Source organism: Adiantum capillus-veneris, chromosome 16, assembly GCF_014529385.1.
Source record: "Adiantum capillus-veneris isolate H3 chromosome 16, ASM1452938v2, whole genome shotgun sequence".
Taxonomy (NCBI): domain Eukaryota; kingdom Viridiplantae; phylum Streptophyta; class Polypodiopsida; order Polypodiales; family Pteridaceae; genus Adiantum; species Adiantum capillus-veneris.
In genome coordinates, this window is record NC_140946.1 from 60854622 (window position 1) to 60926710 (window position 72089).

The 72089-nt window shown below is 42.4% G+C and overlaps 2 protein-coding genes across 6 annotated transcripts; both read left to right on the top strand.

The window, feature by feature from the left end:
* The first annotated feature begins 36424 nt into the window (after window positions 1-36424).
* LOC147439142 (BTB/POZ domain-containing protein At4g01160-like) lies at window positions 36425-39189 on the top strand. Of its 3 annotated transcripts, XM_086485050.1 has the most exons (5): window positions 36425-36693; window positions 37162-37302; window positions 38000-38639; window positions 38755-38823; window positions 38925-39189. In XM_086485050.1, exons 1-5 carry the CDS (start codon window positions 36558-36560, stop codon window positions 39109-39111), a joined length of 1173 nt encoding a protein of 390 aa, XP_086341176.1. In that variant the 5' UTR covers window positions 36425-36557; the 3' UTR covers window positions 39112-39189. The 3 variants fall into 3 exon arrangements, with proteins under 3 accessions (XP_086341176.1, XP_086341175.1, XP_086341174.1); XM_086485049.1 differs by having other exon boundaries at window positions 36426-36693; window positions 38000-38823; XM_086485048.1 differs by having other exon boundaries at window positions 36427-36693; window positions 38000-39189.
* Window positions 39125-48736, top strand: LOC147439143 (uncharacterized). 3 transcript variants are annotated; one of them, XM_086485051.1, is made up of 4 exons: window positions 39125-39349; window positions 39633-39647; window positions 39732-39878; window positions 47721-48736. In XM_086485051.1, the coding sequence occupies exons 1-4, from the start codon at window positions 39125-39127 to the stop codon at window positions 47751-47753; spliced, it is 420 nt and encodes a 139-aa protein (XP_086341177.1). In that variant the 3' UTR covers window positions 47754-48736. The 3 variants fall into 3 exon arrangements, 1 of the variants encoding a protein (XP_086341177.1); XR_015184555.1 differs by lacking the exon at window positions 39125-39349 and having other exon boundaries at window positions 39358-39878; window positions 47721-47757; window positions 47867-48736; XR_015184554.1 differs by lacking the exons at window positions 39125-39349; window positions 47721-48736 and adding an exon at window positions 46820-47168 and having other exon boundaries at window positions 39358-39878.
* The last annotated feature ends 23353 nt before the right edge of the window (window positions 48737-72089 follow it).

Sequence of the window (72089 nt, forward strand, 5' to 3'; positions counted from 1 at the left end):
CGTGTGTTTGAAGGAGGTCTTGAGGTGGCAAGCTTCATAGAAATTATACAAGAAAGCAAAGTGCTAATATGGATGCTCGGGTGCAAGCAACACTCGGAGGATTGGTCTAGGACTACTTATGCCTTGTTGTCAGCAGAGGACATGCCTAGGACGGGGGAAATCTTGGCTATCAGTAATTAAAAGATCTCACAAGAACATGATAGTGGATCCTATGCATCAAGGATAAGGGGGCGAGTTGGTTAGGATGGCTGCCCTGATAGCTGATGTAATTATTGTCCCTAGATGATGTCATGGCTCAACACAAGCATGACAAGACCTTGTAATTATTTGGGTTGATTAATATAATTCACTCACAATTGTGAGTTTTGCTATTAAAAAAAAAAAAGATAACATTGTGACAAACATGAGACCAAAAGAATAGAGAATCTAATCCGAATGTCAGGTTGATTATGTTTTTTTGAATATTCCTTGCATGTGTGCATGAATGGCCTGCCTAGATAGTTTCTGAAAGTTGCATAATACATTTTTAGATTAAAACTTAGCTTTCATAAAACACAATTACTTCTATCGAAGAATTTTTATGGTTTTAGATTTGTTATCGATATATGTGGGGGATGAGAAGAAGGAAGGACAAGGAGTCGGGACAAGCCGGGGGGTCACGTGATGCATGGTTACTAGTTACTTTTCAAAATAGTTGTACAAACTTGCGTCTCAAACTAGGGGTAGTTGGGCAAGATCATTGAGCAAGAGAACAGATTTGTTGTTGAAGGGATCTACCAATGTATTGCTTGTTACGTTGACATTTTGTCTTACGATAAGGTAAAAAGTCATTTGAGTTAACATGGATAGCTCCTCTATAATTATAATATCTGCCTCTTTTATGTCCAAATATCACTCATCGGTCTCATGAATTGAGAGGGGTTACTGTTGATTCATGGTTGCTATCTTGAACTGGTAATGGATTTTAGATGCAATGCTACTAAGTCTATGTTGTTCCCGCTACAATGGCAAAGCGCCCAACAATAATACAGAAGTGAGGGCAGCACGAGTGTTTATCTCATTAGTCTGTCGACCTCGTTTATCTCTATATATAAGAGGTATGCCGTCGTGCAGGAGGGACATATTTCTAGATTGTGAGCAAAGATGTCACATTGCATGCTCCAATCTTGCACAATGTAGTAATTTTAAACCATGACCTAGCATATGGACGGTGAGCTAGTTTCAAGTTGGTTGCAATTTTCTCCCTAGCTTATTGATGCTTGGACTCTAATCTTTTGGGTCTTGAGAACTTCATATTGACACCTAGTACAAGAAAACAAGGACATATATAGTATGACATCAATTATTTTGACACCTAGTATGGTATCAATTATTCAAAGCATGAATTCACTACTGTGATACACCACATGCAATCACTACTATAATACATCACATGCATTGGCTAGCAACCACATGTAAAGAGTTGCATGTGTAACTAACATGTGCAAATGTTGATCGACATCAAGTGTATACTCTTGAAAACGAGATCCAAATAAATCAAAGCAAAGGAAGTAATTCAAAAAAAATCAAAACAAGCAAATAGATAAAGTATGAATGAGTACTGCTGCTTTTTGATTGTCCAATCTACAGGCCGATATTTGAGTTGAGCTACAAAAAAGCAATGTAAATAGTTAAACGTATTGTCTTGTAATGAAACGTCACAGATTAAAAGAGCAAAGTTATACAATGGACGTCATACAGAGGTGCCATACAAAAGTATGGTGGAGAGTTGGCACTGTGGTATCTCCAAAAAATTATAAGAAATGGAAGTCGTGCCTTGTCCCGTAGTATTTATGTGTTGCACCAAGCAAACCCATGCATGTGGAAAACTGGATGTAGCTAGCGAACATTGTAGTGTTGTCGAGATGGAGTCGCGCTTGTGCAATTGGAACGTGTAGTGTTGTGAATATATGTCCTCCCTGCCATACACAAAGCATGCAGATGTAACTTTATGTTCGATGTCCTCTAATTAGTATTACCTTCTCTCTCTCTCTCTCTCTCTCTCTCTCTCTCTCTCTCTCTCTCTCTCTCTCTCTCTCTCTGTGTGTGTGTGTGTGTGTGTGTGTGTGTGTGTGTGTGTGTGTGTGTGTGTGTGTGTTTTGTAAGCTGCTTTGAATAGCAATTATGTCTTCTTACCATAGAGATGGTATACTCAAGCTCGTAAAAGATCTATTGATGCCTTTGACAATGATCTCACTTTCAAGAGCAATAGATTTGTTTTTTGCATTGAGCGCCTACTTCTGAACTTTCGTGAGTCCCGTGCTTTGAGCAGAGCAAAAAACAACTCTAAATATTCATCGATTTTGGGCCTCCAATAACCACTTTCCGTGTGCAAGGGGCACAACAGCCATCCACTAGAAACTAATATCTCTAGTCAAAACATGCAACTTGAAGGCTCTCAAGTTGCGATCCCTCCAAAAGATGCAGAAGACAATACTTATGATTGAGGTACTAGTAGTTCTGTTAAAGATGCAATTGAGGTGGTGGCATGAAGCTTGCGAGAAATCTAGCCCTTTTTTGCATACAACGAGATTCCATACACCGTAATCATTGATGTCATTCGAAAACAGCAAGAAGGAGAAAGATTGCATGTTTCAAGTCTTGGAACGTTCCAAGTTGAGCGGCATTTGGCAGGAGACTTGAAAATACTCAAGTGTATGTTAGGGTGCAAGTAAGGTGCAATGACCCTCTTTCCATGCATTTGTTGTTGCCACAACTTAGTCTCAATGGGAACTAAGGGCAAGGGTGCAAAGGCTAGCAAGTCGAAAGGTGGTAAGGGTAAGGGAGGCAAAGTTACAATCAACTCTTCAAAAGACAAGCAGTGGGTAAAGCACTATAACAATGGTTTCAAGGTATTCTCAGTTGTGACCAGCAAGTACCTCCTAATCAAAACATGGATGATCTAAATTGGGATCCTATTCTTCCAATACCACTGACAAATGTGTGTCTGTGCACCCTTCATGCCCGTCTACAAATTCTTGACAAGTTGCTTATGCTCCATGTTAATTACGCTTGGAATATGGAGCCTGCAGAAAGAAGAGAAGAGTGTATACGAGAACTCAAATCTATTCTATCTAAAGTTGGTCTACATGGGGGTGCAGTTGAGCTATCAAAGGACAAGAAGGCGTTTGGAAGTACACAAGATCGCCCTAGTAAAGTATGTATGGGTGGTAGTAAAGCTAGACATTTGCTTTCAATATATTCTGACTCCCAAAGTCCCAATGAGTTTCAGTTGTGGAAAAAGGTGTGTGACATTACCACCTACAAAGGCAATGAAGCAGCCCTAGGAATTACGTGTGCTCGTGTGTGCAGTCTACTGATGATATTTTTCATCTTCTCGAAAAGGTAAAGCTAACCGATGATGAGATATCCACTCTAAAGTTTGTAATCAATAGTTTTACAACACAAATGGTGGATGCTTCGGGGGAGACACACATAACACATTACATAGTGTGTTGAACATATGATTTTTCCAATCGAAATACATATGTATGCAAAACTAAAGTTTGTTGTTCTTCAGCACATTCTTTTTGCACATAATGCATTTTTTCTCAACACTTATGGTTCATTAGGCATTTGGAGCAGCCAAGGATGGAGCGCTCACACTATCAAGCAACAGCAGTGTATTTTAAAAATGTACGACATAGAGGTGGAAGAAAAAAGAGCAATGCCCTCCACGAGATGTTCAATTGGTTCTACACAGTTTTAGCAGGGAGAGAGAGAAAGAAGACAAGAGAACAAAGAAGTTTGAAATGTAGAATAGGAAATTGGCTAGCTTGAGGCGATCACAATCATTTCATGCTTCGAGTGCAAAAGATCGATTCCAACGTTGGTTGGAGACAAGGCAGCGTGATGGCAGGCATTGGGTGAATTTTTATTTTTATTTTTACACTAACCATTCTATTGTAAACATGCATTGTCATGCAAAGTGATTTATAAAGGCGACAATTATTAGTTCTATCATGGGTCAAATTTGGTCTATTTTGGAGTCTTTTTTTATTTTGAGTGATTTTATTTAGTTTTTTAAAAAAAACTTAAAAGTCAAAACTCACAACTTAAAGTTCATTTCTTGTTTCCACATTTTAGAAGATCCTCTCAAGCCCAAACGTACACGCACTCATATCTTGCACAAAATGGACGATACACAAGAGCACACCACCACGCACAACCATGACACCACTACCATTGACAACACTAAAAATCCACAACCAGCACCTCATACAGAATCCACCGCATCAAATCCACATCCTCAACCGCAAGTGGATAACCCAACATAACAACCAGCTCCAAACACCCAACCACTCCCCGAACCTTCGACTACAAAGGATCAGAACACCATGTGGCAGATTTTTGGTGATCTTGATCCACTACATCATGCAAATCGCATACCTTTACCGGATCTCGGATCATTCGCAGCTCTAAACAGACCAACTCAAGAAACAGGACCTGGAGCTCAAGCAACGGCAAGGCCTGAAGCTCAAGCAATCACTACTACGCCGCAAAAAATTCTCCCCGCGGGTCAAATAAAGGGTGATCAAAGTAATACCAGGTGATCCTGTTTCAATAGCACGAGATGCCAAGAGGAGGAAGAGAATGAGAGAGTTAGAAAAGAAAGAACCAGCTGATAGAGAAGCACAGAGATTGCATGAAGAACAAAGAAGGCAAAGAGAGCAAGAAGAATGGTAGAGAGCCGAGGCTGAGAGAGCCCACTTGGCTAATTTACAAGCACGAGCAGAGGCAGAGAGGAGAGCGGAAGAGGATAGAGCTCAAGCTACCCAACAAGCAAAGACTGTGAGCTCCATACCTTCAAAAATTCCTCAGAGAGCAAAACAATGTGCGAAAAAGGAAAAGGACAAGCTCACACTTGAAGAGCAACAAGCTCAAGAAGAGAGGAGGAAAAAGTATAAAAATGACCCTCCTCAATGGGCCAGACAAGCAGCTCCTTCACCACCGCCAACATCGCAGAAGAAACAGCGATGGAAGCTTTGCACAGTTGCTCTATGTGAGATCCAAAAATATCAAAAGAGCACCAAGCCAATAATACCAAAGGCATCTTTCTCTCGGGTGGTAAGAGAAATAATGGATGAATATTTAGATTTTGTTACACGTATCCAGCGTGCAACTCTATTGACCTTACAGGATGCCACTGAGGACATTTTGGTACAGTTGTTCCAAGATGGCATATTTTGTATGGTGCATGCTAAGTGAGTTACTCTAAAAAATATAGATCTAGCTCTAGCGATCAAACTGAGGAATGAAGGGTGCCTCCATAAGAATTAGTTTCCCCATGTAACCTCTGTTTATGAGATTTGTAATCTTTCCATATATTATGAATGAGTCGATTTTCTACCATTCGATGTAACTCTAATAGTTAATTGTGTACTTTGTTGTTAAAGTATTTGAATTAATCGAGTTATTAGATTTCACCTCCTCGACCATCCAAGCACCCGCCGGACGTGGGACGCCTATCGGTGAACGTTTTGCAAAACAGAGCCATTTCGGGTGCGTACGGAGGCCGTGGGACCGCCAAAATGCACGACAATGACCAGAAGCGCCGCACGGGCCCAAAAAAGGCCCTGTGCGCCACCTGACGCGCATGGGCTAGTTTAAAACTGGCCCATGCACGTTGTCGGGGGATATGTGTTCGAAATGTGAGCCTCTAGCTGTGAGAGGTGTGAGAGAGAATAAGAACAACAGGTGAAAAAGTCTATGGCAATCATCGTAAACCAATTAATCAACTCAAGCTTTTAGTACAACTTAATCCTTAGCCAAGGCGAGCTATTAACAGCTCCGTCACTTGGATCATTTGATAAGTAGGAGTTTAAGCTCCCATCTTACAGGATTAACCGGGCCGTTAACGACACGGGGCTTAACATGATAATTAATCAATCTCTAACTGATGATGATAATGGAAATTCTCTTTTGTCGCTTTAATTGCTTCAACTGCCCCTTGGATTTTGCAAATCGTCTCTTTCTATGTCGATCTTTCCCTGCTTTGATAGCACTCAAGAGATCTCTTTTTCCTACTGCCTCCATTACCATCAGTAAGTTTCAAAATTCTGCTTAGACTCCAGCTCTAGCTTCAGCTACTACGACTTCTACCCCAACTCCTCCTTGGGTTGCGACTGTAGTTCTGCTCTCCATCTCTTCTTTCTGCCTTGTCGTTCCTCCCCTTCTTGCTCAAGCACAAGAGAGAGAGATTGTCACTTGTTTTTTCCCTTGCTCGTTCGAGAACGATAGAGAGAGAGAGAGAGAGAGAGAGAGAGAGAGAGAGAGAGAGTTGCTTCTCTCCTTGCTTGTCTGTTGTGCTGACAAAGAGAGATAAAGAGAGAAATTGCTCTTCTTGCTTGAGGTCAAGAGCGAGAGAGTGAGAAAACCGAGGCCTTTTCCCTCACGAGCTCAAGAGAGCTTCCAAGGCCTTCTTCCCTTCCAATTACCTATGCTTTTTCTCCTTGCTTTGGCCTGAGAGAGTGAGAGAGAGATAGCAAGCGCTTCCTTGCCTTGGCTTCTCCGAGAGAGAGAGAGAGAGAGAGAGAGAGAGAGAGAGACCTTTCTTTGCTAGCCGAGGACAAGAGAGAGGAAGCCCTTCCTTGCTGTGGCTTCCCATTATTCTCCTCACTTTGTCATGCCTAAAAACCTCTCCTCTCCTCCATAATCCTCCTCGCTTTTCCTCTATATTTAGCTTGTTGAAAAAATAGCTCCTTTGCAGCTTGTCACGACGGCGTGACAATTCGCCTGATGATGTGTCAGGGTGGGGTTTGAAGTGCACAGAATGATGTCGGCATTGGCTCTGAAAGGGAGCGCCCAGGAAATCTGAGGCCTTTTTGTTTCATGGCCGAGCTCGACTGAGCTACACAGAGCCTTGCGCGAGCTCTTTCCCCTCCACTTGCACTGCTCTCTGTTGCCGCCGCGCCATCACTTCCTTTTTCTTCTCCCATTCACATTAAAGCCCTCTTTTTTTCTTATTTGTTATGGGCGGCCTTATTGCCGTAGCTTCGGAGGCCAATATTATTTGGCTTTTGGGTGGCCCTTTGGGCCCTTGGGCACCACATTCCGTAGACATACCAGGCAAAGCAATGCCTAGCACAACATTTTGTAGGCATTCCCTTTGCACTCTGTGAAAATAGCCTAGATCTCCTTGTCGCAGCTGTGTTGGCATTCCCCGCAATCATTGCATTCCAAGAGACGACATTCTGGACACAGAGCCCATCAAGAACTTTTTGTGCTTTCGATTGGGCCAAGGCATAGCTCATTAAATAACTTTATGTGCTCTCATAAGGGCACCACAAGTGATGACATTACTTGTGCTTTCTGGAGTGCATTACATTCGGTATACATATTAATTAAGGCATTGCTAGGCATATCCCACTATCAGCAGTCTCTAATAAATAATATTCTTGTTAAGCACAACATATCAACCAAAGCATTGCCTTTCACAACACATTTGGCATTCATATCGGCTAAGATATTGCAGCTTCCCTTTTAGCTGAAATCTCATCAAGCACTTAGTGCATGATATTCCAGAACGTGGTTGAAGCCCATAAATTCTCAAATGGCACACCGATCGAGGCGACCAACCCGATACGAAACCGATCCTCAATGAACCTTAAACTACTAATATCTTGGCTACCAGGACTCCGATCTCGCTAATGTGATAAGATCGATGCACTCTACAAAGTGAGCACTTCAGGCCCATGCATTCACTTCATCCTGATCCTTCTTTGAACCATATTTGTCGTGTCTCCAAAGCATTCAATTATGGAAACCTTTTTAGTGAACCCCGCCAGACTCAAGTGCTCCAGTTAATGATGCACACGGCTTGACCATTAAGCTCGCTTTAGGGAATCCTGTCAAGCTCAAGTATGCCTTACTCTGTCTACACACGGAATGGCCATCGTACTCTACTTCAAGTTCTGGCAGCAGAACCAACTCAAAAGATATGAAGATACTTCGTCAATTGTCAAAAGAAGTCAACTGGAAGCTATACATGTAAGCTTATTGATTGCATAACCAAAACTCTTTTGACTTAGCATAAATTTAGGAAAAGAAACCTTGAACCATGTAACCTGCTACAAGAGACATCTGGTATCCTTTGAATCTGCAACTTTGGACTTTATTAGCCCCCAAGATCGAATGGAATAATAAGGAATTGCCCACACATTGGAGCATCATAATATCCACATTAGCATACATCTCCTGTATCGATCAACATCAAGCATTGTTGGTGCAAATATGCTACCCCTGGTTCTAATATCATGCAATTACTATGCATACTTAACAATATCCATCCATATTGAATCGCTTATGAATATCCTTAGAATCCCCTGGATCAAACACCATTGAGATCACATAGCATTGATGGGCTCCGTAATATACTAGAGCTTCACTTGAAATGTAGTGCAACACCCACATCTCATAAACTTTTGGCAACTTAAGGTCGTTATTTACCAACAAGCATTAAAGGATTCTGACTCCCTTTCACTAGTAGCCATGACATCACTGACATAAGCATCAATAGGAATAGCATCCAAATCCAGCCACATTTGGCACATTGTCCAAGGAGATGAAAAACCCTATGCACTTTTTGCAGTATCAAGGATGATTTAGCATCATCACCCCCACTAGCTTCATAGCCATCACGAAAAACCTTGGGACTCTCTAGACGTGTATCATCACAGTAATTTTTACTTGTTGGGGTTTCAGCTTGATCATGAAATTTTTTATCGTGTAGATCTTCATCTATAGCATCCTCGGAAAAACCACCCTTGGAAGTTTCAACATTCATCAAAATTGTAGGAGTTATCTCCTCATGCAGCCCATGTACAAGCATAGATGTAAAATCCCTGTCAATAATCTGTTCACGATTAGCATGATCTAGGCAATATTCATACTCATCCATGTCATTCTCTGCTTCCTCATCTGCATCCATGTTGCTTAGCAATACATCATAGCACTGCAAAGGTTCATCGGGCACCCCCTCTGAAGAGGTACACACATCAGAAAGATCTTCTATATTGTCATAATCATCTTCTTCAGATCTAGACAAAAAATCATCGATTATGGCATCTTCTTCCATGGTAACAACATCTGGAAACATATTGTTAGTAGCAATCATAAGCTCGTTGGCATCCTCAAGCTCATCCTACGCTGGATCCACAATCTTGGTCATTTTATTAGCTATTGTATATATAATAGCTTTATTTATGCACTTATTTGCAGCAAGCATGTTGTCCTGCTTGGCTATAGTGCAGATAGTTTCAATAATATCTTGTAGAGGCTCATCTGCTTGATGAACTCCTTCAAAATAACCCATGTCAAGGTCAGCAGGTTGTGAACCACTTGATGTACAGTCTATGTCTTCACTAGAACCATTATTAGAGGTGACATCCATGCGAGCAATCTTTGAAAAAATTTCATATAATTTTGTTTCAACATTAAATTCATTGTTTACCTTTTTCACGTTGCTCAAAATATGCTCCTCTAAAACTGAATCTGCGACTTTCAATTCTGCATTTTCTTTGGCTTTGCTTCTTGCGGAAATGTGTTCCCAAAATTGATCATAATTAAAAAACTGCATCTGATCCCCTTCACCTTTAGTGGAGACAAACCTGACTTCATTTAGCAATCTCTTTTATTTCTAGATCTAAAACCCTTGAGCTTTCACAAATAAATTCCTTTGCAAAATAGTCCCACCGTGTGGGATATGCTTCTGCCAGTTCTTGAAGCTGATTTTTTAAAATCCGAGTTTACAACCTCTTCAAAAGCTGCAATCATCCGATTTTTTGGAACATTTTGGCTCTTCATCTCGGCTTCATAACATGCAATAAAACCTTCTCGATCGTATCCCTGAAAACCACGATACTGCTCCCATACAGCATCAAGTTCCATCTCTACTGCATCATCAGTCTGCTTTTTTATCTGCATGGCTTTCGCTTCTTGCAGACATCCCTAAACTAATTCCAACATTTTTGGCAACTCTGCAATTGGTAGATTTTTATCAAATCCGTTGGAATTGAAATCGTTAATAAACTGCTTCAATTGTTTTGGCATCTCCATCTTTACCTCCAACCCCGGCTCGTTTCGCGTCGGGTTCACCAGGTATGTTGGGGGATATGTGTTCAAAACGTGAGCCTGGAAGGCGCCGGGCCTCTAGCTATGAGAGGTGTGAAAGAGAATAAGAACATCAGGTGAAAAAGACCATGACAATCACCGTAAACTTCAATTAATCAAGTCATGCTTTTAGTACAACTTAATCCTTAGCCAAGGCGAGCTGTTAACAACACCGTCACTTGGCATCATTAAAGCATTTTGAACACTATTCATTAATCAGGTAAGCTTCAAATAAGCTCGAAATGCATTTTTCTGGTATCTTTCTTAGCATATGGGAGCGGAGTTGCACGACAACATTGTGGCGCATAGGGCCTTTTTTTGGCCCATGGGTCATCGTCGTGCATTTTGACGGTCCCACGGGCTCCGTATGCACCCGAAATGGCTCCGTTTTGCAAAATGTTTACCGGTAGGCGTCCCACGTCGACGGGTGCTTAGATGGTCGAGGAGATGTGAATGCGTTGCAAAAAAAAAGATTTATTGGCCAATATGCGCAATAGGGAAAAAAAAAGTACAGGAAGTAACAAAAAAAAATACAAAAGACAAAATTATTGTATATTGCTTTGGATATAACATGATGGTTGGTTGGTTTTCTTTTAAATTACATCTGTAGGTATAGGGCGAATGGCAGACTTAACACAAAAGGTTTTGACAATATCCTCTGAGTTTGTCACCCCTTGTGTTGGGATTAAAGCCCAAGTGGCCTCTTATACGGATATGGCCGCCCGCCCACCTAACTCAATTATCACTAACTCTTTGTATATACTCACTTATACTTTTGTGGATAATAAGGTTTGGGAGATAACCCTTAAAAACGACTTCTCTGCGTACTGTGTAAGCTCTATGTGTATCTGTGTGTGTGTGTGTGTGTGTGTCGATCCACGCTCCGCTCCTTAACTTCAATTGGTATCAAAGCGAGGTGCAATGCGATTTTGCGTAATCACGCGCGCGCGCACTTTTCAGGCAGATTCTGGAGAGGGAGCTTGGAAATTCACACTCGGCGTTCCGAGAGCATTTCCACCACGCGGCCTGGGGCGACTTGGGGTTTTACCCCCCTTTCGAAGTTGTTTATGCCCTCAGAATTGCGTTCTGAGCACTACATTAGAAGATAGGATTCAGCCGCAAAGAAACCCAACTTGTGTAGATTGGCAAGTAGGAGGTGGTCGGCATCAATATCGGCATCAAAGCATCATCTATCGACTAGGTACACATATATATCATCAGATATATATATTTGCAGTCTACATTGCTACTTCTTGTGCTTGCCAGGTTCCAGGGGAGGTGTGGCCATACGACGGCTTGACACCACTGGCATGTATTGCAGATTGATGTACTGTGATTGTGGGTCTGCTAGTTGTGAGTCACGCTAGCAGACAGACCGCCGCAACGGTCATAGGACAATGATCGGTCTATTGTAGGATGTATGCTAGTTCTGGGCAGTTTGCTGAGCCATCTGTGAGAGTCGTGTGTGAGGTTTTTTGAAGCCAAGCACTGGAGGCTGGGTTACCCAGTGTGAGGTGGATTAGGTTGCTGGAGTTCCCCTCTACACGCATCCTCTTTGGCGACTTTTATCCCATAGGATGTATGACTTTGTGTAGACACTGGATTGCATCTTATGCATCAGGCCGTTGAGGCATTGTTCAAGGTTCAGTCTTGAGACAGATACAGGTTTTGTGATCGCCCAGACAGGAGACAATGTATGCTTACAGGACAACATATTACATAGATTTTTAGATTTGTCACTGGTCAGCTATTTATGATTGTGTTTTGAGCTATCTTTTGGTTCCCAGAGCACAGTTTATAGGGGAGACTCTGTCAAAATTTTTCAAAATACTGACAGTTCTTGAGGAGAGGTGTTCAGCTTGTTGTTTACAGCTTGTTTATTGTGTACAGAGGCCAGTTTACAGGGGAAACTCTGCCGAATTTTTCCCAGGAGTAAACAGTTTGGCAGACATGGCATCTTCTCAAAGTGAGACTCTTTACAACATAAAGAAGTTGGATGGCACAAACTTTTCATTCTGGAAGAACCAGATTTGGCAGGTTTTGGTGCAGAAAAAACAAGTGAAGCCACTGAAGCTCAAAGGGGAGAGACCAGAAGGTATGGCTGAAGATGAGTGGGAAGAGCTTGATGAGTTAGCTTGTTCCACAATCATGCTGACACTGGCAGAAAATGTTTACTTCAACATAGCAGAAGAGACTACAGTGTATGGCGTATGGCAAAAGCTATGTGGTATGTACAAGAAACAAAGGGCTGCTTCTCAGATTTACTGGCTCAAGAAATTGGTGGATTTTGAAGATGAAGGGATAGCCATGTCAAATCATCTCAATGAATTTCACACAATTTTCAGCCAGTTAACAACACAGGAGATAGTCTTTCCAGATTCAGTGAAGGCTAAGTTTCTCTTAATCACTTTGCCAGACAGTTGGAATACTTTTCGTACAGCATTAAGTAATTCTGTCGCGCCAGAAGGTCTTACAAGTGCCAATGTAGAAGGCAGCTTGCTCACAGAGGAAGTGAACAGGAAGAACATTGACAAAGGCAAAGGCAACAATGCTTTGGTCGTTTGAGGGAGACAACAGTTTAAAGAGAAGAAGGGTAAGAAGGCACAAAACCGAAGTAAGTCTCCTGACTCGAAGTCAAAGGATGACATAGAATGCTACCATTGTGGCAAGAAGGGTCACATGAAGAGAGACTGTACGAAGTGGAAACAAGAAAAAGGCAAAACAAAGAGTTCTTAGCAAGATGAAAAGAAGAGTTCAGTGAAGATTGAAGAGGTGAATGTCACAGGATCTGGTTCAGACAGTGATTCTGGTATAGCAGCTGGTGACATCTTCCTCACAAGAAATCTTGATTCTGTTTTCTTGATTGCAGAGGATGGACATGCTATGAGTGATTGGATTATCAACTTAAGGGCATCTTTACATGTTTCTCCGCACAAAGAGTGGATAACATCATATGTGACTACTGACAGTTTTTGGGAACAGCGCTTAGAAGATCTCCAAAGGTTCGATGACTGTAGCACATGGCAGCAAGTCACGAACTCTGTACACTTTACATGTTTCAAAGGTTAAAAACCATGTAATTAATGTGATTGAGCAACCAAGTGTGTCATTGTGGCATGGTAGGTTGGGACATATGTCAAAAAGAGGAATGGAATACTTTCTCATTATGGTTATTTGTCTGGCTTTTCATTTCAAGTTTTCGAGTTTTGTGAGCATTGTGTTTATGGTAAGCAAACACAGGAACCGCACAGATCAAAGAGGAATCGTAGGGACTAATGGTTAGCTTTTGTGCACAATGATCTATGCGGACCAATGCCTAGTTTGTCACTAGGGGGAGCAGCGTACTTTTGTACATTCATAGATGACTATTCTCGCAAAGTATGGGTTTACTTCTTGAAGCACAAGGATGAGGTGCTCAAGGTCTTTAAGACATTCTTGCAGCTTGTGGAGAATCAGAGTGGTCAGAAGCTGAAGTGCTTGAGAACTGACAATGGTGGAGAGTACGTTTCCAAAGCTTTTCAAGACTTTTGTGAAGCAAAAGGAACTTACTGCACCATATAATCCTTCACAGAATGGGGTTGCAGAACATATGAATAGGACCATACAAGAGAAGGTCAAAAGCATGTTGTCAAATGCTGAGTTGCCTGATGGATTTTGGGCGGAAGCAGTGGCTACAACAGTCCATTTGATCAATAGGTCTCCTAGTAGGGTTCTAGATAAGAGTGATGTGGCAGAGATGCTATGGACAGGCAAGGCACCTTCATATAAGCATCTCAGAGTCTTTGGTTGTGAAGCTTATAGCCATATTCCTAAGGAGTTCAGGACTAAGTTAGAACCAAAGAGCAAGAAGTGTATATTTCTTGGCTACGGAGGATCGGGCAAGATGGGTTACCGGCTTTGGGATCTTGAGTCCAGAAAAGTTATTTGTAGAAATGATGTGCATTTCAATGAAGCCAAGTTTCACGCTAAGCCAGAGAAGATAGAGGAGATCAGAAGAGTTGTCTTCAGGGAAGATGGACCTAGTGCTAGCACATCAAGACAGCATGGGCAGGCTCAGGAACAGCCTATAGTGGCTAGAGAGGTAGAATCAATTGTGGTGAGACGTTCTGAGCGTGTCTCCAAAACTCCTGATCATTATGTGCCATCTCTAAATTATGTCATGCTCACAGATTGCGGAGAACCATCTTGTTACAAGGAAGCATTACAAGTGGTTGACTCGAAAAAATGGCAGTTGGCCATGCAGTCAGAGATGACGGCTCTGCATAAAAACCAGACATGGAAGCTAGTTAAATTACCACAGGGCAAAAAGGCTCTACCTTGTAAATGGGTTTATAGGTATAAGATCACCGCTCATGATAGTCAGCCAAAGTATAAAGCAAGGCTTGTTGCCAAGGGCTTTAAGCAAGAACAAGGCATTGACTTTGATGAAGTCTTCTCTCCAGTGGTCAAGATGACTACATTGAGATGCTTTCTTGCATTGGTTGCCATATTGGATTTGGTGTTGCACCAAATGGATGTCAAGACAGCGTTCTTGCATGGTGATTTAGATGTGGAAATTTACATGCAGCAGCCAGAAGGGTTTGTTGAGAAAGGCAAGGAATATTTGGTATGCCAGTTGTTAAAGAGTCTTTATGGCTTAAAACAATCACCGAGGGCATGGTACCATAAGTTCCACCAGTTTATGCTTTCTCAAGGCTACAAACATAGTGAGTTTGATCACTGTCTATATACAAGAAGGCTAAGGATGGCAGTTGGCTGATCCTTATTTTGTATGTGGATGACATGTTGATTGCTGGCAAACACTTGGAAGAAATTTCAGCTTTGAAGTCAAAGATGGCAAAATAGTTTGACATGAAAGACATGGGTGAGGCAAGTCATATACTTGGTATGCGCATTGAGAGAGACAGATCAAAGAAGTTGATTTGGTTATCTCAAACAGAGTATATTGACAAGGTTTTGCAACGTTTCAATATGGAGAAGGGAAAGGCATTGAGTGTTCCATTGCCACCATATGTGAAACTTAGCAAACAAGATTGTCCTGTGTCTGAGAGGCTGAAATGGATAAGATTCCATATGCGTCTGCAGTGGGTAGTTTGATGTATGCAATGATTGCTACACGTCCGGATATTGCATTTGCAGTGGGAGTGGTTAGTAGATATATGTCAAATCCCGGCAAGAAACATTGGGAGGCAGTGAAAGGTATCATGAGATACTTAAAACATACAAAGAGTATGCGCATATGCTATGGTAGTCAGGATTTGAGTGTCAGAGGATACACTGACTCAGATTATGCAAGAGACTTGGATAAGAGGAGATCTACATCAGGCTATGTCTTTACATTGGTTGGAGGTGCCATATCATGGCGATCTCGATTACAAGATTGTATTACGCAGTCTACTAGAGAAGTTGAGTATGTTGCAGCAAATGAGGCATGCAAAGAAGCTATTTGGCTTGGTAGATTGGTAGCAGACTTGGGAATCAAAGTAGATATGCCAGAGTTATATTGTGTAGTCAAAGTGCTATACAATTGGCAAAGAATCCAGTGTTCCATTTGAAGACTAAGCATATTGATGTGAAATATCACTTCATTAGGGAAGTACTTGAAGACAAGCAGATACAACTGCTGAAGATCCAGACCAAGGACAATCCTGTTTATCTACTCACAAAGGGACTTCCAGGAGAGGGCTTTGTGCATTGTTGTGAGTTATTGGGCATTGGATAGATGGCAACCATGTAAATCTTTGTACATTTATGTTCATAGATTTACAATTACTTATGTTAACCCTCACGGCTCACGGACACCCCATCACCTACGACGGACGTGTATTATGTATTTGGTAGAGTCAGGTACCGGGCTTGTCGGACCAATAGGAAAAGGGTAAGAGTGATCGCCGATGAGAGGCGCACTCTAACTGGGACATTCAAGGGATTAGTTGGCTAAGCATGGGCGCCCAAGTGTGAATGGGGTGAGCTCATATAAAAGCCAACTAAACCTAAAATTCACTCATTCTCTCATTTGTGCAATAGAAGAGTGCTCTTGCTCCATCTCCATCTCCATCTCCATCTCCATCTTCTTCTTCTTCACCTCCTTGTGTGTGTGTGTGTATGTGAGAGAGAGAGAGAGAGGGAGAGTGTGTGTGCGATCGAGCATTACGAAGGCACGACGGCAGCGAAGCGGTTGAGCGCGGCACGACTGCAGCTTCTTCTTCATCGCGGCGAGGAATCCACCACGAAGGCGAGCGTAGAGCGGTGAGTGACACACCCTTTGCTCTCTTGAGCTTGCTAGATTAGTTTTGTTGTGTGCTTGTAGCCATTTGTGGCTCGCACACGGTGTATCGGCAAGTCCCTTGCTTCGACAGTGCGGCAAGGAGCGCACATTTTTGGCGCCGCTGCCGGGGAATCGCCCTGCACTAAGCCCAAGAGGCACTTTGTGCTTCTCCTATGAGTTGTTTGTAGTAGGAAAGAAGAGGAAGAGGAAGAGGAATGAGTTGTTTTTCTGTAAGTTGTTAATTTCTGTGTTGTCTGCAAGTTCTGTGATTTCTGCATAATGTTGTGTTTTCTGTTTGCACACAGTCTTTGCACAATTAGTAGTTGTTAGCTTGTTTGCAGTGAATGAATAAGTAGGAAGGCAGTTAGCAATTTCTGTTTGCACTCAGTCTGTACACAGTTTTCTGTCAAGGTTTGGCTGCACACAGTCTTTGCACAGTAAGGTAGTGAGAGAGGAAGTAGGTGGACAGTTAGCTCACTGTCAGTAAGCAGTTAACAGGTTAGTCAGTGGTTAGCAGCACTGTTAGTAAGCAGATAAGGTAGTGAACTGTCTGTGAGTTGTTGACTGGGAGGTTAGGTAGGTGACAGTGTGTGTGGCCAAGAAAGGGTCACCTAAACCGCGCGCGGTCATCGCAAAATAAAAAAATAAAAAAATCTAAAAAAAAATTAAAAATTTTAAATTTTTTTAAAAAAAACCGAAAATATTTAAGCGTGAGTGACTGGGGGGCTACACTAAAATTTCCCAAGCCCGGGCCTCAGTCCTCAGTCTTATGATACATACTAGACTCACTCTTATATATATACTCTACCCCCTCAAGAGGGAATGAGAGCATGTGTGGCAAGTCCTCCACTCTCCTCCCTTCTCTTCCCACTTGCACCCTTAGACTTTCTAATTTGGGCCTAGTTCCCTACTAGAAATTGACGGTTTTAGGGATTCCGAGGGCATAAAGTGACCAAACGGAGGGCTGTAAAGCACGGCATGTCCCTCTGATCGAGACGCTTGTTTTGAGCTATCATACGTTCTATTCTATAGCTGGGTAAAAAAAAAATAACCAAAAAATGAAAAAATAAATAAATAAGAAAAGACTTGGGTTGCAAAACACCCAAAATTACTAGGTGAGCAGCCTTCACGGGCCCTCACTGACACTTCTAGGGGATCCAAGTCATATGAACCTACGCTCTGGACGAGTGTTAGAGCACGAGCATATTGGTAGTGCCTCCATTTACGCGGGCACCCATTATTCCTCCACCCTAGGTTCTGGACCTTCGGCCGGGACTCAAGGTAGCGCGACCCAAGATCCTCATATCACGTCTAGTGATTCTTCCTCTGACTACGAAGTCATGGAGGGGTATCCTACACCAAACCCTGATAGTTCAAGTCAAGACATGCATGCCATGGGCCCACGGCCCGGGTCCAGCGTGTTTAGCCGCTTAAAAGAGACCCTTAGTAGAGCTACTCGCTCCGAACATGCGGTTAATGAAATAAATGAAGGGAGTGGGGAAGTAAATTCGTCATTCATGCCTAAAATGGACCCTATGCTTCTTGAGAGTGTGCATGTGAATGTTCCATCCACTGCACCTCCTGATCCTTTAGGACTATCTCCCTCTGAGGTTTTACTACCCGATGGTAGGAGTCTTGCCGAAGTACAAGAGATCGAACGCTATATGCAAGCAACAAGGGAGAGGGAAATTGAGAACCTACGAAGGCTAGAACAAAGTCGAGCCCTGAAAGCAAAGGCTCCTATGACAACAATCATGCCAGCCGAGCAACCGAGTGCTCCCAAGGTAGCAGTCACGGAGGGGCAAGCTATGGGGAGCAATAATGCTTCCACTTCAAGGGAAACCTCCAGCACGCCAGGCCTAGATGGGATATTCCTAAGCGAAAATTGGGAGTATGACCTACAAGCAGAAGCTTTAACTGATCGGTACACAGGACACACCTATCATGTGGGTTGGTAAGATGTTCTACAATCCACATCGAGTGCTACTAGCATAGATGAGCAACAACAGAAAGTCTGTGATGTCCTCCATAGGATTGTCGAGTTAGAAAGACAGAACACAGGGATCAACATGCCTTCAACAGGCCTAATGAGATTCTTGGATATGGGAAAGGCCAACCAACCAACCCTATCACAAATGGAGACTCCCTCAGTGAGCCCCATTGATCCTCCATATGTTGTTTCGCCAGGAGTCTCAGTACAATCTGAGCCCACAAGTGGCAGCTTTACCTTCCCAGATCTAGCTCATCTTTCTCTTAATGACACTACGGCTACCATGCATATCCCAATGGTGATCATGACAAGAAGTACACCATGGAGTTCATTTGTTAACACTGCGCCGATGCCTAGTAGCACAGTGCCCCCAACTATACCTACATGTATGTATCAATCATGTGCACCTGTCGTACCTCAGCCTCATGTATCTCCTACACCTCCGATTATTCCAAGAGCTTACAATCCACAATGGAATTATCCAAGCTCTTATACAAGTGGAGCCATGCCATTTAATAATAACATGCCATATCAGGCACCCCCTATGCCTAGGGCCACGCCTGTAAACTTTGGACCACCGTCTGGTACACCACCATACGAAATTTGGGACCCAAGAGCCGTGCGTATTCCAAGGCCAAGGCCAACTCCCATCTCACATGTGGTTCCAGGAGCACATACACCCATTATACCTGCTCAAATAGGAGATTTGGCAACATTTGCTCAAACTATCGGTCGCTCTATTGCGGAAAACATGCGTAGTGCACCTGATAGAGAGCCTAGGAGCAAGGCAGTTCAAGTAACTAAGCTCACACAGAAATTCAGTGGAGACGGAGATGCTAGAAAGCATATGGAAGTCTTTGAACATGTGTGCGATTCCTTGGAAGAGCACAATGAGCTACATAAGTGTAAGGCTTTGAGTTTGACCCTAAGCGGAAAGGCTGGAGATTGGTATAGAACCTTAAGAGTAGAAGAGAAAACGATCTACTCTACTCTTAGGAGACTGTTCTTGAAAGAATACATACGAGAGGGAGTACTTTGGGGTGTAGCCTCTCAGCTCCAAAAAGCCCAACGAGAAGAAGGTGAATCCGTGAGAGACTTCATTAGTCGCCTAAAGAATTTGAATTCTCGATGCAATCCAAACGAGCGATTCAACAACAACCAATTGCTCGATAGATTCATTAGGGGACTATGACATGAAAGTATTTATAATGGCGTAGTCATTAGAGGTATCACTACTTGGGAAGCAGTCACCATGAATGCAATCCAATTGGAGGATAATTTAATGATTGCAGGAGAAAGAGTGTCTGCTGAGCCGAAGTCTAGTAGCTCGCAAGCATCAGGGCATGAGCCAATGAAGATAAAGCCAATCGTGAAAGAGCAAACGATATCTGAGATGACTTTGGCAGATCTCACAAAGGCCATCCAAGAAAGCCTTAGGGGTAATCGTGCTCCACAAAACACTCATATGTATCCAAGAAGGGAGCAACAATGGTGCTCAATTTGCTTGGGCCCACATACTAAGAGTGAATGCCCTACTTTTAGAGTAAAGTTTAACGGGACTTGTAACGCGTGTGGTAGGTATGGCCATCAAGCGAAGGATTGCCTAATGCTTAAACGCATCATGGAAAATAGACCACCTATAGCTTGGGCAGACTCACCTCGAGTTCCTGCATTGATGCCTACCCCACCCATGGAGCAACAGTTGCCATTACAGCACATGGTCCCTAGAACCCAAAATGTGGTCCAAACCACACCGTTGCCACCTCTAGTGCTAGGACCGCAACCCCCTCATCCAAGAGTTACACCTATGAACCAAATAGGTTGCGAGTCATCTAGTACTTATGTAGATTGCGAAGGGGACATAGACCCTAGTATCACCTATGGAGTCGACATGCTTGAGGAGTGTCCCATGTACTATATGGAAGACCATTGGGGACAAATCAAACCGGTATATCAAGCTACTGCGCTAGCAGCAAGAGGCCAAAACATTAATAGTTTTGCCAGGAGACCACCTCTTCAGTGCTACGAATGTGGTGGACCACATCGAGTAGCTAAGTGCCCCATTAGAATGCAAAAGAATGTTGCACTAATGCAAACAAGTCAAGGGAGTGCATTGGCAATGCCAATACTCATTTGTAATCGTTGTGGCATAGATCATTTGATCGCACAGTGTCCTAACAATCCAAACGCACCGAAAATCACACCATTGAACTTAATAGAGATTGTTGATGGGACACCACCAACTATAAACATAGCACCAATGAATGCACTCACACGGTCGATGCTCCAAAAGCAAAATTACATCCTCGAAGAGAGAGATGCTGCATCCATTGGCCGAGCGAGAAAGAAGAAAACACGAAGAAAGAAATCCCTTAATGCTTCTAGCTCAAAACCTAGTTCAAAGACTAACATAGGGACAGGAGAGGATCCCGTGTATATGAATGACCCTGAGGATGACTCAGATTCGATAGAGACCACGGAGACCAAAACTATTACTACAAAGGAAAAAGCCAGTGAGGAGGATCACGAGAGGGAATTACGACGAACACCAAAAGAGTATTCAAAGTTAAACCACCCAATTGCGAACCCCCAAGATAAGCCACGAGAGACGAAAAATGAGGATTGCAAGAGAAAGATTGGAACCCATCCAAACCCAACAGTGGAAATTGAACGAGTCCAACAACTGAGGGGTTTGGTGGAAGAAACTCAACGAACATTAGAACCTGAACCCAAACATATCCAGATGTCGGACACAGTGTTTCCCACACAAGTTCAACCTCACAAGAACTACAGGCCGTTAGCTATACCCAGTATCATTCGGGAAGAGAGTGAGGGTAGGACATCTGAAAGTGGACACACACCTTTCCTACTAGAGAGAATGTTTGGTGAGGGAATGCCCAACCCCCTTGAGGAAGTGGAGATTCCATCTTCACCATTCTCTTGTCAGGGTCCTACGTCCCACAAGGTGCCATTAAATGTTGCCAAATTGATGGATTTCATGTCTTCAGAAGTTAGAACCACCATCATGTCCAAACTATATAAAGACCTCGAGCTAGTCTCAGCTCTTCGAGCCTTCCTCTATGGAGAATTACAGGCCGGATTACCACAGTTTGCACATATGAACAAACCTAACTCGGTAATGAATGATGAGGAACATTTAGCACCACCATCTGACCTAGCGAGACATGAATCTGTAATTGAAGTACCCGTTAACAAGTTGGGGCAATACTTTGAAGGTGATGAATCTAATGCTACTCTGCCAATCACTACTAAAGGATTAATTGTAAAGGGAGTCCTTGACGGTGGTGCGGGAGTCAGCATGGTGACAAAGAGTTGTTGGGAGTCTATGGGGCGACCTCACCTTGAAGCCACAAGCGTAGTGGTAAAAATGGCTAATGGATCTATTGTTACGCCTATTGGAATGCTTAAGGATCTCAGGATCAAGGTCTTGGGACACAAGGTAAGGCAGACTTTCATTGTTATGGATTTTTCCAAGCATCCTATGTCATTTGAGATGATCTTAGGGCGTCCATTCATGAGGGAAGCAAAAATGGTGCATGACTGGTCCAAAAACCACGTCTACTTACAGTTCCAAGACTCTGTCATTCGAGTTGATCTTTTAAGTGGTCGAACGCATCCTCTAGGAAATAAATTCATCATTGATAATCGATCAGACACAACAATTCACTCAGCTCCATTACAGTATTGTTACACGTGTAACGAAGACACGGATATTGGGGAGAACTCTCCTTATATGGATATCCTACCCGGAATGGCTGAGTCAGACAATGTCGATTGGGTACACCTAGCGGCAACTATAGATACATGGGGAGCTAGAGGAACAACCTGGGTAACACCAGATGGGGAAGAGATACCACACATTGCACCAGTAAACATGTTAGGTGTAGCGCATGTAACATCCGATGATAAGAAAGAGGCAAACCTACCTGAGAGTGAAACCAATGATTCCTCAAAGGCTTCAGGCCAATACACATCAGAAACGGAATCTCAGGGAGAAATGGATTCAGAACCTGAGGAAACATCGAGTGAGCCAAGTATAGAAACTGAACACTCAAGGTCTAGTACGACCATCTATGGTAATTTATATGAGAGTGAAGAAGATACAAGCGAAGACCTATCAAGCGAGTCGAGCTCAAACATTTACCAAAATCAAAACCTTAACAAGAAACAAAGGTCATATAAGAGACGACGATATCGAGCAAATATGAGAGCTAGGATAAACAAGGAAAGATCTACTGCAGAATGGCTTAGCTATCTAGGGGCATGTGATGCTCATCGAAAGCTAGTAGACAATTGGGGTGAACATCTCCAGAGTGTCATGTGGTGCAGCCCGTGACCCATTGACCTCGCTCAATTGGAGGTTACAGAGCCGAAATTAAGTCGAACTATAAGAAGACGTCAAAACCGAGAGTTAGCACAACAACAAAAGGAGGCAGAACTAAAAGAAAGGTCTCCGTCAGGACAAGAGACTGCTGACTTACATACGGCTCCTGAACATTTTAAATCTTATACCACGGGGGAGCGAAAGGTTGTGTATGCCAAAGCCCAACGAATACCTACCAATGGAAGCAGTGGAGTCTATGATGGTCCAGCGGTAGTTAAAGAGATAGAATTAGCAGAACCAGGTGAGGAGTCTAAACCAGTCTTTATTGCTCAAGACCTTACCGAAACTGAAGAGGCTGTACTTAAGGAGCTCCTCAAGGAATACAAGGATATCTTTGCTTGGACATATCATGACATGAAGGGTGTTCCACCTTCTGTGGTGCAACATACAATTCCCATGATCAACACTGCTAAACCCGTCCAGCAACGACCCTATCCAATGAATCCTAAGTACGCCAAAATTGTACAAGAGGAGATTGAAAAACTTATCCAATGTGGATTCATATACCCTATTGAGCACTCAGAATGGGTTTCTCCAATAGTCATTGTGCCAAAAAAGAATGGGAAACTAAGATTGTGCGTGGACCTCAAGAAAGTTAATGCAGCCACTAGGAGAGATCATTATCCCTTGCCATATTCAGAACATGTGCTTGAAAGAGTTGCGGGCAAGGAAGCTTATAGCTTTTTAGATGGGTACTCTGGTTATAATCAAATCACAATTGCATTAGAGGACCAAGCTAAAACTGCTTTTATCACAGAGTTTGGAGTGTTTGCATTTCGTGTTATGGCTTTTGGCTTAACGAATGCCCCTGCTACATTCCAACGATTAATAAACAATGCGTTTAAAGAATTTCTAAGAGAGTTTTGTGAAGCTTTCCTAGACGACCTTTGTGTTTATTCTTCTTGGGAGAAGCATTTGTTATATCTACGAAAAATATTTGAAAGGTGCAAATTTTATCGCATCTCATTGAACCCTTTCAAATGCCAATTTTGGGTTAAGCATGGAGTCATTCTAGGGCATATAGTGTCCAAGAACGGGATATCCACAGATGAGAATAAGATTAAAGCCATTGCCGATTTGCCACCACCTACGAACTATAAAGGAGTTCAAAGATTTATGGGCCATGTTGGTTATTATCGAAGGTTTATTTTAAACTTTGCCGAGATAGCGCGTCCATTGTACAAGCTTCTTATCGAGTTTCACTGGACGGAAGAATGTCATCAATCTTATGAGTTATTAAAGAAGGCCCTAACAAGTGCTCCAATCCTGCGAACACCTGATTGGAATGTACCTTTTCATGTGCATATTGATGCATCAAATTTTGCTATTGGGTGTGTTCTAACTCAACCAGGAGAACATAAATTGGACTACCCTATTAGCTTTGCAAGTAGCCAATTAAATGATGCCGAGATGAACTACACTACTACAGAGCGCGAAGGTCTAGCTATGATTTACGCAGTAAAGAAATTTCGCTATTACCTTCTTGCTACCAAGTTTGTGTTTTATGTTGATCATCAAGCATTGCTATATTTGGTAAACAAGCCGTGTTCCACAGGTCGAATTACACGATGGTTGTTAATTCTTCTTGAGTTTGACTTCACCGTTGTTGTGAGGCCTGGGAGGAAACATGTCATGGCAGATCATTTATCTCGTATCCCTAATGGCGAAGCTCCTACGGGGGTTGATGATGAATTGCCTGATACTCCTTTGTTCATTGTTGAGACAATGCCTGAATGGAGTGAAAAGATTGTTAACTTCTTAGTTAATGGTTTTCCACCCAAAGAACTGCGAAAAGATATAGCTCGAAAATTAATCAAGGAATGCGAACCCTATTGCTTACTGGTTGGAACTCTCTATAAGAGAGGAAAAGATGATGTTCTTAGACGCTGTGCCCGCGAGGATGATTATTTATATATTCTACAAGAGGCACACATGGGCGTAGCTGGTGGTCACTTTTCAGGAAAGTTGACTGCCCGAAAGATCTTACAGTCAGGCTATTGGTGGCCCACTCTGTTTAAGGATGCATCACTTTTTGCAAAGGGATGTGATGAATGCCAACGCTTCAACAAGCCACAAAGAAGGGATAGGATGCCTCTACATCCCATCAAGGTAACCCAACCATTTGAAAAGTGGGGCTTAGACTTTGTAGGACCGATTAGTCCAGCTGCACGTAACACGCAATCACGATATATCATTGTCGTTACCGACTATGTAACCAAATGGGCTGAAGCAAAAGCAACACGAAAGGCGGATGCAAAAACAACAGCTAAGTTCCTCTTTGAGAACATTATCACACGTTTTGGATGCCCCTTTGAACTTGTGAGTGACAATGGAACTCATTTTATAAATGAAGTAATAAAAGAACTCACATCAAACTTCATGGTATCTCACCACAAGTCTACACCCTATTATCCCCAAGCAAATGGCCAAGCTGAGAGTACCAACAAAACTCTCATCTCCATTTTGACAAAGACAGTCGAGGCTCATCGCACTGATTGGGACCTAAAGCTTACATCAGCTTTATGGGCTTATCGTACTGCGTATAAAGTTGCTATTAATTGCACACCGTTTAAGATGGTGTATGGCCAAGAAGCAGTTATGCCATGGGAGTTTGTCATTCCTAGTCTTCGAGTAGCTTCTCAAGAAGGTTGGGATGGTAACCCCTTAGTGGAGCGATTATATATCCTGGAAAAGCTAGATGAAGAAAGGCAATTAGCTGTGCGAAATGCTCTAGTGGAGAAGGATAGGAGAAAGAAGTGGTTTGATAGCCATTTAAAGGATAAAAACATCAAGGTTGGTGATAAAGTTCTTATGTACAGGGTACGTAATGAAAAGAAGAAATTGAAATACGCTGGTAAGGGACCATATCGAGTGTGTGAAATTACTCCGCAAGGTACCATTCGTGTGGAGACTCTAGATGGAGTTGAAACCATTGGATTCCTTAATGGGAGTAAATTCAAAAGATATTATGATCCTCTAAGCCAGGAAGAGTTGCAAGCCATCCATCAAAAGAAGGCTGCCAAGGAACAAGCAGAGCTTAAAAAAATCCAAGCAAGAGTTGAGGCTCGAGAACGACAACAACGTCTTAGACACCAACGAGAGGCTAATCTGGGAATCACGCAAGCATTTTTCGAGGACACATATGACGACTCATTAGAATCTGAGCCACCCCTACGATACCCAATTGAGCTAAATAGCCCCTATGGGAAAGTACTATACAATGCCTTATTAGATACGGGGGCTAAACACAAATTTTTATCCTATGGAGTTTGGTGTCAATTAGGGAAACCAACCCTATCCCCGAGTACGATGCAAGTCAAGGGCATTAATAAAAAGAAAACTGCTATTCTTGGAGTCCTTCAGACCCCTGTTGTCTATGACAATGGAAGCATAGTGCAGAGGTTTCTAGTCATGCCCGTAGGAGCTATGGAAGGCAACGTAAACCTGGGACGCACGTGGATATTGGCAACTAAATGCACTATTGATTGGGATATTGGTAGTGTCACGACGCGACCACCGACTCTTACCCCTATCATTCAAGCAAAGTCACCTACGTTGCAAACTCTAGCAAAGTTGAAGGATAGCCAACATTCACAAGCCAAGGTGGTTAACTCGTCTTTGCCGGCTACCCATGAATCTAGCACTTCAACACTTGTAGTTGCAGCAAGCAGTAATATTGCAAGTACTCAACCTGCACGACCTAAGAGTACATATCAATGGGTCCCCAAGGCCTTACTTCCAACTACCTCAACCCTCCCATCCATTCCAAGAAAAAATTTCCCGGGAAAACCAAGAGCGCGCCCTAGGAGAGTCAAGACCAAATCACGATGGATTCCAAAACAACTATTAGAAGCCCAAGGCTACTATGATGGAAATGAGCAAATTTGGGTACCTAAACGTAAAATGTGTCCTTCCCTATCGACAACAAACCCATATGAGTCAAACAGTGTAACGCTAAAGCCAATGGCAGACCGTGGGAAGGGTAAGATCACAGAATGCTACACACCTAGTCCAGAGCTAGTTTGGGCTCCAAGGCAAAACCAATTTATTCCACCTAGCTCAGGAAGGGGGGACTTCCATGAAGCTTCTAGCTCCTCATGTAATACATCCATAGAGGTAAAAGCTTCTACACAGCCTCCATCTATAGTAGTGGACCTCCATGAAGCTACAAAAGAATCCACACCTCCCAGTGTTCAAGAATCACCTGATGAACCACTTCAAGTTCGATCCTGGGAGAGTACCTTACCACCCTTGCAACTTGACGAGGCACCTAGGGTAATAGAAAACTACTGGCAAAAATCCTCACCTATTACCAACTGGAACAATTGGTTTCAAAGGGTGACGACATCATTTCAAACGGTATGATCTACCCAAGGAAGGGGGGAGTGTTTGTGGACATCCATCATTCACTTGCTTCTCTCTCAACCTTTCTCCCTGACCTCTTAATCTCCGATCTTAGGGAATGTATATATAAAGCCTTATACTCACAAAAACAAGATAAAAAAGTAAAAGAGCAAGAGCCATAACACAAATCATAAAAACAAATTATGCACAAGAACACGACCCTTGTATTATTTGCACTCTAACCATCATCTATTTGCGTGTACAGATATGGCTAGTACGCTAGAGTCATCCACTCCTGCCTTGGGTGAGAGGTACCCTCGTTACTTTTCACAAATATTTCACATGGTCTTTCCAGTGCTTGCATGTGAATGGGATTTGATAGGTATGCTAGCATGTGAGAGGAATTTTGAGGAGTTAGAATGGCTGATACGTCTCTTGACCACGTCTGATCCATACTTAGTAGAGAGCGTTTCTCCCATTGCACAAGCCTACCCTTTTGACCAAAATGACTATAGGCGTCTAGTGACCTTCTTAGTAAACATGGGCACCTATGATGAAGAAGAAAATTTACACGACTACACGGATGGCACATATGGTCTTATGGATGATGACTTTGTTTATCTCGACGACGAGGATAGGGGTTTAGCCTTAGGGTTTCCCCCCAACCTCTACGATATCCTATTCCCTTGACTCTCTAGGGGGAGTGCAAATAATTAGGTTAGGGTTCCTTATGTTTTTTGTTGTGTTCAATAAGTGTTGGTACCTTTTTCCACTAATGTGCCTCCTGGAGGTATTCCTTTTGTTTCCTAGTGTGTACAGGAGCGTGTTGCTATTGGTAGGATTTGGACCTTCATGGAATCTTTATCTCGACTCACTCTTCAAATCAAGCGCGACCATCGACACAAACAGGTGTTTCTTGTCCATTAGCATTGCCCCTTATCTTTTTTGCATCTATGATTGTCAGCTTTAATTGTGATTGGTAGCCTAATATTCACCGCATTTGCTTAGTATCAAACATTTAATTCAATGTAATTTTTTGTCATAATCACTTGTCTAGGTTTAAAAATCAAGCAGTCCGACAAACTAGTTTGACCAAGTTAGGTGTTAGAAATCTTCTCTTAATACCATGGGGAATGCCTTCCTAATAATTAATGGTTACTTAGGTTCTTAATCCGATTTAGGCAGCATTGTGTGAAATGTACTAGGGCTTTCTAGTGGGCTTGACCCTATTGACCTTTAGCTTAAGTATTATAAAGGGAGTTTACTAGTGTGATGAGCCTGGGGAGGTGTATCAGTGTTATATGACCCCCCAAAGTTACAAAATTAAAATGCTGAAAATGAACAAACAAAAAATCAAAGTGCCACACTGTAAAATCTTAAGCTGGAAGAGAAATCTCAGCTTGATTTGGTACTTCACTCATATGTATTGCTTATGGTACTAGAGCCCTAGAGGTTCCCAGTATGGGCGCTTTTACTTGAAAAGCAAAAAACCCAAGGCATACAAAATAAGCACACACATCAAAATTGAATCACTGTGAAAAGACTTTGGGGGGTCAAAGAAAAAGTAATCAGTCAGGCAATGATTTCATGAGAAATTCCTTTTATGGTAGCTTAACTACAAGGTCTTCTAGATATAGCCTCTAGTAAGCCCTCGAACATGAATACTTGGCTCTCACGATTAAACAACTTAATTGACCACAGAAAATTAAGAAGCTTACCCATGGTATTAATATTCGATCTCTAGTGCCTTTCGACCGTCAAATTAACGACCCCAGACTTGTTTAATTTTTTACCTTTACATCTGTTTATGCATTTGATTACATTGCAATTTAATGTTCATTGCTGACAAATTGTTTGAAATTCTTTTACCAATCAATTTGTCTACCTAAAACTACATATGCTTTTTAATCACTTATGAGAATGCAATTACTGTGCCAATGTTGTTTGATTTTGCAATGACTGAAGAAGGCTAAGGACATTCATCTCAAATGCTCTTCCACCTCGACGAACGAGCTTCAACTCAATAGCTTCCGAGGACGGAATCTACATCAGGAAGGGGGGCATGTTAACCCTCACTGCTCACGAACACCCCATCACCTACGACGGACGTGTATTATGTATTTGGTAGAGTCAGGTACCGGGCTTGTCGGACCAATAGGAAAAGGGTAAGAGTGATCGCCGATGAGAGGCGCACTCTAACTGGGACATTCAAGGGATTAGTTGGCTAAGCATGGGCGCCCAAGTGTGAATGGGGTGAGCTCATATAAAAGCCAACTAAACCTAAAATTCACTCATTCTCTCATTTGTGAAATAGAAGAGTGCTCTTGCTCCATCTCCATCTCCATCTCCATCTTCTTCTTCTTCACCTCCTTGTGTGTGTGTGTATGTGTGTGTGTGTGTGTGTGTGTGTGTGTGTGTGTGTGTGAGAGAGAGAGAGAGAGAGAGAGGGAGAGTGTGTGTGCGATCGAGCATTACGAAGGCACGATGGCGGCGAAGCGGTTGAGCGCGGCACGACTGCAGCTTCTTCTTCATCGTGGCGAGGAATCCACCACGAAGGCGAGCGTAGAGCGGTGAGTGACACACCCTTTGCTCTCTTGAGCTTGCTAGATTAGTCTTGTTGTGTGCTTGGAGCCATTTGTGGCTCGCACACGGTGTATCGGCAAGTCCCTTGCTTCGACAGTGCGGCAAGGAGCGCACAACTTAAAGTGCCACATTGGACTTTAAGTGGGAGGTTGTTGGGATTAAAGCCCAAGTGGCCTCTTATACGGATATGGCCACCCGCCCGCCTAAATCACTTATCACTAACTCTTTGTATATACTCACTTATACTTTTGTGGATAATAAGGTTTTGGGAGATGACCCTTAAAAACGACTTCTCTGCGTATTGTGTAAGCTCTCTGTGTATCTGTGTGTGTGTGTGTGTGTGTGTGTGTGTGTGTGTGTGTGTGTGTGTGAGTCGATCGACGCTCCGCTCCGCAACTTCACCTTGACCTAGGCTTAAGACACAATGGGAGAGGATTGACCCAGGGTGCTTTCCTGTAAAGGCATACAATGCCCCCTCTCGGTCCACCAAGATACACTTGTGAGCATTAAGGGTAAGGAAATCTTCAGCAAGGATGGCACTTAAGGCTTTGCACTTGAGCAGCTCCGCAGAACCATGCTTGGAGAAATCTATGTGAGCAACTTGAAGAACGGATGGCCCCAAATGGCCAAGGTAATGCCACAGGGAGCTATCTCTACCCATAGGAACGTTGTGTGCACCTCCAATACGCATTGCAAACTTATCAACATGGTATGTGGTCTGCAAAACATTTTAGACAACTTCAACACTCGCTATAGGGTGCAATAGACTATCGATAAGGTTAAAAAGTGGTTACCTCAGTTTCTATCCATCTCTTCAAGAGTTTTCCTTGTAAGGTCGATGCTAGAGCGATCTTCTCCACCCATAATGATCAACGGTTTGTGTGAATGAAAAGCGTTTTCCGGGATGCTTTCATAAAATGAGGCACATGATTTGATTTTCATAAGTGTATTTGCCACTGTTTGTACCAGATTCTGTTCGTTTTCACTAGGAAGGAATGAGAGGCTTGGTGGGAGACCTTGGTCTTCAAAGTCAATTTGAAAGTTGACCTTCTCTTGCTTTCCACCGGAATCTTTCATGCCCGCATAGATAGCGAGCACTGAGAGCGACTCATCTTCTCTGAGTCCTAGTGTCTTTGCAATGTCATCAAGGAACAAGAAGTGACGACCATCCACCACCACTGCATGCAAAGTGAGAATTTAGAGGTCAGGAACTTCCTCCAACACCTCGTCTCCCTCTATCAATTAATCTTCCTCCCTAGTGTTGTTGGGATCTTGCAGGAGGACAAGTGCCATAGATGCTTCAGCCTACTCATCAACCTCTTCAATAAATTCATTTGATTCCTCCACAATGGTTACATGAGATTTCTGGTTGGCCTTATCCTTTGATTTTCCCTTCTCCATGCCCTCAAGCACAAGCAAGACTAGAACCATGTCCCAAGTGATGAAATGGGTGCTTATGCACCCCATGTCCAAGTCTATGAGGTCATCCTCATCCTCTGTCCTATAGTCCCGCTCAGTAAGACCTTTTATAAACCTCAACAAGCGATAGAGAAAGTTCCGTCGACCGCATAGAGGTGTTTGAAAAAATCCACTGGAAACCACACCATGTTGGATCCCTCGAAGACTTGTATATTCTTCCATGTGCTCCATCATGTAGTCAAGAAAGCTTTGGAATCCCTCTACATGAAGGTTAGCAGTGGCATTCATGTTGATTGTCCCCTCAAACACATTGATTAGTTCACGTGCACTATCTGCAAGTCATGTTGTGTGAGAAGTGCATCAGAAGATGTTGCCATGGCTCTGTTCGCAAAGAACATGGGAAGAGAGCTGAAAGCTAGTGTGTTGTGAATGTGAGAAATGAAGTTTAAACCTAGAAAGTCACTTTTATACTCAATGTCGCTTTTTAAAAAGCACTTAAAATTAAAGTCAAATTAACTTAAAACTATAATTATAAATAAAATTACGTGACAAGCCATTGAAAGACACCAACATTGAAAGTATTCACGCTCCAAATTATAACACTTGCACATTTCAAACGAGATCTTGTACAAATAAAAAATGAAAAAGAGATTCAAAACGCCATATGTATTAATGGGAGCAAAATCGCTTCAGTTACAATCTTTTACATTAATACATCGCGAAAAATCAATGTTTTTACACAGAAAGCTCTTCTCTTTTCTGGAACGAACAACCTTCATTGATTACAAAAACATATTGATTGGGCAAGGTATATCTAAGATTAAGATACTCTTGAAGGTGATTGAGAATCCAGTCGTTATTCACCGAGATGTTGTGCACTGCATTGTCGTGGAGACATATTTGCAGATCAATTGATTCTCTAGGAGCAACATTAGAGTCTAGTGCCTCCCATTCTCCCTTCATCGGCTTCCATCTTTTGTAGGGAAAGACATTGACAAGCTTTGCTTCGCAATATGGTATCTGCACGGCACATTCTCAGCAACTACAGAGCACTTGATTGTATCTCCGCGGTGGTTGACCACCTTAGTCTCCCATCCAAGTGCAAGGAAGCCGTTGATCGCACTTCCCCCTTTTCCAGTCCACATTGTTGGTGTCCTGTGAACACTTTGCCCTCCAAAGATAAACACGAACACATGAAGGAACATAAACCAAGTTAGGGAAGCTTTCTTGGAACTATAGGTGCACTTCATTGTTGAATGCACATCTGCCTCAATTCTCCTTTTGGTTGTTGTGATCAAGGCACTATCAGGCTTAGGCCATTCCATACTCTGCAAAGTTGATGGATGAACCAGAGAAGGATTACCAGACCCAATTTGCGTAGGCATTACATAAGTATGGTTATAAAAAAAAGCTCCGCGGATGGAAAACCAACATAGAGCAGCTTGCCAAGGTCAACGTGGATGGCCTCAAAAGTTCCCGTGAAGGACTCTATTGGCTCTCACTCTACAAAATCAGATGGGAATACATTTGCAAACATGAACAAGCAATGAAAACCTTATAGATATCAAAGCAATATATACAGCAGAAATACAAAATATACAATCTAAAAACTTGACAGAGGAGTGAAATTACAGTTTGTAGGAAACCTCGATGGAGCCACTGTTGTCTCTAGCTTCAGTTGTGAAGCAACATACACATGTTGGACCTTTGCAAGTCGCTTTCCGCCATGGGTTTTCTTGAACTCCATGATCCTTCCCTTCCAATGGTGTGCTCGAGAAGCCACGTGTCTCTTTGAGACCTTGTGTGCACCTCTTGAGCTGGGTTGCATTGTCACCCACATCAATCGTTTGAACTCCATCGTCACCCAACATCCACTATCGTCTTGTACATTGATGCATGAAATAGAGTCGATGACACTCCTAGGTCATCGAGTACCTGATGATGCCATGGGGAATAGTGGCACAACCTGTGCAGACAAACACTTATGATTAGACATTGCACATCCATGTTCTTAGTTTTATAGAGCAAGATTCTTGATGGTACACAAAGACGAAGGATGCCACTTACTGCTATACTGCTCCACCTACTTGTTGGCTTAATGGGGAAGATAATGCTGCAAAGTTTGAGAGGAAAGTAGATCCTCTCTAGAGAGCACAATGGAGAAGGAGCAGGAAACCTGTTGAGGAAAGAAAGAGGGATGATCTAACAGAAGGATATGCTACAAATCTTCAGCTTTAGGTAGAGGTGTTTAGTAAGGCTCATGGAGAAATGGAGAACTTCAACTTGAGGAGAATCCAACAAGCTGAGGATAATGTAGTAAGCTTGAGGAGGCAAAGGAGGTTCAACTTCTGCTGCAGAGCTTTTGGGAGGGAAAATTGAAAGGAAGGAAAGAGAAGCAACTCTTGCAAGGTGAAGTGAGAGATGGTACAGTAGAGAGAGAGAGAGAGGGAGGGAGAAACTAACAGCCACTAGAGACAGAAAGGATTGGTTTTTACTCAACTATTTAGAGAAAAGTTCAGTTTTTTGAATTTAAAAGAGATTTTCTCTTTATATTTTATAAAAGAGTAGTTGTTTGACCACTTACTTTTAGGCCCTGCCATACCCACCATTTTAGTCCACATGGCATCCACCCATTTGCCCCTTCCATAATCTCCTTTTTAATTCCATGGCAAATAAAGAGGCCCCCTTAGATCCCATTCCCTTCCTAATGACAAACACTGTGTGCAATCTCCCCCCGTGTAAAAGTGACCATTTCCGTCCCATTTCCCTCTTGCACGTATATACTTTATAGATTTCTTGAATGGTCAAAGTGAGTACAAACTGGCCGGCCAGTCATAAATGGCTAGAGCTCATAAAAGAGCACTTGAATAATAAATTAAACATAAAATATAATATCCTTTTGAGATCCTTTCACATAGCCCTTATCCTTTTCCTCATGTCAGCTGCACTAAATAATAAAATATCAATTCCATTACAACACAAGCATATAAGGAGGGGCTCGTGGGGACTTTTGACTGTTCTTGCTCCTCTCACACACTCTCACAAGTGCCCAGGTTGGCAAAGCAAGCTCTCTCTCTCTCTCTCTCTCTCTCTCTCTCTCATGGAAGCTCTAGAGATGGACTCTATGCTCAAGCTCTAGGCTATGGATGCAAATCCAAGCCAATGAAAGTTTCTTCTTCTCTACTAAGCTATGCTAAGAGTTTGCTCGTGCGCAAGTGTATACAAAAAATCTAATCTCTTGCTTGAAAAATTCTTCTTTTCACCCTCATCTTCCTCTTTCCCCACAATTCCTTTCTCCCCATTGGGGTGTTTAGGGTTTAGGAAGGAGGGTTATACTATGGAATCTTGAAGAACACTATCATCTTTACTCAAGAAAGCCAACACAAGAGCACAAACATGTATTGTAACAGAGCTCTCTTTTGAGGATTATAATACAAGTCCTTGGGGATTGGCTCCAACAAAATCTGATCCTCATCGAGTTATCAATTTTATCTAGCTACTCTCTTTGTTGTCTTTTCTACATGCTACCACATGATTCCTGCCACCTATGCATCTAATAGACAAGAAGTGTTACACACAAGCATATGATAAAGCCCACAAACCTAACAATATTTGTCATAGATGGTTTGATATTTTGGTACCTGAAGAAGGAAGATTGAGAGTAGCAACATTGATATTGCTACCCTTCTTTGTGCAACAACAAAAGCTTGATAAACAATGCATTGCTTAGACCTGTTTTTATTGACATAGCCTCTCGTAGCAACGAAGCGACCAAATGATCAAACTTAACAACTTTATTGCTACCTTGTGCAACAAACCTCAAAGTAGAAGCAAAAGTTTAATACAAATCTAGTGATGCATCCAACACGACAAGTAAATGGTCGAAAATGACTTCACCTATAGTGATAAGTTGCTTGTTGATATCTTTGATTTCAACAAGAAAAATATCCATTTCATCTTCCTCATGCACAGCCTTTGATTCTAGTTGTTTGCATAGAAATGATATTTTAACCTTGTCGCGACATGCATACAAGCCAGCTAGAATGTCCCAAGCCTATTTTGCTACTTTGGCTGAACAAATGTGAGGAGTAATGGTGCGCTTGATAAACAACGTAATCAATGCATGCGCCTGCGCATCTCTACCATCCAATGAACCTGTTCAATTGTAGATGGAACAACCCTAGCAATAGGAGCAAAATTGTTAGAACTTGCAACATCTTCCACAAAACTTATACGTGCATCAAAACCTTTAACAATGTTCCATACATGCTTGGAAACAAGGACATACTGCATCATGTAAGTCCACAATGGATAGTGGTTTGTCTCCATTGAGGTTGTCATGAGTAGACAAAATCTTGAAACCATCATTGCTATCAACCATAGAGTAAACTGAAATTGATGTAGAAAATACACAAACTGGGTAGATACTACAAACCGAAGGGAAACGAATCATCCAATGCGCCACGCCGCCTAAATAGAAACTGAAGACAATGACTTTCCAATGCGACTACACCATAGTTAGCCACAGAAGGTCACCCCACGAGACTATTTGACACCACCTTGTCAGGTGGGATCGGCGGTCCAGGATCTCAGAAAGATGTGGACCGTCCGTTTATTCCCAAGAATAAAAAGATTCCGGCCGGTCTGCCCCCACGATTTGAACCCACCACCTCCCACATTAGAGACGTCGGCTCTCCCATTAAGCCATCGTGTGCCACTTGAAAAGAGGGTGAGAACATAGTATGATATGGCAAAAGTGATGGGGTGCGGATCATACGGTGATCACTTGGAGATCACTTTGGAATGGTTGAGGTCACACGGTGTTCACTTGGAGATCACTTTGGAATGGTTGGGGTCGCACGGTGATCACTTGGAGATCACTTTAGAATGGTTGGGGTCACACGGTGATCACTTTGGAATAGGTAGGTTCATAGGGTGATCACATCTCAATTTGGAATCACACGGGGATCACTTGGCAATCACTTGATGTTCACATTGAGTTTCCTTGGGGTTCACTTCGATTGTGATCACATGACGATCACTTGGGGATTAATTCGTCATCGGACAACACAAAACCAATCCCATCGCCCCCAATTAATAGCGACCATTGATCCCACCTGACACAAAGTGGTGTCAAATAATCCTCAGGAAGGTCACCTAAACCTTCGCTTTATCGAAGCTCGCGCCACCTTAAGTTGCAATGTGAATGTATGCATTGAGGACATAAGAGAAGGTACCGTGCTGGGTACGGTCAATATCAGCGTTTCTATAATTGCCTCGCCGCCCAACAAGAGGGCCAATGTGAGCTATACAGACCTTCCGGTCCCTCATCCGCACAGCCACCCGCACCGACAGCTATCTCGTGTTCACCCTCACTGAGCCGAAGCAGCCCATGAGCTATGGCTTTCGAGTTTGGATACAACAACCCAAAATATGCGGATCGCAGGCTCAGACTTGTGGCGCATAACGCTGATTTCAAGGTGGAACGCCTATCTAAACGCCGCCGTGGCAACACAACAAAAAAACCCCTTCCAGGTATCATGTTTGTAGTTTTCTGTTTTTTTCTTGCTTGAAGGTCTGTGTTTGATATGCACCTTCTTTTTTCGCTGCTGAATAGTTTTTTCCCTTAATGTTTGTGCTGTTATGGTTCTTTCATTTGCTCCATTGTTGCATCCTTTTCATTGTTTCTTCTTTCAATTAATCTCCTAGTGGTGCATTTTCTCTGCTTTCAGCTGTCGTTGATCTGCTAGGGCTCTTGCATGTGCCCAGTTGTTGCTTCTTTTCATCAATACTGCTCGTCCTCTAAGAGTATTAGTAATCCATCTCCTTTTTTTTGGCCCCGGAATCATTGTTGCTTTCAAATGGAGCTCTTGTTGTTTGCTATCTGGATTTGGCACGGCCTTTATTGCTGCATTATGACTCAGCTACTGTGGTTGAGATGGTATCGTATTTGTTTGTCTATGCCGTTTTCTCAACCTGATTTTGCAATGCCTGATTTTGCAGTTTCTGAGAAAGAAAATGAGGAGATTTATGTAAATACCCTTCTTTTGGGAAGATATTCTCAGTATTTTCGCCGAATTTTTGATGGAGAGTGCTTCAAAGAGTCTGCTGAGAAAGTGATTGATATCTGTATCAGCCCAGATGGTAAGTTTCATTGACTTTATCCTTTTAAAGTGTTATAGATGATTAGGTCTCCCCGATCTCGGAAAAAGTCTTTCAAAACATATAAAGTGCACAAGTGAAGGGTGAGTCTAGGAAATGAAAAGACACATGAAGGTGGAAAGTCAAAAGACATACAAAGGTGGGAAGTCAAAAAACCTTTTGTGTCCATATAAAGAGGTGGTCTACTTCACATAATATATTTGCATTTCTCTTCTTTTTTATTTTCCCTTTAGGGTTTTCTTCTCTTTAAGGTGTCCTCTAGTAGTAGTAGTATTTTGTTCCACTTCTAGTTCTTTTCTAGTTCTTTTGTACCTAGACATGGTATTAGATTCACTATTTTGTAACTGATTGGTCTCATAGGTCATTTTGGCCTTTTGAAGACGTTAATATAACATTTCATTTCATTTCATTTCTCTCTCTCTCTCTCTCTCTCTCTCTCTCTCTCTCTCTCTCTCTCAAATTTCAGTGTATCCGTCCTTCCCACGTCCAATTGATATTGTTGCAAATTTACGTTCTTCGTCATTGCCTGTCGCTACTTGCTATAGACTAGTGCATCGCTTTTGTTGTTATTGAGAGAATTTTTAAAATTAGGAATACCTTTTAATTCTTTTTAAGTGTTATAAATGAATATTTTCTACCGAAGGTAACAAGCGTTTGTTGTATGGATGTGGCTTTGCAGAGCGGGATTCTTTTCTGGATCTTATCAAGTACTTGTATACAGAAAAGCTGGAGGCAGACACAGTTGAGAAGTTAATGCGGGTGTGGCACTTTTCACAGCGTTTCTTGGTCGAGTCCTGCGGAGGCCTCTGCCTTCAGAAGATGGTCTCTATGCCTCTCACATTAGAGAGTAGCTGCTATTTTCTTGACGCAGCTTCAGTTGTAAATCAAACCAAGGAGTTCAAAGACCTTGTGACTAAGAGCATTGCGTTCCTTGCCAATCACTTCAAGGTTTCATTGGTGATGAGTGGGGAGAACTCCAGCCGTTGGGAGAACTCCGATGATTTTGAGGAATTATCTGCCCCTGTGTTGGAGTCTCTTCTAGCCTCTGATGATTTGCAGGTCGTATATGAGGACTCAGTTTATTTTGTGGTGAAGGCATGGATTAAGGCAAATTGTGAAGGCAAACAACAAGAGACCGAAGCTTGGGAGAAATTTGGACCTTTGATAAGGTGGCCTACAATTGAAGTGTTTCGTGTGAAGTTTATTCTAGAGAAGATTGAATGTACTGCACTGCATGATTTACTTGTTGAGGCCCTTGTTTATCATGCTTCTTCGAACGAAGAGAAGAAGACAATTGAAAGTGCTGCAACCAGTAACAGGTATCGGAGGCGCATACGACATGCGGTGCCCTTGAGGTTCCTTTCAATGGCATCGCCAGTGAAGCATGGAGTGGTGTATTTTAGCCTCTCTTTAAAAGAGTGGAAATTGTTGCAGGATTCTAGCGGTCCAGTCTTTACTGAGAGGTTTACTATGGCAGGTTGTGTGTTCATATGGTTGGCTCAGGTGAGAACCTTGACCAAGAAGAGGGTTACTGTATTGCTTGTAGCTCTTGATACACCTCCTTGTGCTCTTCGCATCCTTATCAGTTTGTCTATCTGGAGCAGCCGCCTTTCGGATTATACCCTTCGTCACAAAGGAGCTCACAGTGTGAACAAGGATGTCCGGGAGAGGGTTGGAATGTGTGTTGATTGCTTTGGTAAGGATGTCGATGAGATCATGACAGATGGTGAGTTTATATCGGAGAATGCAACGTGGTTCAAAACAGAGGTGCAAGTGTTAGAGGCTGAATAGAGTATATATCAAAATGGGGCATCTGCATTTGTCATTTGATTGCAGAGGTTTGAAGGTGAACTCCACAGAAGTTCTCACTCTTATGGTGCCAAAAGCTTTCGTGATGGTGGGGCATCTGCATTTGTCATTTGATTGCAGAGGGTTGAAGGTGAACTCCACAGAAGTTCTCACTCTTATGCTGCCAAAAGTTTTCTTTACATTTGAGAAGTTTGTAGAGGAAGAGCGCTGTTCACCCCAAGTGAGTTGAGGAGCTCCAATGTATGATACACATCGATTGGAAGAGCCCTGTTCGCTGCAATTGAGTTAAGCAGCTTAATCATGTGAAGGTGAACTCTGCATTAGTTGTCACCCATATTGTGTTGATTGCAGAGTTTGACGGTGACCTCCACAGAAGTTGTGACCCTTTATTGTGCTGAAAGCTTTCATTATGATGTGTTTTCTTTATGTTTGAGAAGTTTGTATAGGAACAGCACTGTTCGCTCCAACTGAGTCGAACAGCTCCACTGTATGAGTCTGCATAGATTGGAAGAGCAGAGGTGAAGTCCACATTAGTTGTCATCCATATTGTTTTGAAAGTTTTATAATAGTGGGTTCTTATCACATTTGAGAAGTTTGTGCAGGAAGATCAATGTGTTCACTCCAGCCGAGTTGAGCAGCTTTCTAGAGGAGGAAAGAGTTACTGTTTGTTAAGGTTTGTTGGGCCTCATATTTCACCAGCAAAGGATGAAAGACCTAAAGCAAAGATGTGTACCTTTCAGTGGCTCTGGGTATGTTGGCATCATCTTTTTTTGGTGATCTCAAAGGTCTTCATATTGGTTAGTTAACAAGTTGCTCTCTGTGTTTTGGTTTGTAAATCCTATGGAAAAGTCACTTCCACTTCTTTGATTATGTGTGTATATGTATATTGAGTGGATGCCTCACATGATGTTGATTGCATTTGGGTCTCATCATTGTTCTGCTGGTGGCCTCTTTTACAGAGATTTGCTTTTGATTTTGTAAGTTTCTTGAGCAGTATCGAAAGTTTTGTCAAATTGGTCCAAAAAAGTTCGCTTCTAGTCTTTCCTCTACTCAAGATAACCTTGTGTCTGCGGGACCCTTGTTTCTCAGTATTCAATGCTCAGAAGGGGCCAGAAAGAGTGAAGGAAGTCCTGTTTTTTGAGGCAACAGTGCATGTAAAATTGACTACATTGATTTATTTTTTTCCGAGAAAAAGATCCTTCTATTAGTTAATGAAAACTGCCCATAGGGCTACAACCTCCTCTGCAAGAGAGGGCTACAACAAGCATGATGGGGAAACTCTCCCAATGAAAAATCAGCATATATACAATGAGGCTAAATCAAGAGATGGGAGGAGGGAAGAGCCACACAGGTGGATAGTAGTGCCATTTGAGTACCCCCTGGACTATGGTGTAGAAAGGCCCAGGGCGCCAAAGTTGAAGGAAAGCCTCGCGGCGCTCTCGCATACGGTCGGAGCTGCCCTGTAGTCCCTCAAGCTGTCCTCTGAGAGTATGGATCAGCTCTAGCCAAAAGTCACGAACAGTCTCAGCTGGTGGCACAGGGCGAGCCTCAAAGATGCGGAAACAGCGGGCCCGCTAGATGAACCAAAGTGTCAGGTCACTGATGAGCTCCCAACACTCCTCTCTCTCACTGCACCACTCCTGTGGAGTAATCTCTGTAGCAGGCTGGAGTGTAGGACGTCCCCCCTGCATCACTATCATCCTGCTGGTGGACGATAGCTCAAAATTAAGTGCCGGGCCCGTGAGTGTGGACCAAGCCGTTGCCCCCCAAGTGTACTGTCGAGCCGTGGAGAGAGCAGGCATCAGCCGAAGAACTCGTAGCCACACCTGCTGGGCCGAGGGACAGTCCCAAAGACAATGACGTTGACTCTCCACCAAATGGTCACAAGCTGCACATGTGGCCAAGAGACCACTATGCACTAGCCAGCTTCCTACTGTTGTGGCTCTGTGTGCGACCAGCCACTGAAACAAGGTGACTCGCCTTGGCTGTCTGGAGTCCCACAACCTCTCCCAAAAGTCTGCCAAGAACTCGACAGTGAGACCCTCCTCCTGCCAATGAAGTGTTGCAGCGGGGAGGGCCTCTCTCTGTGCTGCTAGCATGTGCCGTCCAAGCCGAACAGTGTACTGAAAGAAGGGGACTCCTGGGTGGTCTGCAGAAGAGAAGAGGTCCCTCCTTAGCCACTCACCAGGATCCCACTGTACTCGTGCCAGTGGACAGCACTCCCAAGCCCAAGGCCTCCAGTGGCCAGTCTCAAGAGCTGCTGGGTCAGGGTCTATGACGCAAGTCCTCCCACAGATGCCCACAACTCGGATCCTCTGAAAACAACACTCTGCTACTTGCGGGGCCTCTACTGCAACTCGCTGTAGTCGTCCCCTACCCTGAAGCTCGAAGAATAGGGCTGGGACAGTCTCTGAGCAGGCCCTGACTGAAATGAGAACCTCTAGTCGTGTGAAGGCTCCCATCCACCGGGGTGCTACTGGCTCGAGAGGCGTGAGCCACTCATCTGGAACTGACTTTGAGATGTCCTGACACATGCTCTGCACCAGCTGGAAACCCTGTACCTCCTCTGACAAACCTGTGAACTCCAGCCAATCACCTAGAGAGTGTGCTGGACCTGCTGCCATGGGACCCCAGGAAACATGAGGTCGACTAGCAACCAAGTGGCCTTTCTGAGTGCTGACCATGGGGTTCCAGACGAGGGGCTGCCGCAGGCGCTCCTCCGTGCACATCGGTTGTCGCTGCTCCAAGCCACGCCCTAGGAGCTCCCAAGAACGAAGCAAACTCACAGCGAAATGGTCCTCCAGTCTCCTGCTCAAACCAACTCGGCGCATCTCTGTAAAGATCCATCTGGTCGAAGGTTGCCAAGGGCCTCTTGACTGAGGCACCCTGGCACGAAGCCTCTGCAACAAGAACTCCTTCCAGGGCTCCTCACCTGGAAGAAGTCCTCTGACTATGAACTTCCCTAGAAGGGCTCTGCTCTGCTGTGCTGGATCAATGATCCCAAGCCCTCCCTCCTGAGAACAAGGAAGCGTGATGACCGGCCAAGCCACCTTGGCTCAGGCCATCTGAGTGTCACGTCCTGACCAAAGGAAGTTCCTGATCAGCCTCTCTACCTGGCTGATACAAGAACTCGAGAAGATCCAGCAAGAGGTGATGTACCACACAGTCGCCAACAGCACCTGGTTGGCAACTACTACTCTACGAGCCAGCGACAGACGTGCTGAGCTCCAATGTAACAGCTTTCTCCTGATGGACAGGAGAAGAGGAGCAATCTGTTGCTCGGGAGAGAAGTCCAAACCAACCTGACAACCCAAGTATCGAACTGCAGTCCTTGGGGGAATCCACCTGAAACCCTCTCTTGGAATCCAATCTGGCGTAGAAGCACTACCAACCGAGAAAGCCACTGTCTTTCTCCAGTTGATCAGTGCGCCCGATGCACAACAGAAGGTCTCCAAAGCCTGCTCACATCTGTGAAGATTGGCCTCCTGGCCATCTAAGTACAAGGCTGAGTCATCGGCAAACTCAGCGTCCAGTAACTCCTCTCCCCGAATAGGTAGTGCTAAGCCCCGAAGACCAACCTGCTGTGATACCAAAAATCTGCTCATCGCCTCCGCATAGAACAGAAAGAGAGAGGGGGCAAGAGGGCAGCCCTGTCTGACCGAGCGTGTGAGCATGAAGCGCGCACCTCTCCCCCCTGCCAAAAGCACCTGACTGTGAGCTTGTCTGTACACAGCTGACACCCCTCTGATCCAAGCATCTGAGAAGCCCATCCTGCGAAGAGTGCCCTCTAGAAAGTCCCAGTCAACACGATCGTAGGCCTTCTCAAAATCGAGAAGAAGAATCACAAGGTCCTCACCACGGAGCCGTGCCAGGGCAGAAGCCTCCCAGAAAGTAAAGATGTTGTCAAGGATACTGCATTCCTTGACAAAACCTGTTTGAGTCCCATGTATAAGGCTCTCTAGAAGTGGCTGAATCCTCAAACTTAGAGCCTTGGCAAGAATTTTGTAGGCTGAGTTGAGGATGGTGATGGGGCGTCACTGACGAATCTCATCCAAGGAGCCACCCTCCTTGGGAATGCGGTAGATCAGGCCCTCACTCATGCTATCAGGCATCACTCCTGTGTGCAAAATGTACTGAAAAGCACTACAAAGATCTGGGCCAAGCAGGTCCCAGTACTCCAAGAAAAAGCTGGGAGTCAACCTATCCTCACCTGGACAGCTATCGCAAGGAAGGGCCCTCAGAGCTGTGTGCAGCTCCTCAAGCTGAAGTGGCGTCTCTAGCCTCTGGCGCATCTCCTCTGTCACAAGACATGGCATCTCTGCCCAAACCTGCTCCCTGCATGCATCCTGTCGCTCAGCCGTAACTCATGGTAGAAGTCAGTAGCGATTGCACGCATATCCTCGGGCTCACAAGCAACTGACTCATCGGGCCTCCTCAATTGACTGACCTTGGCATGCGAATGCTGAGGCCCCACTGTCTCAAAAAAAGCACCAGTCACTCTGTCACCCACCTGAGTCGATTGAGATGCCTGTCGGTGGAAGGCAAACTCATGACGCCTCTCCTCTGTGCTAGCAAGCTCCTGTCGAGCCTGCTGTAACTGCTCCTCCAACCATAGACTGTCTGGATGTTGCTCCTGCATCCTCTGCAGTGAAGCAATGCCCCGTCTGAGATGCTGCTCCGCCTCTCTCGTTGCAGCCCGGCGAGCCAGAGACTCTTGAAGAAAAAAGTGGCTAAGCTGAGCTAGGCCTGTGGCCACTCTGTCTGCAGGTGAATCCTGTCTGTCCATACCCTCTGTCCAAAGAGCCTCTACCCTCTCTCTGAGTGCTGAGTCCAACAAGACCCTCTCTGGGATGCGGAGCATCGTGCTCCCACTCCTTTGCCTGTCTGCCACTGTGAGGATCACTGGTGCATGGTCCGAGAAGGAAGTCCTTGCCAGGATGCCCATTGAAGCCCCCAAGTCACTGAAGTGGTCACTAGTGTAGAAGTGATCTATCCGCGATAGATTCACTCCTCCCACTCTGGGGTCCGATCTAGAGAAGGCAAGACTGTCTGGGGGCCTCACAAAACCTGAGTGCTGCCATGTATCCGAGACCCTCAAAGTCATACAAAACCTCTCCCAAGCAGCCAACTCGACTCCATGCACAGTAGCATGGCTGCCACCAATCCTGTCAGAAGGGTCCTCCAACATGTTGAAGTCCCCTCCTATACACCAATGATCGGCCTGCGGCAAAGACTCAACAATCTGTGATCAAAACTCTGCACGAGCACTCGCCACATTGGGCGCATAGATGTTCAGGAAGCCCACAAGGCCACCCTGAACCTGCATAGTAATCCACTGAGCCCTACCTGGCACAATAATCCCTTTGCCTACAATGGCCTGCTGCAATGAGTCCGCAATAGTCATACATACCCCTCCCTGGATGCCTCCAGGTCCTAAAGCAGCTGACCAAAAGGTATCATACCGTCCACGCAAAATCTGACCACAACGCCGAATGTGGCTCTCACACAGATGGTGCTCCTGAAGCATAAGGAGATCAATCTCTCCTCCCACAAGGCAACGCTGAAGCTCCTGACGCAATCGGCCCCGCTGTCGCTGAAACTGGGGCCCACCTAGTCCGTGCACGTTCCATGAGACGATCCTCATGGGGAGCGAGAGAGAACAGACGCTGCCGCAACAGCAAGACGGGCTATCTTCGAGGTAGGCTTGGATGGGGAGTAATCCGCATCCGAGTGGCCTCTAGGTAGGCGTGACTGCAGTGAGTGCCTAGCCCAAGCCCAAGCAGAGCGAGCCGTACGCAGCGCAACCTCCTCTGTCCAGGAGTCCTCATGAATGTATACATAGCAAGGCAAACACTGCGTATCAGCAAAGAAGTACACCACAATGTGTCTACATCGTGCTGAGTCTGGGGTGTCACCGCAAACTTGGCCAATGGCCACAAAGTCTGCAGCATATCTGTAACTCCAAGTTCTCCCATGTGGTGAGAGAACTCTAAAACCTGTGTATGCAACCATCCCACCACTGAGTAAAGGGACCACTCTGTCTTGGTCCTACCATAGAGGGGGAAGGAGAAACCAACTGCCGAGTCCAGGGCCTTTGTCCCCCTAGCGGGCGAGGAACAAAACATGGACCCTGAAACAGGCTGCCTCATGGTCTGCTGCGGAGTCGTCGAGAAAACGAGTGAACCCGTAGTCGAAGAAGTCCTAGTGTCATTTGATGTCAATGCTCGTCAGCCCACGAGGGATGGCTGCAAGGGAGGATGTCTGAATCTGCAGAGGGGGCCGCAAGAAGGGTTGACCCTCTCGTGCTAGACGACTCGTGGCAAAAGTGCTGCCAAGAGATCTCCTAGCCGCCGGAGAGGGACCAGTTGCCTGAGCCGACTGAGGAACTGGAGCAGGAGGAGGAGAGGGAGCTGGGGCGAGAGGAGGAGAAGAGGGGCGGGATGGGGCGACAGAGGTATAGGGGCGGGGTGGAGAGGCGACGGGAGCAGAAGGCGGGGAGGATGCGGGAGGGAACTCTTGGGGGGGGGGGGGGGGGGGGGGGGGCGGCTGTCGAGGGAGAAGCGGAGGTGGAGGCTGGCGTAGGGATCTCCTCCTGCTCAAGAGGACCAAAATGGTTTCGCGTGGGAATCCACTGCTGCTGAGTCGGCACCTGAGGGCCACTCTGAGTGCCAGGCTGTCGCTGTGGCCCCTGGCGTCGGCGGCCACGGGTCTGCTACCACCCCTCCTCCTTTGGAGCCCCAAGCTCGAAGGGTGGCTCTGCATCTGTACGCGGTGCAGCTGGCTGTGGCTGCCTGCCAGCCTTGGCAGGCTGGGGCTGAGGTTGTGGTGCAGGTCGCGGCCTCCTCCATGGACAGGCCTTCGCTAGATGGCCCATATGGCGGCAAATGAAGCACTGGTTCGGGAGGCCCGAGTACTCCACACTCAGTCGAAACCAACCCCCACTCACCCGAGGTAGAAGGATAACCTTCGGGAGTGTGGGTATCTCTAACCAAAACTCGAACTGAGGGAATGCCAGCCGCCTTGGCAGCTACTGATGCTGCCGTGCGAGGTGTCTCTAGGACAGTCCCAATGGCGGAACCGATCCTGGAAAGAAGTGGTAGGTACTCCCTCCGTGAACCCGGAAAGCAGACTGAGATGGGGATGTCTGCCTCCTCTACTAGAACATCCGAAGCTTGGTCAAAACCATGTCGCCACTGTCGAAAGTGGGCCCGTGAGGCTCGGATGGCCAGTGGACTCATAGCTATGACCTTGGACACCATCTCGGAGGACTCAAACTCGATCTGATAGTAGCCCCGTCCGAGAATCTGGACATCCAAAATCTTTCCCACCTCTGCGAGAAGGCGGGCCTGGAGAAGGTCTCGCAGCTCTCCTCTGCTAGGTCGGGTGCCGGGAATCTTGCAGATGACTGAAGCAGCAGCAGCGAGCCAGCGTTGATCCCAGAGCTTCTTTGACCTGACTACATTGATTTATTGTGCGTCATTGTAGAATGAGTTGTCATTGAATGCTCTGGTTGTAGTGTCTTATGATACAACAGTGCATTCACACATAAATTGTCATTGATGTCTTGTGTCTTGTCATAGAGTCAGTAATGAATATTGTTTGTGGTCTCTAGCTTTGTTGTCACAGGGCAAGTGTGTTTTTAATGACTGTTTTTGTCTGTCAATTGCATGGATGTTTGCGTGTTTAACAGGAATGACTTTTCTATCACCCAAGTGGTAGATTGGCAAAAGTATCAGGTCTTGGGTTCTAGACTCGTTGGATAGAAATATGAGGTCTCTTCGGATTGTTCCTGCGGCGCAAATTTTTTTCTCCTCTCTCTCATGTGGGAGAGTGTGTAAAAGCAACAGAAAGGCTCTTGAGGAGTGCCCAATTGTCCTTAGAGTCTTTCTAGTTGTGAGCTTAATTCAAGCATGGTTCTTCACCTAATGATACAGGATCACGTTGGTAATACAAGAATGTAATCATCTTTCTATGAGTACAGTTGATGCCAGTATATATGTTGGGTTAAGGGTGGATAAATTAATGAGCATTTTGGGAAAGTGTGTACAAAAGTTTCACTTGTACAACATTTAGGGTTCACACAATGTGATGGTGGATAGGCTCACATCGTGTTGCGAGTGGAGAAGTAGACCACTCTTTCTAGGGATATTTTTGGATGCTTAGTGAAATGTGTAAGTGCCAGCTAGGCCTCGAATTGGGTGTCATTTGGTTGGGTACATCATGGTAGATACTTGTGTTCTGTAAAACTTTTACTCATGGTAATCATCTTATACTAAGAGGGGTTCATAAAGAAGGTTAGTTAGGGCTAGAGCCCACCAACAACCCGGTCCTTGGAGGGTGTTGAATCCTTCAGATGTACTTTTATGCATTGTTTGTGATTTTAGTAATGCTTTGTAGCTAAATGTAAGGTATGGACCAGGGCCCTTCTGTTCAAAGTGCCTTGTGCAGAAAGTAGGTTACAGGCCTACTATACCACTTATGTCAATATTTAGGATCACAAGATGCTTTTGAGGTGTTTAAAAGGTGCCTTTTTTTAAATTTAAGTTTTGATGGAATGTATATGCTCTGATGAATGTATTGTTGCATGTTAGGGGTACGGCGGTAACTTTGTACCTGTGAGCTAGAAAGGTGATCAATTTTCATGTATGTTGTAAAATCTTGTTTCTTTTTTCCACGTTGCAAGATTGTATAAAAGTAGTCGGGCTTTGTATGATTCTACCTTATAATTGACTTGTAGATGATGAGCCTAGGTGAAGGAGCTTAAAGTAGTGGTTGTTCAACCAATATAAACTAAGGTAAGCATAAAAATGAATAAAAAATCTAGGATAGACAGTCTTTTAAAAAACACTCAATTCTTGAAAGTGCTATCAAAATTGTTTTGATTGCAGCAAATGATGTTTTGTTGCATGTGAAGGCAAAACTTACATTTTTATTTCTGTTTGTTTTGGGTGTTTTAAAAGTGTATGGGACAACTTTTCAGTATCGCTAGTTCAAGAAAACTCATTAAATTCAAATTTTCAGTGGCTTGTTTGGGTAGTTTACAACAATTAGGAATTTTGAGCACCCTTTGAATTGAATTCAAGTATGGATGATTGTTAGATAGGCTATTTTTATCCGTTACACCAATTTTCATTCAATTTGGATGAGATTTAAGATTTCAAACACTTGCAGATGGCAAGAACGTAAACCCAACCTAGAGAGAGTCCTCCGCATGCTAAAGGTGGACTCTAAAGTACCATATTTGTGCTTGATAGTACCAAGTTTAGGATTTGAATTCTATACTGGTACTATATACCACCAATTTTGGTATTGTTTTGAATGCATGAGTTGTCATCAAAGGTTTTGGATTGTTTTGATGTGAAAGGTTGAGCTCTAACTTGGATTTAGTTGATAGGGTAGGTTGAGCTCTACAAAAGATTCAAGAGTACTCATCCTTTAATGCATCTATCACTAAGATCCTTTGAGGCACTAAAACCATACTTTTTTCATGATTCAAAAGAGCGGTATACTTGTTGTTGTGTATATCACGTTTACATGATATATTTCAAAGAGTCTTCCAATCAAATGTAGCAAAGCGAGTTTGGTTATCATTAAAAAGATAATTTGTGACATGGTCCATTAGTTGTGCAAAGTGTTAGTGTTATGCAAACTAAGTATTTCAGCACATCAATAATATGTGGGAATCCATAGTTATGCAAACTAAGTATTTCAGCACATCAATAATATGTGGGAATCCATAGTGTACCATGCAAAGAAATTTTTATGTGGAGATTGCCCCATTTGTGGTGTAGTCAAGATGACATTTTTTGTGGATGAGATTTCAGTGGATAGTAGGGAGGTGATTATGAAAGTTTATGGATAATGGAACTGAACAAGTTGATGCCATTGGCATTGAAGAGAAGAAGAGAAATGACTTGATTACAAAGAGGATTCAAAGTGTTGCTAGTCTTCACCTCTTTTTTTATCATCTTAAAATCTTCATCAAGCATAACCTTGCCTTTAGGTGGAAGGCCCAACAACTCAAAGATTACTTGCTTAAATTTCCTAGTGACGTTGTGTCGGTTTTTGATTTTGCAAAGAATTATTTGTTTAAAATTCAAGATGAGATTCAATCCATACAATGGTGCGCTAAGAGATAGAGAAGGACAGAGCTTGAGCTCTTGTGCACGCACGCACGCACGCACACACACAAACACACACATGGAGGCAAAACCTCCTTCTCCACTAACTCAAGGCAAGAAGTCACTAATGCATTAAGAAAATCATACATAAGAGGCAAAACCTTCTTCACTATCTCAAGCTAAGAAGTCTCTAATGCATAAAAAAGATAATATAACATAAGAGGAAACTAGAACACCAGTTTAGTGTGAACCACTATGAGTGACTTGGATGGATACGTGTCATCACTCCAGTAGGTAGACCAAATCGGTGTAGTATAGTTGTAGTATCACTAGCAAAGATATGTGCATCCACTAAAGCATGCCCCGTGAAGCGTGTCCTTGCCACGAATAGTTAATTCCATAGTTGGCATGACGTATATATCAAATGTGCATAAGGTTATTCCCTTTGAGAAAGGTCTTACTATCATCATGAAAGTAATATCTAATTCTCTTACATGTGGCACATAATTCAAATCATCACAATATATAGCTTTTGAATTTGGAGCACAAAATTGTTGTGCACTATAGAAAGAGGTAAATGTAGCTTGCAAACAAATCTATAAAGGCTATCTCCAAGAGGCTTGAAAAGGCTAGATTTGAGACAAATGTTGTTTTTCTCCTTACCATTTGCATGAAAGTCCTCTTACCAAAGGAGGGAACTTCCAAATCTAAGTGAATAGTCTTCGCATGCAGTATTACACTCTTGTTGTGCTGCACAACATGACCACTCTTCGTTGGAGGTTCCCTATAGAAGAAGATCTTTGGTACTTTGAGATCGTGTGGGAGAAGGCTTGTGGCAAGGAGATCATTGGATCCAAAATATTCTTCTATTCCAATAGCTTCCAAGTGTGAAGTGCAAGAGCCCACATTGTGAAGCCCCCTTCATGGGACCAAATGTTTCAATAAATCGAAATGAATAAAGACTTTGGAGTCCAAGTGCCATTTGAAAAATGGCAAGCCCTGTGACCTCTTACTCGACTCACTACTCCATTAAATTCAGTAATAGCCTTTATAGTCCTAATTCCAAGTATCCTTCTTTCTTATTAAGGTAGCTAATGAATTTGAACCCACAACCTCAAGCTCACATTTGGTATATTGACCTACACAAGGTGCCCTTTGTGGGGTCGTGTTGGCAAAGGGAATTAGAGAAACATCTCACACAACCTTCCAGAGCTATCATCCTTCTTAAGAATTGATGTAACAACACATCCCAATCACACACACATATACATACATATATATATATATATACATACATATATATATATATATACATACATATATATATATATATATATACATACATATATATATATATATATATATATATATAAAAGAGACCAAGTCCAGAACCACCAGCATTGCGGCAGATTAACAAAGGAATCTAGAAAGAGAAAAAATTACGTGGGTGGTAATAGCCGCGGCAAAGCATGCTGGAGTTGTTTGACAACACGCGATAATAGTCGCGTATATATATTCACGACTATTATTGCATAATTACCACGCACATTACCACGTATATTGCCACTATACGGCCTTTAAAAAATAAAGATGCTGATTTGAGCCACTTTATTTTGGGTGGTCCAAATGAGCATCTTTACTTTTGACCTGCATAAAAAAATATCAAATAACAATTTCATATTGAAAAGTGTACAAAAAAAAACTTTGAAATTACATGTCACACCTTATGGTCGAAATTTGAAGCACAAAAGAAAAATACTTCAATTAATTACAAAGAAAGCCAAATTTCAAATGGGTTTTATATACAAATCATAAGGGTTTGTTGTGCCATATTTGCACTTGTAGAAGAGGACTAGAAAAAAATATCTATCTATCCTAGTCCTCTTCCTCGTCCTCCTCATCCTGGTCCAGAGGCATATAAGTTTGATCACTCTGACTCTAACAACCAAATCAAATTAGATAAATCAATAACCTAAAATGATTAATACAATGTTCATTGTTTACACTTACCTCTTGTAGAGATCCGATTGCTGAGTCAAATTGTTCACGAGAGTTATGATGGTTTTTCAACAACCATTTGCAACCTGGTTAGCCCCTACATGCCGTACACTTGATTTCTTTTTTTAAAGAAATTTTTTGATATACCCCAACCACTGTGTCGAGAAACACTCATTGGCTACGTTCAAAAATTGAGCATGCAATACTTCCTCAATATAGCATGCATGATGGAGCACTTGGTCTTTGAATTTAATAAAAAATTCTTATACGTCAAGTTTATAAGAATCTGTAGGTAGTGCCAAAATTCCTTGCCCTGCGTAGTACCAAAATCGACATCACCACCATACTTGACCGTATAGTAGCACCCATGCGTGTTTGGCATGAGTGCGTCAGTGTCCTCATCCTCCTCTATGAATGGAGCGGCACGCTTCAAAACAGGTGACTCCATCTGCTCTCTACCACCAAAACATGCATCCCAACAAGAAGCCCCCCCCCCCTTCCCCCCCTTCTGCGTGTCACGATTGTCGCTACCTTCAAACGAACGCCATTGTGCACTACTAGAAGACATTTTCCAACCACTTGTGGATTGTCGACGAGGCTCAGGCAAAGCAGGAGTTGAATGGAATGGCGCGGGTCTTTGCAATGGAAGGGGGGTGGGTCCCTGCAATGGAACGGGGTGGGGCGATAAGAAGGTGTAGTAGAAGGAGGTGTCATTGGTGCGAGGCTTTGGACGTATGGAGTCCCTCCTTGGCCCATGGTATGGTGTACTGTGAAAGATCATAGGCCGCTAGCTGTGCTGTGTAGTGGCCAAACAATCCCTTACGTCAAACATAGGTACTCCTCTTGTAGACATAGGGCATACTCTAGGTCCGGATCTACCACTAGTGGAGGAACTTGAGTAGATGGATCGACACCTCCATAGCTGTAAGAGGTTCATGCCTACAAATAACAAAAAGAACTTTACACTCATGCTCACAAAAATCAAAAGTAGATAAACCTAAATTTATTTGCTTGGACTTACCGTCTCAAGAGTTGAGTCCACCTTGAGTGGGGGCCCATATGGAACGTGGAATAACCAAAGGAAGAATGAGAGGGTTGCTCACCATCAATTTAGTTTGTAAGTATTAGGAACTACCCTCTCTTTAATCTCCCTATACTTAATCTACACACCTCTATATGTCTACACCCACCAATCTACACCGCTTCTCAAGGACCTACTATGCACCTAATGTACATTCGCTTCTCTACACTTAGTCTACATCTATACTTAATCTACAAACCTTTATATGTCTACACCTAATAGAAGTAGATTAGGTGTAGAGAGAGAGGTAGATAGATGTATATACACAATCACATAGATATGTATATATATGCATACATATATATTATTAGACCTTACTAGGGGCTACTAGTGACAATAGTATAATGACACCTCTTTAGATATCATCACAATATCAATCGTTGTAAACCCAAGGGTACATTGAGGTAATCCATACATGAGTGGATCAAGAACCAGAACCCCACGATTAAAAAGGGACTATACTTGAAAAAAAAAGGTTCAACCATCGGGTGCTATGCTCCCTTAATTATTGCCTATATACATGTATATATACACACACCCACATAGATACCTATAAACATAGCCTCACATATACACACTTCTATATGGGACACACATATATGAAACACCTATACACTCATAATTAAATACATAGACTTGGATGATACTATTAGACGTAAGTAGAGGCTAGTAGTGCCGATAGTCTAGTGGCACCTCTTTAGATATCATCACAGTTTCAATCGTGGTAAAACCAGGGGTATGCTACGATAATCCATACATGACTGGATCAAGGACCACAACACCACGATAAAAAAGGGATTATACCTGAGAGGAAGAATTCACCTATCGGGTGCTATGCTCCCTTACTTAGTGCCTACATACATGTATATATACACATACTTGCATAGATACATATATACATGCATGTATATATTTGTACATACACACTCTTTTTCTCTCTGTACGACTCTCTTTCTCTCTCTCACCACCTAATCTTTACCTAATCTACATGTCCCTATCTACACCTTAATGTTACCTAATCTACACACCTCTCCTTTTCTACCTATCAAAAGTAGATAGAGAGGGCGTAGAAAGAAAGATAGACTATGTGTAGACTAGGTGCACACACACACACACACACACACACACACACACACACACACACACACACAGAGAGAGAGAGAGAGAGAGAGAGAGAGAGAGAGAGAGGCATATAGATTTTTATATCCATCTTTCTACCTCTTTTTCTATGCCTATTCTACACCTAATCTGCACACCTATATTTCTCTACCTGATCGAGAGAGAGAGAGAGAGAGAGAGAGAGAGAGAGAGAGAGAGAGAGAGAGAGAGAGGACGTTCAAAGAGATGTAGACTAGGTGTATAGAGAGATGTAGATAGCTTTTTATCCACCTATCTACCACTCTCTTTCTACACCTATTCTACAAAGAGAGGTAGATTAGGTGTATACACACAAGCTCTATCACATACACATATATACACACGTATATATCTACGTACACACACACACACACACACACTCACACACACACAGATACACATATACAAGCATACATATATACACACATTTATATATACATATGCCTACACACATATACTACTAGACCTAAGTATGGATTAATAGTGCCAATAGTCTAGTGGCACCTCTTTAGATATCATCACAATTTCAATCGTGGTAAAACTAAGGGTACGTTGCAGTAATCCATACATGAGTGGATGAAGGACCCGAACGCCATGATTAAAGAAGGGCTATACCCAAGAGGAAGTGTTCAACCATTGGGTGCTATGCTTCCTTACTTATTGCCTACATACATGCATATACATACACACACTCTCACATAGATACATATATACATGCATACATATCTACACACTCACATATGGAAGTTTATACAAATATGTACTATAAGTATATACAAAAAGAGAGTTATATACACCCAATCTACAATCTCTCTTTTCCTCTCAGTATCCCTCTCTACCTACTCTCTCTTTGTATTGGTGATACCACTATTTCACTTTTTGGTGGTTGGCTTAGCAAAAAGTAAGGCACATTAAAATTTTTGCAAATCTTATCAAATTTTTGTAGACATTGCAGTCTTGGATTCTCCTTGTTGAGAGCTTTCTAATGATATATAAACATGGTTGATATGTTCATACGGGACACATGAGATTGGGATCTTTAAGTTGCTATCAAAGTAGTGGACCCAAAACACCACTTTTTGGACCACCAATACATGCTTTGGCCCATTATATAGGACAAAGAAGTTATATACACTCAATCTACTATCTCTCTTCTCCTCTCACTATCCCTCTCTACCTACTCTCTCTCTCTCTCTCTCTCTCTCTCTCTCTCCTCTCTCTCCCCCCCCCCCCCCCCCCCCCCCCCCCCCCCATCCCTCTCTATCTCTCCACACTATCCCTCTCTACATTTTCCCCCTTTAAACTACACGAAAAAGTCATTTTTTTCAAGAAGTAGTTAGTTATTTTTTTCCCTTTTAATCATTGTTTATCTTGTTTAAACCCATTAAGTCATTTTAGGGTCTCACTTATTCATTTTTTCTTCACTTAATTTAGTTGTTTCCAAACTTAGCTATCATTCACTCAATTAAACATAAATCTACGCTAATCAAACTTTTTTTCTTTCACACCAATCATTAAACATAAACATACATTGATCAACATAAAAATTCTCTCTCTCTCTCTCTCTCACACACACACACACACACACACACACACGCACACGCACACGCACACGCACACGCACACACATGCTATATATACTAATGGTATAGAAGATGACTAAGCTGCAGACAATAGCCCAAGAACTGGGACACACATACCACATTGTAAGCCAAGAGCAATACACACAACATAGTATGCCAATTACAATAAAACACACATCCACATATTTACATATATGAAAACTTTTTACGCCAAATGCAGACAACCACTTCTATTGGTGCAAATTAGACATAACCAAAGACTATATCCTGAGTATGGCTCCCAATGGCTCCCCAAGTCTTGTTTTTTGGAATAAAAGAAACCTTTTGAGTGTATTTAAAGATTTCTTTTGGTCATAGTTTTCATTGTTTGTCAAGGAGGTTTTGGTCATGGTTTTGATTGTACGTAAGGGAATTTGTAGTGGTTTTGCAATTACTAGTAACCATATTTTTTACAAGCTTATCTAGATGTTTGAGATAAAATTACGGTCCCATACAATAGCCAATGGAACATGGTTTGTTGGATTTGACTATGGCTTATTCGTCAATAAGAATGAAACATGGATCGTTCATGAATAAAATTTCTCAACACCTCATGTATCCTAGGAATCGAATGGAGCTAAGGAATGCATATACATTTTATTAAAGGCGGTTTTTATTTAGGTTGTTTTTAAGGATTACTTTGGAGGGGAAGTCAATACACAACACATCCACCAGGGCAGGGCATCCCGCGAGCACAAGGAGACAAAAAATATGGTTATAATTGGCAAGCAGACAAGCGATAGGTTGTTTACCAATTAACATTACAGAGGAAGAACCATCGAATGCCTTTACTTAAAGGCATATGGCCTAATGTTCATGTAGCTGTCTTGAAGTGTTGAATAGCTCTGTACGAGTGCAATTTTTAGCAAACGCAAACGTAAAGCCTTTGCATACATTGCTTGCACAAAATTTGAAGCACAAGATAGCGCTACGTAGCTCTCTCTCTCTCTCTCTCTCTCTCACACACACACACACACACACACACACACACACACACACACACACACACACACACACACACACACACACACACACACACACACACACACACACACACACACACACACTTGTATACTGTTCATATGAAGAAAAACTCGCAAAAAAGAAAAAACAAAACACCCCGCTTATTTCTCCCCTCTTTTTCCCCCCACAACCCCCCCCCCCCCCCCTCTTTTTCCCCCCACAACCCCCCCCCCCCCCCCCCCCCCCCCCCCCCCCCCCCCCCCCTTCCTTTAGACTCCTGCTGCCTGGACCATACTCGGTCTAAAAAAAACCTTTATTGTTTATTTACTTTTGACCAATGCCGGGGGCCATGCCCTTTACTAAGTAATGATGCTCTAACGAGCGTGATCAATGGCTACTGCCCTCAGGGAGTGGCGAAGGCGGCCCTCATCCTCCTCCCAGTCTGTCGATCTCCATTGAAAGCTATAGGTGTGATACTCGATGCTGTATCTCTTACTCATGATGAAGCGTGGCCTCCCTCTCTCGTGACCGTGACACTGCACAAAGGCAAGGCTTGCCTCCTCCTGCTATAAAAATAGGTGAGGGCGCATCTTTGCCCCTCACTTAGCTATATTGGGTGTGTTGAGTCATTTTGTGAAACATCTCCTGTCTGCTTGCCACTACCAAGGAGAATGGAGCTCTCCTCGGAGGTGACTCAGGTGTTCAATCCCTCCTCTGCTGAGTTTACTGTTTTTTCTGCACCGTTTATTACACATTCTAATGGTCTTTTCCTACCTTTTCCTTGGAAAAAACATGCATACTGTGTTGGCTGGTTTTTTTGTTATGGGCTTCTTGCAAAAACTGAGCAAAGTAGCACTTTCTGCTGATATTCTCAAAGGACTGGATATTGTGGAAATAAGGATTGGAGCATCCGTGCCCTTTGCATAAGAAAATGCTCCTGACCTAGAAATTGTTGGGCCGTCTTTGTGGCTTACTGTAGGCTATGTCGATTACTCCAGGTGCATATACTTTCAAAAACTTGACTGGTTTTTTGTTTGCTTAAGGCCTAGACACTATGGGTGGCCGTGGGCTTCTTGTGCATAAAAAATGATCATGGTCTGCATAATGGGGTGGCCTCAAGGCGCAACACTTCACCTCCACATAAGACTGCGTGTGCATAAAAGTCGGCCGATGCATAACTGGTATTATTACACCTAGGCATTGTTGTGGGCTTTGGGACTGCTTGTGCATAAAGAGCAATTTCTTTTGGCATGTATATGTTGACTGTATCAGTGGGGAGAACACCTGAGGGGATGGTGTTAGTTATACAAGTTGCTACATTGGTTTTTTTCTGCCGCTTTAGGACCTTACCTGCGTTTTTTAAGGTACCTGGTTATGGGTTTTTGATATGAGAGAACACTTGCATAAAGTTGGATTTCATTACTGGCTCTTACTGGCTCTGTTATAGCCGCTGAGAGTTGCTGTATGGGCTTTGGTTAGCCGCTAATGATTGTTTTAGGGACTCAGTTTTGCCGCTACAGGTTTTTTCACTACTGGTTGCTATATTGGCCCTGTTGTAGCCGCTACAGAATGTCAATTTATTGATAAACAATATAATTGGAAACTATTTTTTTTAATTTAATGAACTGCTGCCGCACCATGAGTGCAGTTTTACCCTCAAGATTTCATTTAAGACGACTATGTGGGGTGTTATTTAGTTGGCTTGATAAGTAAAAAACAATATGTGTTAGCTTGGCTTGATAAGCTGCTGGGCTTAAATCCAGTTTGGCACTTGAAATTGCATATATAGCCACTGGTCGAGGTGTTATTTACTTCATCTGGTACCTCGGGTTGATGGATCTTACTCAGTCAAGGGCTGGACACTACAGTTCTGTAAGAATTGCTAATGACTTGTGGATATCTTGGGACATGAAGGTAAGTATATGGCAGGTATTTTTCGGCTTTGGCATAGCTTCCATACTCGTAAAAAAAGTGGGGATTCCATAACAGGCTTTATTGGTGTTTTCGGCTGATACCGTCTTTTTGTCAAGAAATAGAAATTAAATGATTAGGGATCTTATACAAAAAAGGTCGGACATGACCTATCTTTGTCTAAAGGGATACTAATGATACCATGGGATTGCTAAACCCTGAAGGTAAGTATATGGTTGCTATATAATTTTTTTGGGACTTAAGTATAGCTACTAAGCTATGGATCTTGAAATGTTTGGATTCTTGGTGGACTTCACCACTCAGACTAGAAAGATGAATGTACCACTCATTTTTTGATGATGTAAAAAGAAAAAACTACTAACATACAAGTTCTAATAAATAAACTAGCTTGTCTAAAGTAATTAAAACCTATAAGATGGACATGGATAACAAATGATATGGTCCATTGATACCTGTAAAACACATCCAAGGCTAATAGAATTGTTTTCTTGTTTGGATGGATGCAGGTAAGGAATCTATCTTATCTTGGATAGCTTTCTTTTCTTTGGAAAGCAACCTTTCTGTAATGAATTACTCACTGAGGAACCAGGAAGTTCTCCTATTTCTAGTATCACTGAAAGAGGATCTCTTTCCTACAATCATTGTACCTAAATAATTCTAATACTGAGTTATTTTTGTACATATCAATTTATTTATTCCTTGGCCAGCCGTCTTTTGAATGTGAAAATTCAATTATGTCTTATTAGTTAAGATTTAAACAGCTACACACACACATGTTGTGAAGGATTTGGGGGTGGCCTCTATAAAACATCCATTTTCATAAGGTATATGAGGAAAAGAAAAGCAGCTCTCTCAAGAATATGGGATCCGATCTCCACTCACAAACTCACTCACCCTTGCACACACAAAACCCCGCCTACACTCGACTAGCTTCCCTCTACAAATAACCCTAGCTATGATCAATTGCACTCAAAGAATAAAAAAAAACCACTAAATTTTGGGGGGGAAAAAAATTTTCTACACTTTTGTTCATAAACACCATACCCTCACACCATTTCGGTAACCCTTGCATATGCGAGATGTGGCTTCATAGTCGCTCCCAACCATGCACACAAACCCATCAAAAACCATGCCAATCATGATTTATATAAAAACTCATGATGTTCAACCAAAAAACTTATAAAAAAACAGGGAAAAAACGGGAAAACACCCTTCCATTCACAACAATAACAAGGGGCTTTCACTGCCAAACTTGAGTAGTAGGCACACATGTACAAGAGAGCTTCGCTTTACGCAGTTTGCATCACCAAAAAGAGAGAAGAGGGGTAAAAGTTCAGAGGTCACCACCCATGTTGATGGCCTTTTTGATGAGAGACACACTCTCCAATCAAGGCTCCAGGCCCTTGCGCGCGTGCGCGCGCGCACACACAGACACACACACACACACACACACACACACACACACACACACACACACACACACACACACACACACACACACACACACACACACGGGCACCTCCACCACACAACCCCCACAGACCATCGCAGCCCGCAGCAACAAAAGCTTTCTTCTTCACTGCTGGAAACCCCAAGTCACTCACGACCCAAGCTGATAAAATTTTAGTTTTTCTTCATATTTTGAATGCACTTACTCACTCTTTAAATTCTTGAAACTTCTATGTAACAAAAACAACAAAACTATGCACCCTACACAACTGGCCCGCATGCGTAGAGACAGCTGGCACACACCGCCTTTGTACATTTTGTACAAGAATGCTTTATCTACATCTAAGGCTCCCAAAAGCATAAAAAAGAAACTCTTAAAGACTTTGGGGTGTCTCGTATCATTTTGCCAAAACACGTCACAACGTATGCAAGCAAGAGTGTGCATGCACGCACGTGCACACGTGGCGTGCACACACACACACACACACACACACACACACACACACACACACACACACACACACACGGGCATACATGTATTCACAAGGAGTTTTTTTGAGCTCGGGTCTCTCAAAAGCATACAGAATCAAAAAACTATTATTGAGGTACTATTTTGAAAATAATTTACTTTGTCATGTGGTCACATGTAATACACTGCCAATGCCAATGGTGAAGTGTTTTCCAAATACACATTCTTGCCATAGGATAGGGTTGATGTGGTTGTAGGAGGAAATACATATCAAACAAATCACATATACACACTTACACTTAAAATTTAGGCACACATATGCTTACATAACGGTCATACACACATGGAGATCATACGCATCATAATGCACTTGACACACACACACACACACACACACACACACACACACACACACACACACACACACACACACACACACACACAACACAAGACATAATAAATTTTTTGATGCATGGATCTTCATAGGTATGCTTGCAAATGCATACATGCTTGTTTTTGCAAGACTATATCAACACATTGTGGAGAGCCTGGAGAAATTAGCAACCAAGACAATGAGGACGAAAATTAATCAGGTAACATATGCACATTAAGTTCTCTGGTTACATAATATATTCAATTGGTAAACACACTGTGGAACTTAGGACACATTAAAGTAGCCCAAACATAATAAGTTTCTATGTAAAAGAAAGTTTTTTGGGATTATAAAGCACCAAGTAGTGCTCAAATTTAAAAAAAATCATCCCATGAGGTAATTTTTGTCAAAAAATTATACGTTTTCTTTGAAAATTTAGCCAAGATTCAGAGAAAATGAAAATTTGGCAAAATATGTACTAATAAAAAACCGAGAACATGGGAATAGATTGATTGATAGAGGTATAAACATAGAACATAAGTGGGGAATTAAAATGATTTTGGAATTATAGATAGCATCGAGACAACTACATATATGTATATGGAAATAAAACATTAAAGTATAAAACCTCCACCCAATGGGTCTCCGCTGATAGGGGTAAAGATTCCTTGTGGAAAACTAGGTTAAATATTTACAAGGACTTTTTCACATTTCAATCGTAAATATGAGAAAAAGGCTTAAATAGGCAGAGTTAGAGGAAATACTTGGGCAAAGAAAAATTGGATCCTTAAAATACATAAGAAAATTAGAAATTAAACAAATCCATTATCTTGTATCTAGATGGGCAATCACTTATCACTATTTCTTATGTTAGCAGGGTTATCACTTACATAAGTTGCACATAATTTAAGACAAACTTAGTGCGGCATGTAATAACCAGCCTAGACAAAAGCCAAAAGCAATTTGAAATCCTATTGCCAAACGTTGTGGGATGTGACAACAATAACAAGCAGTGGGGCTGCTTGGATACCTATCACCTAATATGTGCAATATAATTCTAATTAATTGTGCTAATGGTTGTTTTGCAGGTAAAGGTCTCCGCTTTCATCTTGCAAGAGTTTTTTCTTATCCTCCAAATCCTAGTTTCTTATGTAAATGATGTATCAATGCTAATATCACGTGTTAAAAAGTTGAAGCATATCACAAGAAAGTTGTTGTTTATGATTGCATATGGATTATTAAATTGTTCTAGTCTTCAACAATATCTAAGTGTCTTAGTATATGATTCAAATTGATGGGATTGTTTAAACACACACACAAATATTCCCAAGTTACCCTTACACGGGTAACTATCATATATCCAGACTACTTAGAATTATCAAGATGATTAAATTCATTAACAGTTTTGTTGGATCCCATCTCTCACATGACTAGGATATGGTGTAGACAATGGTATCCCTATTTCCATTCCTTAGCACCCAATGCATTTTATCCTGTTTTAAAGGACTGTATTTCATTAAAAGCTCTTAAACTTTAAAAAAGAAGCAGTAGCCTCACAATTACTTTCAGATTTGAACAATGCATCTATTAGTGATTGGCTTTCTCTACCTTTCTCAAAAAGATAAAGACAAGCTCTTAGAAGATTTCTCCTCATTTCTTTCCAATTTGTTGATCATAGATGCCCAAAATTGCTATGACATGGATTTCTATTTCTCATCCTTACCTACCATTGTAAATAAGCTCTATTTTATTAATGTTATCCCGACCGTCCACATCAAAATCAAACATTTAGAAAGGGTGGGTAAACCCACTTCTAGATTTTGATCTACCAGAAGAGGATGAGAAAGAAGCCCTGAACCTTTTAGTAGACTCTAGTAACCTACCTCTGAAAAGATCTGTATACAAACTTTTTTCAGAGGTGATTCCTCTATTACCCCCTATACAAGTTGGAATAGGTACACGATGGTTTGTACTTCATAATCCCACAATTTAAGCATTTGTTTTTCTTGGAGGTATTAAAAAAAACTTAGCCGACACTTTACAAATTGGTTTCTCTTTTTTTTGAACCTTTTGATCACAATGAAGGATGTGGTTTCCTTACTCATAAAAGGTTTGCATTATTCCTTGTAAAGTTTGAACCCTTTGGTAAACATGTAGTCACCAAAGAGCCTAGTTTTGTCAGACATGCCCTTTTTAGATAATTTTCCATGAAAGGTCTTAATCAAATCCCTCTAGTCGGTATGAATCCCAACCCAGTGATCAAGGAATTCTCTAAAGGATGGAAATCTCTTTGTCATATTTTTGGCATGGAAGATATAGAAGGCATTATTGAAATGTTTAAACATAAACTTTTGTTTCACATACAAAACCAAACTCCTTGCTTTAAGAAAGTTGTGGTGATGATTTTGCAAATGCCCATAGATAATTCTCCTCCAAAGTAGAGTGTATGTGCCTATGTATGTGTGTGTGTGTGTATGAGAGAGAGAGAGAGAGAGAGGGAGAGAGGGGAGGGGTTTTGTGATGTTTTGTCTTGTAGGTGTGATGGTGGGGAGATGGAAGGAGAAAAGTATGCCAAAAAGGTGACATATCTTGCTCTATTTTTTTAAAGAAGCACTAAATTTTATCGTCAATATTATCGCAAATACTGCCGTGTTCATTGTTGTGTATATTACCGTGCTCTGAATTTGTAAAACATTGCAAAAAGTATTTGATGTTGTACGGCTAGGAATTTATTAACCCGTCTCTAACCAACATCACCTTTAGTATTACTTTTATTTTTAATCTTTTATCTCTTTTTCTATTTATTGCATTTTTAAAAATTATTTATTTAGTCTTTTCCCTTCTTTCACTATTGAAATTTTAGCTTACACCTCCTCTATTAACTATTTATTTTTTAGATCATATGTAATTTTTCAAAGATTCTTGAATTTTACTAACTACCTTTCACGTGTGTACATGGCAATTAGGATGATCGTGGCCCTTAGAACGCCCTGAACATGAGTGATGGCTCAAGGACAAACTCCCTTGCCATTGCACCAAGTGCAAAGGGGCAATTCTTCACTTGAGGCACATTGCCTTGGAGCATGTGAAGAACGAGGGGCTTTGGATCCCTCAAAAAAGTGCATGAGTAGATGGGAGCACCATACTCCCTCCGTTGTGGATGCTCCCCATTGGTATGTGTTCTGTGATGGTGCTCTAACATACAAGACTAGAAGACAATGACAAGAGAGGATGAGTGATGGCATGATGCTTGGTGATTGTGGCACTAGCTCTACTTCAGTAGCTCCTCCACATGCTTTGCAGAGACACTTCGAGTTTAAAGATGAGCACATGTTTGACATGGTTGATGAGTTTTTGGAACATGAAGCCAACATGTGCAAAGAGGATTGTAGACCATGCACTAAACAGACACAAGCAATAGAGGACATGTTGCTATCAAGTGTTCGAACACCTCTTTATGATGGTGCATAGTACTCACTGCTCCAAAATTGTTGGAAGTCCTCAACTTGCAAAAAAAATCTGGTTGGAGCAATGCAAGTGGAGATACACTCTTGAGGTAATTTCTTTTTATGCTTTTTGTGAATTGTGATGTCTTCTTGGTATCCCCTTGCATTTATACTGATTATCTGTTTTGTTGTAGTTTGATGGGCAAAATGCTTCTTAAAGATCATGACATACCTTTGGATCATCAAAGGGCAAGGTTGTATGTCACTGCACTTGGCATGGAGTATGAGCGCATCCATGCATGCGTCAACAATTGCATACTTTACCGCAATGAACATGCACATGCCACATCCTATCTTGTGTACAGAGAAGCATGCTACATGATTGATGTGAGAGGGGCTCACTTATCCCACAAGGTATTGAGGCATCTTCCACTTATCCCTCAGATTTAGCACATGTTTAAAAGCAGGTCTATGGTAGAGCTTCTCATATGGCACTCCAACCACCACTCAAATGATGGAATGATATGTGTCCCTATTGATTCACCTGTATGGAGGCACATCAAGACTAAGTGGCTAGAGTTTTGACTAGAGCCTTGACACTTGAGGCGTCGGTTGGCAAGTGATGGTGTCAATTCCTTTGGCACCAATTCTACATCATGCAACACCTATATTGTGGTGCTCATCAACTACAATATTCCACCATGGGAGACAACAAAGAAGGAAAATATACTTCTTTCTTTGTTTGTGCCAAAAAAGTACAAAGTGGAAACGATGTTTCACTTCCAAAGGAGAGGGGAGAGACAATTATGAGGGGTATCCTTATGTGGACTATGCACGACTATCTTGGCCTTGGAGATATTTTTGTATGTTGTGTTTTCTTCTAGCTATTTATATTTGAAGTTTCAAGCTTTTCTCTAACAATATGAGTGCATGGTTTTCCACATCGGGACACAATGCCTGTCCTACGTGTGGCCATCATTGGTGACGGAGCAGCTAGATGCCTTGTCATAAAATCCAATATCTAACTAAACCAAATGATTTTATCATATTAAACTGATCATTTAATGTGGGAGAATAAAGAAGAACAAGAATTAGAATTTAGGCATGTGCTGATGGGTCTTCTAATTAGGGGACCAAAGGCAATGGGTCCAAATGGGAGATGGTTTAGCAAAAGATCAATGACAGCTAATGGAGCATTAAAAGACCTTAGTGTTAGCTTCATTAAAGCCCTCCAAAGGTTAGTGTTAAAAGTCCTTATACCTAGGACCTTAGAAGCTAGGCATGTGCTTGAGGTGCTTGTCGTGCTTGAGATGACTAAAGTGCTTGAGGTGCTTGTCATGCTTGATGACTAAGGTGCTTGAGGTGCTTGTCATGCTTGAAGGTCAAGGTTCTTGAGGTGTGAAAGTCAACCATGATTCCCACAAGAAGGGGGGAAAGCCCTAAAGCTAGGGGCATGAGAGAGAACACACATGCCAAGAAGCTACACATGCTGCCCTCATGTAGTGCCTAAATCCTATTGGTTGAACTCTAAAGGGGTCCAATGAGAATTTAGTTTATTTGATTAATTGTTAAAGAATTTTTCAAGACCTCTCTCTCAAAGGGGAAAGGGGGGCACTTGTCCAAATGCTACCATGGTTGCTTGATATGTCTAATGGTAGTGATTGACTAGTCTAGAGAAGGTCCAATCAACTTCAAGCTTGAGCTAGGAAGAGGGGTCGATCTAAGCAAGGAGGAGGGTAGCTTGACCATATACTATCTCTTTCTCTCTCTCTCTCTCTCTCTCTCTCTCACACACACACACACACACACACACACACACACACACACACACACACACACACATTTTCACTGTGTGTTGAGAAAGAACTCCATCTCTTTCTCCAAGCTTGAAAAGTTGAGATCCTACAATAACACTCTTCGCTATGGAATGCAAATCCAACCAAGAGACATGATTCAATGCTATGCTTGCCATCTTCTTCATTTCCACTACTATGTGATTATGCTTTGCTAAGATCTATGAGTAATGGTATAAGAGAACACTACTTCTTTCTTGTAAGAATACTTCTTCCTCCTCTTCCCTACCCTCATTCCCTACTAGCTCTCTCCACCTTTAAAGGTGTTTGAGATCTTGAGACTGAGGTCGGGGACAAGTTAATGCTTTCATTTAGCTAAGTTATGGGCATAGTTGTGGTGCATGAAGCTCTCTATCTTCATTGCACCATCAAGGTCTCAAGAAACACAAAGCTTGTATTGTACCAAGTCTCTTTTTATGGGAAAAGCTATAATACAAAAGCCTTCTGGAGGAGGACCATCTCCACATAAATCCGGGCTTAATTTGTTGTCAAGTTCTCTAATTCTTTTTCTTGCAAAGTATTGTTCATGCCAAGTGAATTAGGTATAATGGTTATGTTTCTACCTCTAATCAAGTTCTCCCTCTATTTTCTCAAAGTATTCTCATAAAAATGCTCACTACAGTTTTCTTAATTTCACTATTCTCAATGTTCATAGTCTATTCCTTTACATTGGTATGAGAGCTATTGATTTCTCTTTTCTTGCTAAAGAAGAGCGGTCCTTATGTTGTCCATGAAAGGTTGGACCCGTTCATTGCAAGAGGGTAAGTGGGACATGGATCTATTATCTTGGTTTAAAAGGACTTAGTTTGAGGTACACCGTTGGGAACTATAGACTTGATAATGGAGTCTCTTGGGGCTTGCCTTTGGTTAACCATTATTGTGCTACTAGCAAGCTCAACAGGAACCATAATCAACCGAGCAATGTTAGACCCTCTCCACTATTCTTGGCAATCAACAGTCTCTAAACCATGGGTGTGGCTGCTTGAGAGCTAATTTTCAAAGGTAAAGAAGAGTAGCAAACGAGGTTTTTGAGGGTACCAAAGCATAAAGTAGCATATACATAAGGTTGGTTAGCATGGATGACAATAATAAAGAGAGTGAAATGAATATTGACAATTTTGATTTTGCACATTAAGGTGCTACAGTGTTTGTGAACTATCTTGTTACTAGGTTGCAAAAAGCTATGGGAAACCCTGCCTTGCAAGCCAAAGCTACCCAAAAACTTTGTGCTTATGGGATTTCCCTACCTCTCCAAGAAGAGAGAGAGCTTAGGAAGCCTCTTGTTGAGACTTCCAAAAGAAGACTCTCTCCGATAAGAGAAGAGGAGGAATCCAATGAGCAAGAAAGAAGTGAATCTCCGAATTCCTCTGAAGATGAGGATCCATGAAGACGGCGGACTTGACGATCCCCAACTCCTCCCAAGAGGAAAAGATCATCCTATAGTCCTTCTCCTTGTCACTCCAAAATGGAAGAGAGGAAAAAAAGGAAGAAAAAAGAAAGAAAGTGGTCACCCTCTTCTCCTTCTTCATTCCCTTCCTCCTCTTCCGATGAAAGTAGTGGCTATTCTCCTAGAGAATACAAGAGGAGAGGACATTGAAAATCCTATCCTACTTGGAAAATGTCCACAAGCTTAAGAAGTTCAAAGAGGGAGAAAAGAGTATCTCTTTTCTAACCTATGATTGCACATTTGGTGCTATTGACAAAGTATTGTCCTTCATCCAGCAATTCGATGCGGCCTTTGGAGACGAGGGCTTTACTAAATCATCCAAGCTATGTCATGTAGTAATGCGCTTTCAAAAATCTGCTCGTCAATGGTGGGCTAGCCTTTATGGCAATGACAAATCTCAAAAAACATGGAAAACTCTATGAGTTTCCATCATGAAGAAATTCCTTGCTAACGATTCCAAAGATAAAGTGCTCATGGAATGGAGGAGTTTGAAGCTACTCTCCAACAAGTCTATCCACAAATATGTAGACAAGTTTTGGGACTTACATCTCAAAGCTATAGTCTTTCAGAAGATAGACTTTGCCGAGAAAAAGCAACAATTTTATGTGGGATTACCAGAAGAAATGGCCGAGTATGTCAACTCCTAACAGGCTGGTTCTATCACCGAAGTCATCCACCATACTCTGGTTGCATCTCGTATCAATTTCCAACAAGGGGCTAAAAGGAATTCCAACCCATGGAAAACAAGATTGAAATGATGCAAAGGGGAAGAAAAATGCTCAAAGTTCTTCTCAAGGCAATTCCAACAAAAACAACAACAAGACCAAGGAGAAAGGAGTTTACAAAGGTAAAAAAAAACTCTCTCCTAAAGAGCTAGAGGATTTTTGTAAAGATAAAAAATGATTTAAGTGTGGGGAGCAAGGACACGGTTATCGTTCTTGCCCCAAAAGAAATGTCCGCAATGAGAATCCTAGAGCTTCCATGGTCAAAGCTTCAAAAGAGGATGCTCATTGCAAAGGATCATCCCTTTCATATGCTTGGGGGAAGCTGAGGGAACATGATGCCTTCATCCTATTTGATCCTGGCTCTACCAATAACTTCATATCAACGGAGTTGGCCACAAATTGGGCATACAATCTTTTGAGATGGGAGATACTGTAACTGCCGATGGGGCTTTCAAGGGACGTCAAGCCTCCGCTACTCCCTTGATTGGGAAGTTGAGGTTTCATGTCCAAAGCTACGTCAACAAAGAAGACTTTTTCATCTCTCCTCTCCAACATGAGTATGTTATCCTAGGGGCACCATGGTTCAACTGCATGGCTGCCAACATGAAATTCCTTGAAAGGAGAAATCTACTTTACCTACTACAGGGAAAAGAGCATGTTAATAGATGCTAATGAGTCCGGTTGTACTGTAACACTTTTAAATTCACCTGCTTTTGATAAGTCAATGAAACGCTTAGTTTCCTCCTACATGATTTTTATCGAAGAGTCTCCAAATGATGCTAATGTTTTAACGAAACAAAGTGGTAGGAATCAAGAAGAATTAGACTTGTCTAATTTTCTAAATAGATTCCAAGATGTATTTATCGATGAAATCCTTATGGAGCTACCTCCAAAACGAGGGGACGATGACCATAAGATAGAGCTTCTACCTGGGAGCTCACCGCCAAATAAACCTCCTTATAGAGTTTCTCAAGCTCAACAAGAGGAGATTATGAGGCAAGTGCATGAGTTGGTAGACAAGGGGATGGTGAGGCCTAGCTTCTCTGCCTTTTGTTCACCAGTCCTTTTAGTGCAAAAGAAAGATGGCACATACGGCATGTGTGTGGACTATCGAGCACTAAACTGTATCACTGTCAAGAAAATTTTTCCATACCGTGGGTAGAAGATTGTTTTGATAAGCTACAAGGTTTGACCTACTTCAGTAGGATTGACCTTAAAAGTGGCTACCATCAAATAAGGATAGTGAATGAAGATATTGTAAAGACCACGTTTCGTACAACATTTGGTCTTAATGAATATCTTGTCATGCCTTTTGGTTTGACAAATGCTCCAGCCACGTTCAACCGCCTAATGGAGAAAATATTTAGACCCTACACAAGTTCACTGGAGTGTTCTTCGATGACATTATCATTTACTCCAAATCTTTGGAGGAGCATAAGCAACACCTCTAGGTAATTTTTCAAGCTATGAGGGAGAATAAACTTTTCATTAAACAAAAAAAGAGTGAAAATTTTCCTCCAAGAGATTCAATACTTAGGTCATATTATCTCTCAAGATGGTATCCATATGGATCCAACCAAGCTTGAGGTAATAAAAGGATGGCCTATTCCAAGGAATCTACATGAGCTACGAAGCTTTATTGGTATGTGTGCATCCTATAGATGCTTCATAGCTAAATTTCCCAAATAGCAGGACTATTATATGACTTGACAAAGGAAAATGTTAAGCACATATGGAATTCTAAAGAGAAAAGTGCTTTTGACAAAATTAAAGAAAAGCTTATCTCTCAACCCATGCTTACACTACCAGATCTCTCAAAACCATTTGAGGTCCAATGTAATTCTTATAGAGATTGCCTTGGAGTAGTTTTGCTTCAAGAAGGGCATTCCATAGAATATGAGAGTCGAAGACTCAATTCCAACGAGTGAGTATTGGGCATCTACAAGAAGGAGCTACTAAGCTGTCCTACATGCCCTCGACACATGGAAGCACTATCTTTTGGGGACTCCATTCATCCTGTGCACGGATCACCAAAGTCTTAAGTACTTCATGATGCAAACCAAGCTCTTCGACAAACCAATGAGATGGAAAAATTTTCTTTTGCAATTCAATTTTCATATTGCTCACATTGCTGGGGCAAGCACAATTAAGTAGCTAATGCATTATCACGACGGCCAAGAGCCATTGTGGTGTCCGTAGTAGATCACAATGATCTATCTTCTGTGATAGATGAGTATGCCACTGACCCCAATTTTAAAGATGTAATTTCAGCCCTTGCCTTAGGGAAAAAAGAAGAACCATTCACCTTGCAGGATGGTTATCTTCTCTAAGGCAATAGGCTATGTGTTACTCACTCTCTTTGTGAGAAAGTGATGTATGAATCCCATGCTCCTCCCTAAGTTGGGCATCGAGGGATTCAACCTACCTTTCACGGAGTAGAGACATATTTCTATTTTCCTACCATGAAGACAGTCATACAAGACTATGTGTCAAAATGTGTGGTATGCCAAAAGACAAAGTATGATAGGGGGGAGCAGGCTAGATTTCCCCAGTCTTTGCCAATTCCTAATTCACCATGGGAGAGCATATCCATGGATTTTATCTTTGGATTGCCCAAGTCCATCCATGGGAATACGGGAATATGGACAATAGTAGACAGGTTTAGTACACAAGCACATTTTATACCTGTCAAAAAGACTATTTAAGGCACACTAAATGGCAACCCTCTTCATATCCCAAATTTTTAAACACCATGGCTTGCCAACATCAATAGTGTTGGGTAGAGATCCTCGAATGATCAGTAATTTCGGGAAGGGTCTCTTTGAGAATCTAGATACTAGGCTTAATTTCTCTTCGGTCTATTACCCACAGATGGATGGCCAAAGTGAAATAGCCAACATTACGATTCTAGAGCTACTTAAAACCTATGTTACCAAAGTAGATCAATGTTCACAATGGGAAAAGTACCTACGTCTTATAGAGTATGTGTACAATAACACTATCCGTACTTCTACAAGGAAGGCACCTTTTAAAATCATTGAAGGAAGTCCAAAATGTCCCTTGCTACTTAAGGTACATGGGAAGATCTTCGCTGCCAATGAGTATAGCCGAGACCTACAAGAATCTCTCCAAAGATTAAGGAGGATATATCCATCTCGCAACAAAGGCAAAAGGCTATTGCAAACAAGCACAAACGGGCATTTCAAGGAAAATGATTGGGTCCTACTCAAATTTCCCAAGACTCGATTGAGGCACATTGCATGCAAAAATCCTACGGGCCACCAAAAGTATTATGCTAAACTAGCAAAAAGATACTATCATTCCTTTTCAAATATTAAAACCAATCAATGAGATGACCTATCAACTCAAGCTGCCCAACCATTGGCTCATTCACAATGATTTTCATGTGAGCCTACTTAAACCTTACAAAGGAGAGCCACGACAAGAACCAATACTTGAGGACTCATCTGAGATCGAAGATCAAGTAGAGGTGCTTCAACTGGAATCAATTCTTTGATATGAAGACAAGGTACTAAGACATGGTAAGATTATTTGAAGGTATCCTTTTGAAGATGCTAGATGGATGCAAGGAATACAAATTATGGATAGTATGAGCCTTGTCAATGGTTACAATGATACACTTGAGTAGAGAAAATGTAAATATTTATTAAATGAAAAATGTATTTGTCTTATAAGACTAATTATTTTTGTTATTGTGCACAAATTTAAGTACTATGCATGATTAGAATCATGTTTTTGATGACGCTGTCTCTCAAACACCAATTAGAATTTGTCACTCTTCTTTGGCAGAATGAAATGGAGTCAAGAGTAGACATGCTTGCGGTAGCTAAGTCTCCCAAGCCCCAGATTGATTAGTCATCCATTTTGGAATGATGTCGTAGGGTAAAAAGGGATCCTCTACCCGCTAAGAAACATAGACTAATGACTAATTCTTTATCTCGTCTACCTCATAGTTGAAGACGACTATGATTTCAATAGAGAGGTAATGTCATAAAATCTAATATCTAACTAACCCAAATGATTTTCTCATATTAAATTGATCAATTAACGTGAGAGAATAAATGAGAACAAGAGTTAGAATATAGACATGTGCTTATGGATCTATCTCAACAGGGGACCAAAGGCAATGGGTCCAAATGGGAGATGGTCTAGCAAAGAGAAATGCTAGCTAATGGAGCATTAAAACACCTTAGGGTTAGATTCATTTAAGACCTCCAAAGGTTATTGTTAAAAGTCCTTGGACCTATGACATTTAGTTACTTTAGACCTTAGACAAGTTAGGAATGTGCTTGAGGTGCTTGTCGTGCGTGAGCTGACTAAGGT

Excerpts from the sequence above, each read along its gene's own strand:
- LOC147439142 (XM_086485048.1), top strand. The coding sequence starts at position 36,558 with ATGGCTTTCGAGTTTGGATACAACAACCCAAAATATGCGGATCGCAGG. Across the intron at positions 36,694-37,161 it reads AACAAAAAAACCCCTTCCAG|TTTCTGAGAAAGAAAATGAG; the intron begins GTATCATGTTTG and ends CTGATTTTGCAG. Across the intron at positions 37,303-37,999 it reads TATCTGTATCAGCCCAGATG|AGCGGGATTCTTTTCTGGAT; the intron begins GTAAGTTTCATT and ends GTGGCTTTGCAG.
- LOC147439143 (XM_086485051.1), top strand. The coding sequence starts at position 39,125 with ATGGGGCATCTGCATTTGTCATTTGATTGCAGAGGTTTGAAGGTGAAC. Across the intron at positions 39,879-47,720 it reads GTACCTTTCAGTGGCTCTGG|GGGTACGGCGGTAACTTTGT; the intron begins GTATGTTGGCAT and ends GTTGCATGTTAG.